General features: G+C 38.3%; 2 long non-coding RNA genes and 1 other non-coding gene across 3 annotated transcripts; 1 reads left to right on the plus strand and 2 right to left on the minus strand.

The window, feature by feature from the left end:
• Nucleotides 1-25,061: 25,061 nt before the first annotated feature.
• On the plus strand, nt 25,062-27,940 carry LOC133780471 (uncharacterized). The gene is made up of 3 exons (XR_009869346.1): nt 25,062-25,158; nt 26,622-27,377; nt 27,578-27,940. It is a non-coding gene; the product is annotated as an uncharacterized LOC133780471 (long non-coding RNA).
• A 4,581-nt stretch (nt 27,941-32,521) lies between these two features.
• On the minus strand, nt 32,522-32,628 carry LOC133781111 (small nucleolar RNA R71). Its single transcript, XR_009869907.1, has one exon. It is a non-coding gene; the product is annotated as a small nucleolar RNA R71 (small nucleolar RNA).
• Nucleotides 32,629-33,581: 953 nt separating this feature from the next.
• Nucleotides 33,582-36,176, minus strand: LOC133780472 (uncharacterized). Its single transcript, XR_009869347.1, has 4 exons — nt 35,369-36,176; nt 35,223-35,288; nt 34,556-34,630; nt 33,582-33,952 (listed from the first exon to the last, which is right to left on the minus strand). It is a non-coding gene; the product is annotated as an uncharacterized LOC133780472 (long non-coding RNA).
• Nucleotides 36,177-72,089: the final 35,913 nt, after the last annotated feature.

Here is a 72,089-nt window from a genome sequence, read left to right on the forward strand (position 1 = left end):
TCATATGCGGGCCGCGACTTGGCCTTCTCTGGGTTGCGACCCGTGTCTATTTTTGATGCATTCCAACTATGCACAAGTCTTCAGGCGCTGCGACTCAAGCATATCAAGTTGTGCCCTGTGTCCAAGAGTTCCCCTTTCTTAGCCTCTAACTTTGCCTTGCGCTGCGACTTATAAGGTCAAGTCGTGGCACTAATTTCCTTCAGCAACCATATGTTTCTGACTTGCCTAGAGTCATGACTTATAAGCTCAAGTCACGGCTCTAATTCCATTTTTTCTCAAATTAGGTCTTTCAACTCGTCTCTTCATCAAAAACTAACTTTTAATCGTCCTTGGCATGATTTTGAGTCCAACAACCGCCAAGAGCATCATTTTTCCACCATTTTCTCTTCTTTTTACCTTTTCTCATGATTCATCGCACCAACCTACTACAAAGACAAAAAAAAGCGTAATCTTGCACAAAACACACATAAAGACTCAAGATAACCACAAAAACACATTCTAAAATGACACCAAAATGAAGTTATCAATCGTCATCACCACCACCACCCAATGATTAGCTGGAACTAAATGCTCTTCACAGATGGTCGGCGGAGGCTTTTCTTCAGCTTCAATGGAGGCCCCAAACCCAAATGACGATGGCCAGCCACTTTGATCTTCAACTTTGACGAAGGCGAGGGTTACAGATGGATATTAGAGGTGGCAAAGGCGGCTGGCCAAAGGTGAGGTGATGGGAAGCTAATGCCCACCATCCATGGAGTTTCTTCCATTCCTTCCAGCTATGGGTTTTGAAGTTGAGCATCAAGAATAGCTCAACCAGATCTACCTGTTTGACGAGGTGAGATAAGCTTTAATGGGTTTGATGGTTCTTGGGAAGATCTGAGATTTACATTTGTTGGATTTAATGGGTTTGTGGTTGTATATGTGTTAGATTATTGCGTTTATGCTAATTTCTACCTAGATTAATGGGTTTATGCTGATTTACAAATCGTGATGGAGGCAAATCTGGTTAAAGAAGATGAACACGTGGAGGACAACATATATGGGTTTGATGTTGCATTTATTTTGGAATTTTTTGTTATCATGTCTGAATTTGGGAGAAACGAATTTGATTTGGGTTTGAAGGTTGTGAGTTCTCATTGTGTAAGACTTTGGTAGATCTTTTTGTGTAATTTTCTTTGTTCGTGTAAGAGTTTGATGTGATTTTGTTTTGATTTGTGTATCAAAGTTTTAGGTTTGATTTTTTTTTATTTGAATTTTCGTTTTATTAATTCATATTTTTATTTTATTATTTTATTTTTTAATTAAATAAATTTATATTCAAAATATTTTTTAAATAAATAATTAGTTATTTAACACATGATCCAATATAATATGGATACATGTGTCCTTGCTAGCATTTAACAGTTCTAGCTGGCACTTAACAACCAAAAGGGCTCATTTGCGAGGAAAATGTAACAGTCGGGGGTATTTCTGTCAAAAACTATTATTGAGGTTATTGGTGCGTCAACTTAAAAATAATAGGGGGTTTTGCGGCAAATATCCCAAAAAAAAAGTAGCCAAAAAATAACAAAAACGTACAACATTTTTCATTTCACATATACTTTATATCTTATCGGTATGGCACAACCTTACTTTTGGCATGTAATTCAATTATGATCCAAGATTTTTTTGTAAAGACAGTGTTCGTTTTAGTCATAACAGGCCTCCTTCAAAATTTAGGAAATTTTAAGATAATTTACGATATGAAAATCAAGGTTCAAACAAAGAATGATTGCCGCTAGAAGTCGTCAGAAGAGCTATGTCGACACTAAGAGGCGAGACGTTGAGTTTTTAGTAGGCAATCATGTCTTTCTCAAAGTATCTCTGATGAAGGGGATTATGCATTTCAGAAAGAAAGGAAAGTTAAGCCCGAGGCTTATAGGTCCTTTTGAGATATTGGAAAAAATAGGGCATGTAGCATATCGGTTGGCTTTACTGCCATCATTAGCTTAAAAACATATTTTTTTCCATATATTTATGTTGAGAAAGTATGTATCAAATCCATCCCACGTGCACGTGCTCAATTACGAGGCTGTAGAGTTGAAACAAGATTTCAGTTATGAAGAATGACCAATACGTATTCTAGAGCGGGGAACTAAGGAGTTAAGGTCCAAAAGTATCCCTATAGTTGAAATCATGTGGAGCCATAACACTGAAAGAGAGGCAACAAGGGAATTGGAGGAAGATATGAGGGAACGGTATCTCGAAGTATTTGGTAAGTAAAATTTTGAGGTTGAAATTTCTTTAAGGGGGGAAGATTGTAATAACCAAGGTTATTATTTTCTCCTTAATTATGACCATAGGTTAGTTTTTAATATAGTTTATAGTTTAACTTGAGTAGTGGAATTTAAAAAAATTGCTGTAAGTTTTAAATTAATTATTTTAAGTTATGATTTCTATGTCTTAGAAAATTATTATAATTTGGTTATAATAATTATAATTTTTTGGTTAGTACTTATAAGATTTTGGCATATGATTAAGTTAGAGTATAGTTTTTAGTCTTTAATAAAAACATGTACACATATTACTTGGAGACTTAAGTTGTGTGCATGTGGAATTAAAATAAGTCACAAAATTTGAAATTTAAAGTATATAGCTGAAATTCCATATAGTGTTATTAAGTGGAATTTTTGTTAATTTATTTATTAAGTATTATAGTTAATTTAAAGAACCAAGTAAAGCCTTGCTTAGTCATAGGCGTGTAACACTTAATTAGGAAGTGCTTGTATTTTTTTAAGGCTAGGTGTCACAATAAGTTTGAGATAGATTAAAGCTTGTTGAAGTACTTTAATTTTAAATAGCTTAATCTTTGGCGTGTGTCATAGTAGTAGGATGGGTATTGACTCGTTTTTTAATGTACATAATGAGGTGTCACACTAGGCTTGAATCAAGTGAGTATATTGAATATGGTTGAAACCATTTAAATAAGGATTTGAATTTAAAATGGGCATCATGGGTGTGTAGGATATGTAGAGGAACAAGAATGGACTTTGACTCATTTTGAATCAGTTGAAGACTATGTGGCATGATGGGAGATAATGTCGCAGCAAGGAATGAGCAAGATAGCGCTGGCCGAAACTACCTAAGGGAAGAATAAGTTTGTTTTTTAAAATTTAAATTGAAAAGTGTGGAGAAAATCAAGGAAGAGAGTTGGGGTTTGGAGCCTATAAATAGAGCCTGTTGACACCGTTTTTCGTCAACTCAGAAATGAATAGCAATTGAACAAAATACCAGAAGAGACAAACAATAAAAGACATGATTTTTACGTGGTTCAACAGTTAAAATATGCCTAGTCCACGAGTCGATGTTATTCAACTATGGAATTCTCTCAAAGCTCTTGGGAGCAATTTAACAGAGTCTCCCCAATACAAATTTCTCCGTCCTCTACAAATGAATAGCTCCAATCTATTTATAGACTGGTTTACAGAATATCTCCCCTCACATTTGAGTGAGTTATTATTCAAATCACAAATTAAATATAATTAAATGCATATGATTATACAATACACGTATAAATCCCATGATATCCAGGATTTTACAACAGATTACAACAAATCCCTTATATATATAGGGATTTTCAAACAGTAACTATGTTCACACTGGCTATTGACCTCGAATAATCGAATGCCTCCGAGATCGGGCGACCATCATTGTAATGCCCTGGTTACCCCAAGACAGTTATGGTGAACATTGAACCATGAATTTAACTCGGTGACCGAGTTCTTTCGTCAAAAATGTGCTTCTAGGTGTTATTAATAGGTTAAGGTGGAAAACCAATCAAAAGGAAAGGATATATTTTATTTAAAGCATAAAACTGTTCCTGGGCCCATAAAAACGTTTACATGTTATTTATAATGCAAAACGGTCATTACTGTATAAAATTTACAACCCGCCGATCTAAGCGACAAAAATAGGGTAAACCCCCTAGTTCCCTTGAGAACTCCTTGGCCGTGGTGGTCAAGCGGCCGCATATGTACACATCGCCACCTAAGCTCTCCACTCAAGGCTGGGTGAGCTTTTCCTTCCCTTTACCTGCACCACATAGCACCCATGAGCCAAAGCCCAGCAAGAAAACTCAATATTGGATGAATATAATATCAACAATGATCATAATAATCATTCAGGACTTTTAGTCAGAAATAGAGAAGTGACAGTTGTAAAAGTCACTAAGGTGGGTTCTGTACCCTTTACAGATAAGTGATAATTTCACTAGCTTAAACGAGGTAGGTATCTGATGAATAGTCACCAACATAAACCTACTGAGTGACCATAGAGTGACAATTGTTGGATTCTCCTCCCTTAGCCATATGACAAACAGTCACCTAGGCCTTTGGCCTTGGCTCTGAGTAACTAGTCATAGACTAGACAAGTGCTTATAATTTTCATCGAACTTAGGGTTGGTCCAGCATTAATACCCCATATGAGTCATTCCACGCTGCTGAGTGGCGCTAGGGCACTGTCCCAAGTTAGAGAGACCCAGCTCCTTGCCCTGCCTAGCGATGGGGTGCCAGGAATGGCGCTGGGGCGCCATCTGCAGGACCAGGTTTTTCCTGGTTTCCTCCCCTGCGATTTCCCTTGAAAAACAACCCTTCAAACCAGCCCCAAACTTCACCCAAACATCAAATTCAACCCCTAAACTTCATTCATACCACATCGTCATCAAAACCAAATCAACCTCACTCAAAAACTTCCATTGATTCCCCAACTACACACCTCAAATTCCTCAACTGAAAAACCATAAGAAAAATTAGAGTACAACTAAAATTCATGGATGAATTCTTACCTCAAGTGGGATTTGAGTCCTCTTCAATGGATGAACCAAGTTTCTAAGCTCCAACCTTTGATTTCCTAACTTGTTTCTTCAAATTGGGGTCAAGAATTCCAAAGGAAAATGAAGGAGAAAGGATGAACGGGAGAAAGTTTTTTCTATGCTCAGTTTCTTGAAAGTTCTACAACCTTCAATGGCTTATATCAATCCTAGGGATGAAAAGCCTAAAATGCCCCTAGGTCAAATAAAGGTTTCTAAAGGCTCCCAAGGGTAAAATCATCATTTCCCACCTATTTCGTTAATAATAATTAACACCCTCCAATTCCCGCTATTCTCGATATTCTCAAATACCAATAATTCATATCATGTTACCCTTTAATTCCCGGCAACGCTCTAATCATTAAATCACCCCGAAACTCACCCCGAGCCTCGAACTTAATCCCGTTTTGATTAAACCGCTAATTTGCACTCAAAGATTGTCTCATGCCGAATAGCTCGAACAAATCCACATTATAATGTGGCCTCAACAATAAATCACCGACATGCATACAAATATACAATTACGCCCTCAACGGGCCAAATTACCAAAATACCCCTGTCATGAAATGTGGACCCACATGCATGCATTTAACATCATATTATAATATAATTCACATAAACATGCATATAATAGTTTAATGGCATAATAAATCAATTATGGCCCTTCTAGCCTACTAATCCGACCATTAAACCACATTAGGTATTTTGGGGCATTACAACTATCCCCTCCTTACAGAAATTCCGTCCTCGAAATTTACCTGAACAGCTCGGGATGCTGACCCAGTATATCTGACTCCAACTCCCAGGTCGCTTCCTCGACCTTGCTGCTCCTCCATAATACCTTAACCAAAGGTATCGTCTTATACCTGAGGACCTTATCCTTCCTGTCAAGTATCTGGACTGGTTGTTCCTCGTAGGAGAGATCTGCCTTGAGCTCCAGATCTTCATAACTCAAGACATAAGTCACATTACATACATAGCTCTGAAGAGTTGAAACATGAAACACGTTATGCACGGATGACAATGCCGGAGGCAAGGCTAATCTATAAGTCACCTGACCAATCCTCTCTAGGATCTCAAATGGACCTACAAACCTAAGGCTCAGCTTGCCCTTCTTCCCAAACCTTCTCACCCCTTTCCATGGCGAGACTCTAAGGAAGACATAGTCTCCCACTTAGAACTCCACATTACTACGCTTGGGATCTGCATAGCTCTTCTGTCTACTCTGAGAAGAGAGCATCTGAGCTCTAATCTTCTCAATAGCCTCACTGGTCCTCTGAACTGCCTCGGGACCCATGTATCTCCTTTCACCTGTCTCATCCCAATGAATGGGAGATCTGCATTTCCTACCATACAGCATCTCATAAGGTGCAACCCCAATGGTAGACTGATAACTGTTGTTGTAGGAGAACTCTATCAAAGGTAAATACTTACTCCAAGATCCACCAAAGTCCAGCACACATGCTCGCAGCATGTCTTCCAATATCTGGATCGTCCTCTCAGATTGCCCATCTGTCTGAGGATGATAAGTAGTACTGAACTTCAACTTTGATCCCATGGCTTTCTGTAGACTCCCCCAGAACATGAAAGTAAAGGTGGGGTCCAATCTGACACAATCGACCTCGGTGCTCCATGGACGCGCACGATCTCTCTCACATAGAGATTTGCATACTGGTAAACTGTATATGTAGTCCTCACTGGCAAGAAGTGAGCTGACTTGGTATAGCGATCCACTATAACCCAAATGGAATCATACTGACCAACAGTCCTGGGCAACCCCACCACGAAATCCATCGTGATGTCCTTCCATTTCCACTATAGGATATCCAGAGGCTGCAATAACCCTGCCAGCCTCTGATGCTCAGCCTTGACCTGTTGACTTGTCAAGCACTTAGCCACATATTCCACTACATCCCTCTTCCTCCCCGGCCACCAATACAACGATCTCACATCTTGATACATCTTCGTGGTGTTTGGATGCAAAGAGTAAGGTGTAGTATGAGATTCATCCAGAATCTCTCATCTCATAGCAGTGTCTAACGGAACACATATCCGATCCTTGTATCTCAATAAACCCAAATCAGACACTGTATAATCTCTGGATGCTCTAGCCAAAACGTCCTCTTTGATCTTGATCAATTGTTGATCACTAAATTGACCCTCCTTGATCCTTACCAACAGCGTAGACTGTAGCATAATATTGGCCAACTGGCCCACCAGCAACTCTATACCAGCTCTGGTCATATCATCTTCTAACTCTCTGGCTATCAACCTCGCACTATAAATCTGTCCCAGACCCTTCAGGCTGAAAGCATCAGCTACCACGTTGGCCTTTCCTGGATGATACTAACTCCAGCCAACGCCTTTGTCTCATATTCAAATCTTTCTGCGTGAAGAAGTATTTCAGGCTCTTGTGGTCTGTATAGATCTCACACTTCTCCCCATAAAGGTAATGCCTCCATACCTTTAAAGAAAAAACCACAACCGCCAACTCCAAATCATGAGTGGGATATCTCTTTTCATACTAATTCAACTGACGTGAGGCATAAGCAAATACCTTCTCTGACTGCATCAGAACACAGGCCAAACCGTGATGGAAACATCCCAATAAATCACAAACTTCTCCTGGTCTATTGGAAGACTCAGAATCGGAGATGTAATCAATCTCTGTTTCAATTCCTGGAAGTTGTTCTCACACTTATCTGACCACACAAACTTCTAATTTTTACGTGTCAGCTTAATCAATGAAGTAGAAATCTTTGAGAACCCTTCCACAAAACGCCTATAATAACCTGCCAAACCAAGGAAACTTCTGTAATGCCCTACTACCTTAGAGTCATTACTAAGTGAGTTTAAAATGTGCAACGAACTCGCTAATCGACGTTTTAGGAAAAAAAGTGTAATTAAATCATAATCAGAGACATAAACTTGAGAATAAACCTTTCATTGAAAAATTATAAAACGTTTAACATTTGGGATCCCAAAAACAATGTTTAGAAATATGTACAACAAAAGCTATAACCAGCGTCGACTAAATGACAAAATTTAGGTTTAGTACAATCATCCCCCAAAAGTACCCCTGGCCGTGGCAGCCAGGCAGACTGTACGCGCTGCTGATCATGCTCACCATGCTTAAGGCTGGTCGACTTTCCCCTTGCCTTTACCTGCACCATAGAGCACCCGTGAGCCGAAGCCTAGCAAGAAAACCCCCACAAGAAGATAATATATGCACATCAAACACTTAACATAAAAATCAAACCTTCATCAGGCTATACACATACGACCATGCCATCCCAGGCACTTTACCATGCCCTGGGTACACGGTCTATACCGCAAGGATATCCCAGGTATCCCTTGGGGTCTCACCCTGGCAACTCGCACTCTGCGTGCTAAACGCTGCTCCCGGCCCCTTGCCGTTCTCAGCCTCCGCCGTTTCTGACCTTCGCCGTTCCTGGCCATCATCGTTCCATCATTTATATACACACATAATATAACTAAACAAATACTTATACACATATAAATTCAATCAAAGGACCACGCCCTGCAACACAGTCATATAGGGTCGAGCCCTGCAACTCAATCATATAGAGCTGAGCCCTGCAACACAATCATATAGGGCCGAGCCCTGCAACACAAGCTCTATGGGAACAGTAGTTTTCTTACCTGTATCCCAAGCTTTCCAAGCGCCGATGTCCCGAGCACAGTTCCCTAGTCCGAGCTTCGCCGAAACCCTAGTCACAACGCATTAACAATATCCACCCATCAAGTTCTAATCCATTAAATAGCTTTGGGTCATAATTCTAGTCTACGGGACCTTGGATCTTATCAATCCGGGTGATAAAATCCATCCCGAGCCCTAACAATTAGGTTCCCAAGTTAAATCCCACTAAACACCCTGCCTCTTGAACTAGGGTTGTGGCCCAACCCTCTTAAAGGTCGCGACTTGCCTCAAAATAAAGGCTAAGCGCCTCCCTGGGAACACACATGGGTCGCGGCATGCTTGGCCAAGCGCCGCGGCGCGCCCCATGGTCAGTGGCCTCCCAGGCCTTGCGTGCACATGGGCCACGGCATGCCCCTCCTAGGGCTGCGGCCCTCACCGCCAAACCCAGAAAACCACCATTTTCCCTGCATTTCCTTCAAGCCAACCCTTCTAAAATCATCCCAACTCAACACCCAAACCCAAAATTAAGCTTGAGCCTCCCTACCACATCATCTAAGCACCACAACAAGCCCAACACAGTCTTATAAGCTCAACCCACAACCAAACTTAGCTCATGTCTCTGGTTCACATGCAATTTACAACTCTTGTTATAATTCTACTAAAACTCAAGGAATTTTAGAGTTATACTCCTTACCTCAGCTGATGAATTCAAGCTTTCACTAGCTTCTCAACCTCCCAAAGCTCACCTCTTCCAAGCTTCAAGCCTCCCCAAAACCCAGCTTCAATTCCTTAGTTTTTGGTTGGTTTTCCTCCAAGATGTCACTAAGCCACCAAGTTTAGAAGAGAAACTGAGTGAGGGGGAGAGAGTGGGTCGGTTTAGAGAGTTCCAAATGATTCTATGTTTTGTTTTATTTAACTTAAGTCTATAAGGCTACCTCAAGGCTCGGGGTACCAAAAACGTCCTCGATGGCAAAATGGTAAATTTCCCCAATACTCCCTCCTAGGCATTTTAACCTCAAATTTATCTCCAAATATTTATTTCCATAACCCGTCTAATACCCAAAATACCCCTTGACTCTCCTCGAGTCGGATTTTTGACTCCGTTGTGACTTTCTAGCAAACCGCTCCCTAGAACTGTCTCAGGTCGTGCAACACTGATATATCACAAGTATTTCACAATTATCATATTTATACCCTCAACGGGCTAAATTTACAATCATGCCCCTAATAGCCAGACGGGGCCCACATGCACGTTTTATTCACCTAAACATGCATTACTAATCACATATTCACACAAATTCACATATTATAACAATAATTCACTTATTGCCCTCCAGGCACACTAATCAAGGCCCTAAGCCTTATTAGTAAATTTGGGTCGTTACACCTATCCCCTCCTTACAGAAATTTTTTCCTCGAAATTACCTGAATAACTCGGGATATTGCTCCTGCATCTCTGATTCCAGTTCCCATGTTGCCTCCTCAACCTTGCTGTTCCTCCACGGCACTTTCACCAAGGCGATGGTCTTGCTCCGCAAGACTTTGTCCTCCCGGTCGAGAATCTGAACTGGTTTCTCCTCATAAGACTGATCTTGATCCAGCTCCAAATTCTCAAAACTCAGAACATGCATCGAATCAGACACATACTTCTGGAGCATGGACACGTGAAACACGTCATGAACCCCTGATAAGGCTGAAGGCATTGCTAGTCTGTAAGCTACCTCTTCAACCCGTTCCAGAATCTCGAAGGGGCCAAAAAATCTAGGGCTCAACTTGCCCCGAACATCAAATCGTTTCACTCCCCTCAAAGGTGAAACCCTAAGGAACACATGGTCACCAACCTGAAACTCCACGCTTCTGCGTTTCAGATCTGAATAACTCTTCTGGTGACTCTGGGAGGCGAGCATTCGAGCTCTAATCTTCTCAACCGCCTCATTGGTTCTCTGAACCATCTCAGGACCTAAAGACCTCCTCTCACCTGTCTCATCCCAATGGATAGGTGATCTGCACTTTCACCCATAAAGCATCTCATACGGAGCCACTCTGATAGTTGCCTGATAACTGTTGTTGTACAAGAACTCAATCAAAGGAAGATACTTACTCCAAGATCCCCCAAAATCTAGGACACAGGCTCGTAGCATGTCCTCCAATATCTGAATCATCCTCTCAGTATGACCATCTGTCTGAGGATGATAAGCGGTACTAAATCGTAACTGTGTGCCCATAGCCTTCTGCAGGCTTTCCCAGAACTTGGAGGTGAAGGTGGGGTCCCTGTCGGATACTATCAACCTCAGATCCCCATGCAATCGAACAATCTCCTTCACATATAGCTCAGCATACTGCTCCACAGTATAAGTCGTCCTGACTGGTAAAAAGTGGGCGGACTTGGTGTACCTATCCACAATCACCCACACAGAATCATGTTGTCCCACGGTCTTCGGCAACCCAACCACGAAGTCCATGGAAACATCTTCCCACTTCCACTCCGGAATCCCTAGAGGCTGCAGCAACCCTGCTGGCCTCTGATGTTCAGCCTTGACCTGCTGACAAGTTAAGCACTTGACCACATAATCCACCACATCCCTCTTCATGCCTGACCACTAATACAAAGCTCTCAGAGCCTGGTACATCTTCGTCGTACCCGGATCTAAGGAGTAGGGAGTGGTATGCAATTCATCTAAAATCTCTCGCCGGATATCTGAATCCATCAGGACACATATCCGACCCTTATACTTCAGTAACCCCATCTCCGAGATAGAAAAGTTCTTAGCCGCTCCGACTAAGACGTTTTCCCTGTAACCCCTCAATTAGGAATCATTCCTCTGTGCCTCCTTGATCCTCTCAAGGAGCGTAGACTGAAGAGTGATGTTGGCCAACCGACCAACCACCAAATCTATACCCGCTCTAGTCATCTCCTCCGCTAGCTTATCAGATATCTGTCTCGAACTGAACAACTGTCCTGGGCCCTTCCGACTCAATGCATCAGCAACAACATTAGAATTCCCAGGATGCATCAGCAACCTTTTGTTGAAAATGGAGCCCAACACATAATCAATTAGATGGCTCCCAACATTCTTTCGGATACCCATTTTTAAGGCCCAATGTCATGCAACAAATGCAACCATCAATCAATTTCAGGTCTACCTTGCCAAGAGAAAGGCCTACAAGTCTTACTGAAATGAAGGTATTTGTAGAAAAATGGTTTCATTTTGATGAAATTAATAATTATTTTGGTGTTGATTTAGAAGAAGAGATTGTTGATGAAAGAAAGATTAATCAAGACCAACTTATGGAGGATGTTGATGTCATCAAAATTGAATATCCAACAAGTGAGAAAATCATTTTTGACAAACTAACATTGCAGCCAAAACTCATGATTGACCACTTAATTGATACTCTTGGTATTTATTTTGGAGGCTTCAAGACTAACAAGGCAAGACGACAACAATGGTTGATAGCTTGGCATATTTTATCATTTAGTTTGGCTATCTCTTTGATACCATTGTGGCTTTGGAATGAGATTGGAAGCGACTTTTCTCTTGGGTTTACCACTCTCACAAGATCTATAAGAATTTTATTTGGTTCATTGGTTCGAGCTTCCTTCAATCCTTATGTGTCCATTTTATGTGCTCAATTTGAACTCAAGGTTGAGTTCTTTCATAGGAAGGGTGAATGGTGTAGTAAGAATAATCTAAAATATTATGAGGTGTTCTTATTCTAGAATGTATTAGGTTTATTAATTTGTCATTTTATTTATTTACTTTATGTTGTCATCTTTGTGAGGGTTCTATAAATACTCCTCTTCATTTAGTGTAATGGGAACTTTAGAATTGATATTTGAAATAGTGTTTTAAGAGTCTCTCATATTTGGGGTATTCCCCTTATTACCATGGATTTGGCATGAGCTTTGCTCAACAATCCAATCTGCTGCATCAAAAGTTTTCTAAATAAATAAGGTAAATAAATTAAAAAATAATAATAAATGACCATAATAATTTCCCATCACATATTTTAAATTTTGATATTAAAGTATAAATTACTCTATCAATTGTGTTTTTAAAACTATAAACGAAAAATATTTATGTTTTCAAAACTATCAATTATTTATTTGTTTAAGGGTTTATACTTTTTTAGACCCTGTATTTTTCCCCATTACCTGTTTGGACCCTGTGTTTCGATAAATTACTTTTTGGACCCTATGTTTTGTAAAATGGTTAAAATAGAACCCTAAACTCGATTTTGGTCAATGTTTTCTCAACTAAAATCACAAATAATTGATCAAACTAACAATTCTGAACAAAAATAAAATCATTCTGCTTAAAAACTGTATTGTTATATTCAATTTTTTTTCATCAAAATTGAGTTTAGGGTTCTATTTTAACCATTTTACAAAACATAGGGTCCAAAAAGTAATTTGTCAAAACACATGGTCCAAACAGGTAATGGGATAAAACACAGGGTCCAAAAAGGTATAAACCATTTGTTTAAACATATATGTATAGTAAAATAAGACATAAATATACATATTTTTTTATTTTGTTGTTTAGTTTTTTTTATGAGAAATTACTTTTTTTTAATTGTTCTAGCCATTAATTAAACAATATATATTTATAGATAACTTTTTGTTGACTTTAAATTTTTTTAAGTTAAATAATTAAAATTTGATCAAATTAACTTTTTAAACACATAGATTTAATTAATTTTTTTAATATTTTATTACATTGAATTTATAACTAAATTGCATCATATATTTATATATAAATATATAAAAAGTATGATTCTAACAGATTATTGGTTTAACCGCTTTTTAGATTTTTAATTGGGATAATGACGCCAAAAATATCAAATATTTTCTAATACTTTTACTTATATACTAAATCTTTTTTTTTTCGTTGGCAAAAATACCAAATCTTTGTTAATAGTTTCACTTCAGTACTAATTCTTTTATTTTGATGGTAATAATAACAAATCTTTATTATGTGACAGCCATAATCCCGTGATCTGTAAGGGGAAAACGGGGTAAAGCTGTGCAATCCCACACCGCTTGGGGAAGGTCAAGTGTGATGATTTTAAGACTGTGTAGGTATGGGACTACACAGTTGAAGATGACTTAATTGGACTGATGGGTACTACCTATGCCAAGAAGATGCATCTTCTTTTCGGTAGCCCATCAATTGAGAACGCCAAAGTTAAGCGTGCTTGACCTGGAGTAATCTCAAGATGGGTGACCTCCTTGGAAGTTTTCCTAGGAAGCGTGCGAGTGAGGACAAAGCATGCTGGAAAGACTCGTGTTGATTTGTAGGGCAGTTGTCATTCCAGGAAGCAACCATAGTGACGTGGGGCGTTACAAATGGTATTAGAGCCTTGACCCAGTCGGAAGTGTGGCCGACGGGGACGTCGGGCCCGTAAGGGGGGTGATTGTGATAGTCAAAAGACTGGGTAAAGCTGTGCAATCCCACACCGCTTGGGATGCATCTTCTTTTTGGCAGCCCATCACTTGAGAACTCCAAAGTTAAGCGTGCTTGACTTGGAGTAATCTTAAGATGGGTGATCTCCTGAGAAGTTTTCCTAGAAAGTGTGCGAGTGAGGACAAAGCACGCTGGAAAGACTCGTGTTGGTTTGTAGGGTCAGTCGTCATTCCAGGAAGCAATCATAGTGACGTAGGGCGTTACATATTAATAGTTGTACTTAAGTACCAAATCTTTTAAAATAATTTTTTGTTATAAATAAAATTGATTTTATATATTTTATAAAAACTATTTAAGGAATATATATGTGACAATAATACTAAATCTTTACTAATAGTGGCACTTAAATATAAATTATATTTTTTTTCTATAATTTTCAATTTATTTAATTTATATCAGTTTTTTATATGCTTTTATAAAATAAAATTGATTTTATATATTTTTTAAAAAAAATTTAAGGAATATTTACAACAATAATTTTAATTCTCTACTAATATTTAGCCTTAAATATAAATCAATTTTTTTTATTCTTTCTATTTTTTCCATTTAATTTTTTAGATTTTAATAATTTAAAATTGATTTTATATATTTTAAAAATTATTCAAGGAATATTTGAAATAATTATCTTTTAAAATTAGCAAATATTTTGTATTACTGCTGTGACAAAAAAAATAAGAATTGATACTTAGTGAAACTATTAATAAATATTTTGTATTATTGTCGCAAAAATAAAAGAATTGGTACTTAAGTGAAATTATTAACAAAGATTTGATATTTTTGCTGGAAAAAAAATTGGTATATAAGTGAAAGTATTTGAACACATTTAGTATTTTTCCTTGTATTATCCCTTTTTAAAACTATAGCAAGTGTTATGGTTTAATTTTTTTTACATATATATTTATAATTTATGTTATTGTTTTATAATATATAATATTGTTTATTTATTTAAAATTTATATAATAATTAAAAATAAATTAATATATTTTCTAAAATTACTAAGTAAATGTGCATTTTAGGCTATTTTACCTAATATAAAAGTATAAAATGAAGCTAGCGAAAAGTGTGCAACTTGCATATGCTAGTCTTAACAATGAAAGTAGTGTTTTGTTGGTCCTTCTAGTTATTTAAAAGAAAAATAGTAGATTTTTGTTTTTGACAGAATGATAACAACTCTAAACAAAAAGCATGATAACAACCAGAAATGAAACTTCTCCCACCTACAATAAACAAAAACTCTAAACACAAACACAAGCGACTTATCTAAGAGAGTGCGAAAAAAAAAAAAGGTGTTGAGATTAATGTTTCCATATTCGAAATAAAATAATGGCCCATATTTTAGGAATAAGTAGTAAAAGTCAACATGAAAATGTTGAGCGGATCACAACAACTGAAAATGATTTTCACTATTAATGACAAAACATGTATTGTTTAAGGAAATACCTTTATAATTACCATAATATAACTTGTTATATTATATAACAATGTGCTTGACCTTTCATCAACATTTTGTTCTTTTCAAAACATCAACGTAACTTAACTTGATGCTTCCTACATGCATATCTTAATTAATTACTATATGACTTTTGAGGTTTTGTCTCTTTGTTTTTGTCCCACTTTCAAATATAAATAACTGTTAGTGATGTCCATTTAAATATAAAATCATTCATTTATATAACAATGAAAAGAATTAGTCTAACCATAGAAAATGCGCACATTTTTAAAATATAGTGGTAAGAATTATTAGATTTAGTAGAAGCATGATTGAAATTTCAGGCAAAAAAAAAAATTGAAAATTGCTATAAAACAAAGAAACAAAAGTAAGAAGTTAAGAACAATTATATGTAAAATAAAAATAGAGGAAATTACATTTTATATAGAAAATTTAATAGTGTGCAAAAATATGGCTTTTTTTAAAAAAAAAATTAATCTATGGCTTTTTATTTTAAGAATTTTCACTTTTATGGATTTATTTTCCCACACTTTTGTATAACAGTTGGTTTGTGCCATAATTTTACTCTAAATCAAGTTTTATTAATTTGGAAGGTGTTATACCCAAAAATTGGAGAATGCATCCTAGGAGGCTAAGGAGAATGCATCTAGGAGAGTGCCTCCTAGGAGGGCTAAGAGGGTGGTCCTAGGAGACCCCAAGGAGGGTGTGGTCCTAGGAGACCCCAAGGAGGGTGTGGTCCTAGGAGACCCCAAGGGTGTGTAGGAGGTAAGCCTCCCAAGGTTTTCTAAGTGTTGGCTCGAACGTGCCCAAGGTAAATAGCTAAGGAGGAGGAGTCTCATGCAAGAGAATGGAGACTTAGACTTTCATAAGGAAAATCTATACACTGTTCGATCGGACATGTTTGGGAGATGCTAAAGGGGGTTGCCTCAATGTTGTCCAAGGTGGGGTTCCCTCAATGTTGTCCAAGGTGAGGTTCCCTCAATGTTGTCCAAGGTGAGGTTCCCTCAATGTTGTCCAAGGTGAGGTTCCCTCAATGTTGTCCAAGGTGAGGTTGCCTCAATGTCGTTCAAGGTGAGGTGCCAAGGAAGTTGCCTCGAACCACCTTGGTCCGAGGAGAAGCCAAGGAGATTGGTTCAAGGAGGAACATGGCATGCTAGAGGAGAGTACATGTTCGAGGAGAACCATGCACGTTCAACCCACCCAAAGCATGTCCTACCACCATGCATGTTTAACCAGCACTTGCATGGGTAGTGAGTAGGAGGTGGACCAACTAGCTAGAGGAGACTAAGTCAGACACAACTTCAACAACATGCGCGGGAATCTCTCATTCTTCCCACAAATGGGGAATTTGTTACATTTTGAATTTTGAATGTTTATTTGTAATATAAATGTAATAAATATAATAAAATATCCCTATTATAAGGGGATATCAGTTGAGGATCCCATCTCTATAAATAGAGAGCTTATGAGATGAGAGAGGGTCCCTTCTGCTTATTCTTTCTAGAGAGATAAAATTGGGTCTGTCTATTCTAGAGAGAGAAAGTGCTGAAATTAGAGAGAATTCTTGTATTTTCACAATTTATACTGAAGAAACTCAGTTGGCATAGTCCATCTGATCTTGAGTATAGATTTATAAATCACAACTCTAAGTGGATTAGGCTATTACCGACAATCGGGGCTGAACCACTATAAAAATTCTGTGTTATTTACTTTTCTTGTTTATACCGTCTGTTGTCGTTTACATTCTCTTGAAGGTTCGTCGTATTTGACGTTCTCACGTCGTTGGCTAAAAACGCAGTCAACAGAAGGGTATGTTTTTAATTTGATTATTATATTTTTAGCTTTTTTTTATTATTATTTTTGTATAACTAATTCTATATTAAAAAAATTCTTTGGTTGTTTTGCAATTTTTTTTAATATGATTTGTGTTTATTATTTTTTTTTATTTATTATAAACATTTTTTTTTAGATTGTACGTTTTTTTTTTCAAATTCTGAGTAAGGTAACCAGTTACTTGATTGATATTTGACAATTATGTAAAAACAAATTATAGAACTAGATTAAATAACATGTATCAGGAGGAGTAACCAGTTATCCTGAGAGGAGTAACATTCTGCCACAAGAGGGGTAACCAATTACCATAAGAGGGGTGACAGGTTACTCATATTAAATATGAAAAAAAAACATCAAATTTTAATGAAAAAGAGGAAGAACACTTCATTAAAAAGGAAGAAAAAGCCACTATGATTTTAGTAACATATGTAACTAGTTACCATAAAGAACCTAGAAAAATATACACACACATCAGAACGTGAAGGTAAACAGTTACCACCAGAAATATACACACAAATTACAAGAAGGTAACCAATTACCACAGAACTGAAGATAGAAAAAAAAATCAGATCCACCCCCTTTCCCTTCTCTCCCATCTTCTTCATATAATTTTTTTTTCTAGATTTGAATGTTCCCATCAGGGTAACTGGTTACTCATTCACGTTTTCATATTTTTATTAGTTTTATTTCTAAATTTGTGTGTTCCTATAAGGGTTATAGTAAAAAGAAAATGTTTAAAATATTGATTTGATATTTTTATTTACATATAGTGGAAAAACTATAAAAAAAATTACAATTATAAAAGATAATAAGTAAAATAATTATGTAATGTTAAAATATATGTGTGAAAATGAGGGAAAATGGAATGAAAAAAAGAATAAGTACAACAAATGAAGAAAAAAGAAGGAAAATAAAATCTTAGGAAAGAAAATTAAAAAAATATGAAGAAAAAAAAACAAAAGAAATGATGAAGGAAAAAAGAACAGATGAATGAATAAAAATGAAAAGAAGAAGAAAAATAATAGAAAAATAGAAGGAAAAAAATATGAATGAAAAAATTGGTAGAAAAAAATGAAAAAAAATGGAAGAAAAAAAAGAGCTCATATGTGTAAAAAAAAGAAAAAAAATAAATGAAATGAGAAAATAAAAAATACAAAAATAAAGCAAAAGTAGAAGGAAAAAAATGAAAAAAAAAAAAAAAAGAGGAAAGAAGATTGAAAAAATATGAACAAAAAAAACAAATAATACAAATGAAAGAAAAAAAAAGATAAATGAATAAAAATGTGAAGAAGAAGAAGAATGGAAAAATGGAAAGAAAAAAAAAAGATAAATGAAAAAATTGGTAGAAAAAAAAAAGTAAAAATGGAAGAAAAACTAATTAAAAAATGAAGGAAAAATTAAAAAATTGAAAAAAAAATTACTTTTTAAAATCAAAGAAAACATAACTATGATAAAAAAATGTGACATTTCTATATTTTAGTTAGTTACTAATTAGTTTTCCGTATTTTGTTTCATAAATTTTTCCATACAAATTAAGAAAAATATAATTTCTATATTTTTGCACACCAATAAAAACCATATTTTAAAAAAAATCTCATAAAAATAAAGGAGAATTAAGGTTCGGAACATAAATGGCTAATGTCCTATCTCACTCTTTCTGGGAACAGCGGTGTTGGAATTGTAGTCAATTTCGATTGGGTTTTGGAAAACTTTTCAGTTCTTAATTTTTATGATAGTTTGCGTGGTTTGTTGCATTGGTTTACCTTTTGTTGACACTGATATTTTATCAATAAAATCTGCAGAAAGAATTAGGTTTTCCAATAATGATAACCGCATAATAAATAATAAACACATGATCTTTTATCTAATTTAGTGATTAAAATTTACTTAGTTCATGAATCACTGTTATTTAAATTTTTTAATCTATAGTTTAAAACTATTTTTGTAAAGCTTCAGTATAATGTTTTTTCCATGAAAAATACAATGAATATGCCCCATATATTTATAGACTTTTTTTGGCGTGTAGGGTTTCCACCAAAATACGAGATAATTATCCAATTTGTAATTAAATATAAGATATTCCCAAATATCTTATTAAATCCACAAGACTCAATCAAATTTAATTAAGAAAGAATCCCACATTTTATGGATGCATCGATTATAGCTTTAGATACACACATATTGCTTCGTTCGGCAACCTCGGGCTGATTCATAGCTGTCTTCGGCGCAAAACCCCAAACTGTGTCTCATACGAGATTAGTATTATGGCTATATGTTATCCCGATTTTTCAGCATGATGAGGCAATTATTAAATATACATGTTTTCATACGACTTAAATGACGTCAGCTCTAGTTGGTATAGAACTACTAGGAAAGGTGAAATCAAAGACAAATTATGCAATAAGTCTGGTCGTGCATCATCACCCGATCGACAAATGCATGACTGACACATAGTTGGTGAAGTATAAGGGTCATTGCGTAATGATTATTAGTATTACATGTATTTTTTATTCTTTTATATGTAATTTTCATTATTAAAAGCCTAGACACACTTTTAAGGGCTAATGATGTTGTAAAGTTGGTGAGCCTATAAATAAAGTGATCACTGCACCATTTATTTTCCCCACACTTTTATACACAAAAGTTCTCTTAGATTTGAGAAGTTCGGTTAATTCTAGGTCATCTAATTTTGAGTTTGAGCATTTATTCAACAAAAGTGTCAAGTGTACATATGGTATTACCAATTCTTGAAGCAGAACTACTATAAAATTTGTTGTACTTTTCTATTGTTGCTTAGCTCACAAAGTTATTTGTCGTTCTATCTTAACAATATCGTTGGCCATATCTGTGGTAAATATTTTGGAGTTTTCTTTGAGAGTTGAACTGAAGAACACCACATTCTAGTCTATAACATTCAATCTCATCATGCCTCCAAGAAAAAAAAATACTAGCCAACAACAAGTTCCCCAAAACTTCCAAGCTCCACAAGATCCTATTCCACCAGATGAGCCGAGGTTAGACATAGGAGATGGTACCCATTAGAAGGTCGAGCAAATGCATGAAGCCATAAGAATGATGCATGATGAATTATCAAATATTCATGCCATTCAAGCAGTTATAGATGAAACAATTGCTAAACAACAAGCAAAGCTCAAGCAACAACACATAAATCTAGAGGCATGACAGCAAGAGGTTGATCAGCGTCATAGAGAGGCCACTATGGCCCTCAAGGAAGCTCTGTAACTTGCAATAGAAAACGCTCAACCACTTGCACCCCTGCTTCAACAAAATTTACCACAAAGTCCACACAAAAATCAAGACCAACAAATTGTACCCCAGCCTCAAAGGTCAAGGAAAGGTAACGACCAAGGCAGGAGTGATGTTGCTATTCCTCAAAGTCCATATAGAAGTCAGTGTTCGAACAAAGGAAATAATGGATTAAAACCTGACAACGAAAAGTATCCTAGTGTTCAAGGAAGCCATCAACGAAGCCAAAGACATCTGTTGAATGATTATTAGTGGTGAAAAATGCATATTTATTGATCTTAATGGTAAAAATAAATTAAGTTTAATTAATATTTTCATGGAATTAATATCATTTATTTTATAAATGAAAATAGTTGATTATAATTTAATTTATTGTTATTTTGTAGGAATTAAAGTTGCATTTTGACATAAAGAAAAAGAAAGAAGAAAGAAAGAATCAAAAGTGAAAAAAAGAGTTGAAAAAGTGGCATTTTTGAAGGAAATTAGACCCAAAATGAGCCCAAACTTGCCACCACCTGAACATATGGCGCGTCTCTATTGATTGCACTTGGTCAACACTTTCAGCCACCTATCAACCCAATTTTTGTAGGTTTTGGGTCTTGCACCTTTCCATTTTGAGCTTTTAAGCTCATATTTTGTGGTGTTTTAGAAAAATGGCAAAATGACCATTCACTAAAATAGATAGGTTAATATTAATAATAAGATTTTATTTTTCAAAATCATATTTTATTATTAAGATTTCAAATTTATTTTGTAGACCCCATTTGTAATTTAATTTTTTTAGTCATTTTCTCCTTCTATAAATAAGGACTCTTCTTTCACATTGGGTATGTAATTTTTAGAGTAAAGAAACTATATCGAAATTTCTACTCACTTTCTTCTCATATTTTCTTCTTAGAATTTTGTGAGAATCATGAGCATAATGACCTAATCTTCTTAGGAAGGTTAGGGATGATTCCATATGCTAGTGATGTTATTTTGCTACTTTGAGTTACTATCACTACAACAAAAACCCATTTCCATAACACAAAAATTTAACACTTTTAAAAAAGTATTATAATATATATAAGTGTATATGTATATAGGCGGGACTTAATTGCAATTTGGTGGCTAATTTTCCCCAGCCCCCAAAATTTTTCACACGATCCAATTGACCAAAAAAGAAGAAGAAAACCCACCAGTCGATCCCCGATTCCCCTCTCTCTCTCTTGTTTCTCTGTGTTTACCCTCTCTCTCTCTCTTCGTTTACCCTCTCTCTCTCTTCGTTTCTCGACCAATCTGCCCAGGAGGAGGACGATTAAGCTTGCCCGCCACTTACACATTTTTTCAAATTAATTCCTTCCAATTTCTACTCCATTCTCCCTCTCTATTCATTGTTTTCTTTGCACTACCTCAGACCACCCATTCTTCGATCAAAGATGCCGCCTCCTCGCCGCCTAGTACCAACAACAACAACAGCAGTAGCTTGATTGCTGCCGCCGCCACTGCTGGGGGTGTTAAGGGGAAGAAGAAAACTGGTGAAGCGAGGCTATGGATGAGATTCGATCACTCGGGGCAATTGGAGCTCATCGAGTGCGACGAGAATACCATAATCCGCCGCGCCTCCATTCCCCCTCGCGACTTGAGGATTCTTGGACCTCTCTTTTCTCATTCCTCTAACATCCTTGGTAATTTCCCCTTTTTTATGTGAATTTGTTCTAATTTCAATATCATAATATTGTAAATTTTGTTTAGGGAATATATATATATGTCTTCTAGTTTTGAAAATTTAATGTAGTTACAGATTATTACTATGAACAATTTCAGAAGAAACTGTTTTGGAGTTGTTCTCTTTCACCTTGCCCGTTCCCCTCACTTTAATGAAATCTGCCCAAGCTATAGCTTTACAATCCAATTAGTCAAAAGTAGCTAAAGAATCGATGAACCCTGGTATCTGATTCTTTGTTTGTTGGATATTAATTATGTATGGTAGTTGGTTATGATAAATTGTATAAGTATATTTGCTATATTTGTCTTGGAGTAAGAGAGAAGGCCATGGTGGTTAATTTAGAATTTATTAAGGCAATAGTTATAGCTGAAGAGGTGTTGTTGCTTGACCCTCTTCTCCAGGAAGTTCTTCCGTTTGTGGATCAACTCAGGCAACAACTTCCTAATAAAGGCCCATTTCAGATCAATGGAGCAGCATGTCCTTTTGAGGAACAAGAAAATGAAATGAATGATTTAACAAGTAGACATTGGTTACCTATTCCAGAGGCTGTTGAAGGTCTGCAATGTGAGCTTCCATTTGAGTTTCAAGTTCTTGAGATTGCATTGGACGTTGTTTGTGCGTTCTTGGATTCCAGTGTGGCGGACCTCGAGAGAGAAGCTTACCCTGTTTTGGACGAACTGACCAGGAATGTAAGCACTTTTGATGTTCTTCAACTTGTGTCATTTTGATGTTCTGAAGTTTGCACTTACATTATCTTGTGTATAGTTTTCCTTGTATTGAATTTCTTCTGCTAGAGCAACCTAATGAGCAGCTGTTTCTAAATGCTAATACAATACTTGTCTAAGAGTTTTTAGCTGTTGAAATGCAGCTATCACCCAATACCAGTTGTGTTCTCTCAGGCAAAGGGATCATGTATATGGGATCCTGAAGGCAAATGGTATCTAGAATTTCTCTCTGCTTATTCTGTAGTTAACCAGGTAGAAAATGTTGGGAAAGTGTGTTGTCATGTATATATTTGTTACTTGATGACTGAATTTGTTTCTATCTGAGCCACTGCTGCAGCTTTTTATCTATTCATATTTCAATGTTCTTTCTTTTTTTCTTTTCAATGATTTTCCATTTGCCAACTTGCTTATTACTGTGACGATTGCTCTTTATTCTCTATCTCAAGGAAATGCAAATTCGTAGAAGATGTAAGGCAGGAGATTTACTGATATTCAATTCAATCGAATTTATATGAATGACCAGTGCCCGTTTGTGTTTTTCATATGAGCTTTTATGGGTTTTGATTTCTTAACTTCTTGCTGTAGGGACATTGTCATCCAAAAATCATGAAAGCATTACAAGAACAGGCAGAAAGGCTCACCCTTATCTCTTGAGCATTCAATAATGATAAATTTCCAATATTTGCTGAGTGTCTAACAGAAATGTTTGGATATGACATGGTGCTGCCTATGAACAATGGTGCTGAAGGTGTAGATACAGCTTGGAAGTTGGCCAGGAAATGGGGTTACGAGAAGAAGAAAATTCTGAAAGATAAGGTAAAGTTCAGGGAGATTATATTTATGATTTAAAACTAATGTGAATTGAACTCTAACCTTGAGAACCAAGTTGAAAAGTTTGTTGATGGGTGCTGTGTTTCAGAGGAACAGCCAAGGAAAATGGAGAATGAACAACAGGACTAGTATGGCACAACGGGAAGATAGAATTCAAAAAACTATTTATGTTTCTGACATTGATCAACAGGTAAGCCATTTGCAACTTATTTTTGGTGTTTCCATTAGGCCCATTATTTACCTCTTCTTTGGTGTATGCATGACTAATTCATTGGTAACTGGGACATAGGTCACTGAAGAACAGCTTGCAGCTCTTTTTGTCACTTGTGGACAGGTAATTGCTCTAATCTTATGGTATATGAACTGTTTACAATTCTGTGTTTTCACCATTTCTCTTACTCTCTGATTGGTGGCTGTTCAGGTACAACTTCTTCCTATACTAGTTTTTTTTTCCTTTTAATTTGCAAACACTAATATACTAGCCAAAACCCTCACTATATTATTTTTTTAGGAAAACTTTATTTTCTTTAGAAAACCTTTGGCCTTGTATGATAACAGTTTTTTACTTTTATGTTTTGCCTTTTTTAAAAAATAGAAAAAAAAAAGAAAGAAATATATTTAATTCATAAAAAATATCCAAGCATGCCCATGAATGAGATCTCTCTACATTTTGGCAATATGCACTTTGCTTAGGGAAAAAAAAGACTTTTGTGGCTGCTTATTTCCTATGCAGAAACTGTGAAGCTACACAGGAAAGGAGAACTTGAACCTTTGCTGGCAGAAATCAAAAATAAAAAGGCATAAAGCTAGCTTGCTGAGCAAATTTTTGTTTAAAGATTTCAATGGCCTTGCAATATGACTCCGAGCTTGCACATTTGTAGCTTTATGTTTCATATAAGAACGCAGTAAGAACCTTATTGGCTTGATTTGTTCATGATTAATTGATAATCCAATTTGATTTGAGAAAATGTGTATTAGTATGTCTTTCCTCTTGCTGAGGTTAGTTTATGATTTTGTGAATCCAACAGAAAGATGAAGTAGGTGAAATCTGTTATTAGATAAGATTTGAATGGTGAGCTTAATTTGTTATCATCACTATAAGTATTACTTTGTTACAGTGAAAGGGAACAAAAATACGCATCATTGCTAGTTTGCTGTTAATTTTCCTAAGCTTACTAGGATCTCAGTAGATAGAATGGTATCCCATGAATTTATCTTATTATCGTATAATACTTGTTTTAACTGATTCTATTATAATTGGTTATGAAATTCTTGTTTTTGCAGTTGGGTAAATTGCTTCCATGGCCACTACTTCAAGCGTTTTCACTTCCATTGCTTTTTGTTGTTATTGTGCTGCTGCAAACTTATGGTAAATTTTGTTATTTTTCAATAAATTTTGTTATTTCCTTGAATAGTTTTTTTTTTCATTTATTGAAATTTATTCCAATTGTTCATTCTATGACATAAATCACTACAAGAATTTGGTATTGAACATCAGAAGATCGCCTTTGCCTTTCTGCTCTTGAAGGTCATATATGTCCTATAAGTCCTATATAGGTGAATGCTTACTTATTTATTGAGAATGAACAATAAATTTTGGGTTCTTGTATTCAAATATTGATTCTCTGTTTTTCCCCCTTAATTGTCCTGATTGATAGTATTGTTGAGCTATTATAGTTTGGACTACAAGGATATGAGATTTTGCACACAAATCAACTAGTAGATTGACCCAATGATAAAAGCTCACTTGCAAAATAAACTTTTCTTTATTTTGGATGCCTCTTTATATATAAGATCCATTGTATTTTTGAAAAGACTTGTGATCATAACTAAATTAGTGTATGAAAATATTTTTATTCCATTGATATAGAGATAAAAGTATTGTAATGTAATGAAGCTGCTAGTATTCTCAATATTTAGTGTGCCATTCATCTGTGCATGAGTTAAATAATTAGTGTTCCACCAGTATTCTCAAATGACAAGTGTGCCATTCAACCATGGTAAATATATTAGAAACTTATGTAGAATAAAGTTTCCCATGCTTGAAACTAAAGTTTATGTTGACTCTTAGTTTCCCATCAAACATATCACAGGACAGTCATATAATTAACCATGGTTAATATATTATAAACTTCTTAGTCATGTACTAGAACTTTCTTTCCTTTAGCATTTTGTAATTCTAGCTACAAACTTTTTCTCATCTTTTTGTTGGCTGTTGGCACTTGAGCTAATGTAATTCATCATGCAATTGTAGAGTGCTTTTTGATGAGTTCTTGTTTGTTGGGAATGAAACAGGAAAAATATATTTGCTGGTTGTTGGCACTTGACTTGTTGTGTGTCATTGTTGAGAAGGAACAATCATTTTTACATACATGTACACATGCATATACAATTTTATAAAGAAAAAATGAGGCCGATGTTGAGAAATATTAGATTAATCAAAATCACTAATTAGTTCAGATTTTTCTTTTTTGCTTATCTTGAACTCAAAAAGTATTACAATTAATTTTCCATTATTGCTTTTTCATTTTAAGTGTATTATGACAGAAGTATCTTTTGGAAACAATGACTAATGTGCTCACTTTATATTGTTTCATTTTAGAAACATGGAGTTAGTGTTTCTTTCTTGGAAACAATAGGGGTCTGCTGGTTTGTTAGATATAGGTGCAATAAATTCTAGATTTGTTTGAAGATATGGTTTTCCGAATGCATTTTCCCTATGTATATTGAAAATCTCCTTCTCCATATACTTAATAATTGTCACAAGAGTTTTTGATTTATTGGGTTCTCTACACAAAACCTGTTTTTTAAATTTCTTTAAGACTCTTGTAGAAATTCAAGAAAGAAGACAAGCAGCTTTAGGAAACTGAGGCATTTATGTGGAGATCAACTTTCTTAAAAATAGTGTTCGAGTGGAATTAATCAAAAATAGATATAGGATTTCAGTTTACAATGCTCGCCAGCCAATGAAACAGAGGTGCATTTTTTGAATGTTATGTTTTTTTTTTTTTACCCTTGAAGTAGTATCATTTGTCATTTCTGTTGATAATACTAGCAGTATTCTGCCCATATTTCTTTATGTTAATTTTTAAATGCTTGGATTGGAACCATATACAACTTTCTTAATCTCTCTATTTTTCTTTGTTGCCAACCATAAGCAAGGACAAGTGCCCTACCAGCTATCATGTTCTTCTTCTCTGTGCGTCTCTCAAAATCTCATCTATGGTTTTTAGTTTTCAGTTTCATATTAATAAATATATATATATATATTTGTTGAAGTACATATTCTTATTGTTTGTACTATATTCATTTATATATAAATATATATTATACTGTTGTTGGAAAGGAAGGGAAGATGGCAAATTTTTATGATTTTCCCTCTTAAATGTATTAAATTTAGGTATATGCAATTCACAGCTTGAATATTACTTTAAATTAACGTCGTGGCTTATGCATGCATGATGAATAATTAGAATAGGTCTTATCCCCTTATTCTTGTGTGCAGGGTATTGACTCAAAGCATCGGACTTCTCTCTTATACATTCTCGAGAAAAGCAAACTATGAAAAAATAGTTGTACCTATGGTAGGTAAGTTTTTTTTTTGCCAAATTTAGTATTTAGTAGTCCTTTTGCTTTTATGGATTCTTGTTCATCTAATGCCTACTCTGCTACTTTGTTTTGGAGAAAATCAGCAAATGAGTAAATAAATTTAATGTTTTGTAGTTTCATTTGCCTTGTGAATAATTTTGGTTGTGTGGTGTTTGACTTGTGTATTAATTTTATTGTAGGTTCATTATGAGTTTAATACATCGACGGGTACATTGGACTTCTTGCATGGTAAAGAGCATTTTATGTCTAATCTTTTGATGTTGTTGCAATGGTCTCCTTCTGCGACAAAAGCAGAGCTTTTGAAGCAAGTAAGCTTTTACATAATCATTATCTTATTCTTTTCTAATCATTTGCTTGTTCCTTTTTGAACACACGCGTACTGAGTTTATTTCTAACTTTTACTTGCATGATACTAATTTCTTCACTGTGACCTTTTGAATCTTGATTCATCAAATTGTCAATGATTTGAACAAAGTTCATCTTGATACATTGCGTAGTCTCATTAAGAGGCATGCTTGCTATTAATCATCTTGTGTCTATAAATACTAAGAAATAATCATGGATTGATACAATGCCTTGATACTGTAGAGGCTGTTCATTTCATTTTGTTGATTTTCTTCTCCCAAGATGTATTTGTTTAAAGTAGTTCTTGAATATATTTTACAAAATTTCCTATAGAATTGTATCCTTGACTTCAAGTGTTGCTGTACTATGTACTGTATTCTGTACATGTAATACATATAATTTCATTTTCTGGATACTGTAATGTAACTCATTTGGTATTTATTTGCAAGTTTTGTACTAATATTTGGTTATATTATCTTGTTCAGACATTTTTCCACTCTTAAATTATTATCTCTGTTTTTCACCTAGTTTTTGATCATTTGTAACAAAAAATATGAACCGAGAAGACCCTTTTTCTCTTTTGGTTATTCATTGGGTCTATATTCTGTTTTTCTGAATGTGTGGTGGGATGTTTTGTTTTTCTGAATGTGGTGGGTCTCTGTATTGGTATGGGGGGTCCAAAAATGATCCTAATATTTGTCAATCTAAAAATCTATAATATATAAAAGCTATTCAGTAAAAGACAATTGTCTTGGGTTTTAGTAGGTGAACTTGAAAGAAGAGTTATCATCACCGTCATTAAATGATTAATACTTTATGTATATTAATACCATACTGTACACTGCTATTAAATTAACATAATGGTTTGTGATGACTCACTATAGTACAATATTGATAATAATAATATTCTTAGTACTATTGGTAGCACAATAGTAGACTATAATTGACCTATTATACCCTTTATTTATTAAAAATGTTTCATGTAGGTTCCAAAGTTGGATTTTGCAGCTGCTTGGATTGTGTTTGGTATTTTCCCAAATTAAATACAAAAAAAATAAAATAAAAAAAATTCACACTTGAAAGAATATTCACCATCCCATTGACTACTGCAATAGGTTCTGATTTCCCTTATTACAATGTATGTGTTCAAGAATAATTACATATTGAATTTACCTATTAATTCATACAATTGGATTTTGATTTGCCCTTTGTTTTTGTTGGTTTTGCATTCATGTATGTTAGTATTATCTTCATTATCTGCATTTAAATTACTGTTCTGATTTTTCTATTGAATGAGCTTTCTATATAATTGATTTCTTACTATTAATTAATCAAGCTTTGTGTGCATACGGTAGAGAAAAATAGTACTTGTGAAACAATTATATCATCAATGTTGCTTAGTTTATTCTTTATAAAAGCGATTTGATTTTCCTGTTCAATTAAATTGGGTCCTTGGCTTTTTTTAGTTTGGAAATACATTATAAAGTTTGATAGAAAATTTTCTTTTTCTGGAAAAGAGAAATCAGAGGGAATTTCCATAGCTTTTGTATTCACATTTTTTATTGTCCTTGGCTTTGCATTTGTGATTTTCTTTTGTATTTGGTGTCCTCTCTTGAAAATAATTTCCATAGCATTTTTCTTGAAGTAATTTGTGATGTAAGATAATAACAATAAAATATTTCTTAATTTATTTTGCAGATGTGATAAGCGAAATAGAAAATGATACTTAATTTTTAAGGCTTTGTGTTGGGCAGCTGTAGAATATTTTGTGCTGAAAGTAGTAACTTTTCAATATGTTGAATATTTAAGACTACTTGAATACTTAAAGAACATTTTGTTGTTGATGACAATGTTGAATATTTTAAACTAATTTGTGGATTGTTAATACAACGTTGAATGTTTTTACTTTTTGTTATTTGAAAATCAAGTTTATTTGATGATGCTAGTATATATTAGAAAAGTAATTTTAATTATATAAATAAAAATAAAAATATAATAGAATAAATAAGTGTTATATAAATGAATATATAATGAGAATTTAAACTTATCTAAATATTAAAATAATACAAAAAATGTGTTATAATATCTATTACAATAACACTTTTTATTAGTAAAGAATTTTGTTATTCAAACTTCATTATATAACACAAATAATGTGTTGTACTAAAGTGTAGTATAACACAAAAAATGTGTTATACTAAAATGTAGTATAACACAAATTTATAAGTATTGAAATGTGTTATATAATCGACTATAAATAATATAATTAAACACTTATCTATTTATTAAAATAACACAGAAAGTGTGTGATCGTTGACAGTATAATAACACATCTGTATAACAATGATAAAGTGTTATGTAAAGTACCCTGACCTACGATAACATAGTCGGTCTTAACACATCAAAAAGTGTTATGGTATGTTTTGATAACACATTTTTGGTGTTATTAAAAGCATTTTTTCTTGTAGTGTATGTTCTTAATGTAATGTATTTGAGTTACTTATGTTCTTTCATCCCCATTTTCTGTCTTGTTATCTTTATTTACTTGTACTAATAGTATATAGGATTAGTCATGCTCTTTCTATGTGCTTCTAATTAGAAAAAGTAATATTGATACATAATTTTATGTCTAATCTTCTATTGCATTATTGCCCTTGGGTATTTTGTCATTTTTAGATTTTTCATAAGATTAACATTGTTCTTTTAAAGTAAAGAACTTTATAACTCAAATGAACTTTTGTTAGAAAATAATATGGACTTTAATGTTAGATTTTCTAAGTAAATGTTGGGATGTGAACTATTTACTTGTGTATTTTTGTAAATCAAGTAACTAAGTAACCAAACAAGAATATGGATGATTCTTAAAACCTTTCTATTTCTCAAACTCTTGATTACATCTTACATTTATTTCACTTATCTCATTTTATCATTTCATCAAAAAGACAACACAAAAATCTCAAATCTCTTTTCATTTCCATTTTTTTATTTATTTTATGTTACTAACTTTTTGTGTTATTTTCTACTAATCTTTTGATTTTAGGTTACCTCCTTGTAGATCGACCGCCTGGTCTATACTACAACCACCGCTTAGTGGTTGTCACGATTTGGGTGTTAAACAAATTTTGACACCATTTTCGGGGAGGTACTTTTCAAATGTTTAGTGAATTTTTTACCAAAATGTTAGTAACTTTATTTGTATTTTTGTTGGTATGAATATTGTGTTAGTATAGTTTTTTTTTTTAAAAAAATTTATTTACTAATTTTTAGTTAATTTGATTATTAATATAACAAAAAAAATCATAAGAAAAAACAAAAAAATATTTATCTATATATATTTTTCCTTTTTTTCTTTCGGTAAAACAAAAAAAATTATATATATATTCATATATATATATATATATCTATAAAAAAACAAAAAAAAAAATGGTAAATAAAACAAAAAATGTAAGAAATTATATATATTTATTTTTATTTTGTTTTGTTTTCCTTTCTTTTTGTTACAAAAAAAAAAAAGAATCATATAAATATATATGATTTTTTTTCTTTTTAGTTAATTTTATTCCATTTATCTTTCTTAATTTCTTTAGTTTAATAAATATTTGAAAAAAAAAAGAGATTAAACTTGTTATTTTATCTTCACTTCACTTCAATTCTCTTTTCTTTACTTTGTTTTTGTGTTGATTATTTTGTTACTTTAGGTTCCTTAGTTTAGGCTTTTCTTTTTCTTTGATTTAGTTTTTCTTAGAACTTAGGTTTTCCAAAAAAAATTGCATAAAATTATTCATAAAATTTCAATCATAAAACGCTTAGTATTGGGAACAATTGTGTAATATTACAAATGGTAGAAACCGATATTGTTTTTTCTAGAAAGATTGGTTGTTAAATAAGGTTTGTGATAGCATTACCCTCCACACTTACCTGGGAACCTCGGGGAGTATTGTCTAGGCAAGTGTGGCTTTAAAATGGTACCTTGGCAACCTTCCCAATCAGCCTGGGAACATTTTGAGCATATACCTTTGCACTATTACATTGTTGAACTTATTACTATAAGAAAAACCAAGCTTGTTCTGTCAAAATAAGCAATTTCACTTTGCTTAAAGGTTGTTTGGTCAAAAAGGTTTAACTTGTGATCTACCATACTTACTCAGTAACCTTGGGAGTTCTAGTAAGGCATTGGAGATCACCCAAAAACCTCCAAATCTACCTGGGAACAAGTTTAACAAAATATAAATAAAAAAAAAGAAAATAAAAAAAAATCTAATTATGATTTTTGAGAGTGGATGAATCATCACGAAACTTCTAGTGACACTTCTTCCAATTCATCAACCACTCCTTTCAGAACTCCTTCCACCAATCTTGCTTCTCCGCAAACTTTAGCTGATAATAATCCATTCGCAATGGCTCGCAATGATGAAATTCAACCAAGAACTATCAATGACTACCTCCCTCCTACTCGCACTTCCACGCCTTCATGCATTATCTTCCCTCCTAATATGCCCGCATTAGGCTTTAAACTTGGCAAGATTCAACTCTTTCCCACATTTCATGGAATGGAAAACGAAAGCCCATACGTGCATATCAGAGAATTCGAGGAGGTAGTAGCCACGTTCTATAACCGAGCCGAAAATGTCGATTCTGTGCGACTAAAGTTCTTCCCTTTCTCCTTGAAAGACAAATCCAAAAGCTGGTTATACTCTTTGAGACCTAGGTCTATTGAAACATGGGAGGAGATGACCAAATCCTTCTTTCTGAAACACTTCCCTAGCCATAAGACCAACAGTCTAAAACGACAGATTTCCACATTCTCCCAAAAGGACAATGAAACGTTCTATCAAGTCTAGGAAAGATTCAAAGATTTCTTAAATCAGTGCCCGCACCATGGCTATGAGAACTGGCGTTTGGTCAGTTACTTCTATGAAGGCCTCACGACTCGTGAGTGCCAGTTTGTAGAAATGTTATGCAATGGTGAATTCCTCGAAAAAGAGCCAGACGATGCTCTTGAATATCTTGAAGAAACTGCAAAAAAATCTCACACCTAGACTGGTCCAAGTACTACTGATAGCACCAACCGACACAAACCATCTAGGATCTATCAGCTCCAAGAAGAGGATAATGTTAAGGCCCAACTCGAAAATCTGACAAAGCAGTTTGAGGTCTTAATGACGAATGTAGACGCTCAAGATTCCATACTTGTGAAAGGTCCAAGGCACCCATTAAAGTCCCCTAAACGCCTAAATATAGGCCTCGCAAGGGGCATCTCGCGAGGGCCTTGCACCCAGCAGCCGCGCCTCGCGGGAGGCGTCTCGCGAAGGCAGCACACCACCACTCGGCGTGCCCAGGGGTTCTGCCTCACGAGAGGCATCTCGCGAGGGCCTCACGCCTAGCAGCCACGTCTCGCTGGAGGCGTTCTGCGAAGCCTTGCCTCATGCCTCCTCTTGGTGCACTCGGCCCTACCAGACCTCATCCGCACCATAAGGGGTCACCTCCCCAAAATTGGCCTCACTAGAGGGGTCTTATCTGTAACGACCCAAATTTGCTAATCGGGCTTAGGGCATTGATTAGTGTGCCTGGAGGGAAATAAGTGGTTTAATATGCTTTTATGTGGATTTATGTGTGTATATGATTGTGATGCATGCTTAGTTAAGTTAAATATGCATGTGGACCCCATCTGGATATTAGGGGCATAAGTGTGATAAATGAGATAAATGTTGTATATATGTGGTATATCTGTGTAGCACGGACCGAGACAGTCCTGGAGAGCGGTTAGTCAGGAAGTCACAACAGGGTTGAGATTCGGACTCGGGGTGAGTCGAGGGGTAGTTTGGGTACTAGGTTGTAACGCCCTGGATAACCAAGACCGTTACACTGTGTGTTTTAAATAGTGCAAGACTTGCTAGTCAAGTCATTTAAACAAAGTGTGAATTCAATGTCATCAACAGGTTAGGAATAAAAGATTTTGGTCACAAACAGGCTATTTTCATTAAAAATGACAGTTTGATACATGGAAACTTGAAACAGGATTTAGACGTCTTAGTTATAACAAATTCCAAGAGCTACAAATAATTCAAGCCACTCTAATGGCAAAATATACATTTTAGGTTTCCGTCCCTGTACAATTCCTCGACCGTGGCGGTCGAGCAGCTGACAATGTACACCTCGCCCCCAGAGCTCTCCAACTCATGGTTGATTCAGCCTACCCTTGCCTTTACCTGCACCACGTAGCACCCGTGAGCCAAGGCCCAGCAAGAAAGCATGATAACATAACAAGATCAACATCATTTATCAAATATTTCACAATGCACAACCATGAATTTAGCATTTCATAACATTTACCCAATCAGTGATATCACACGACAGATTAACAGTTTGTCATCCAAACAGCCAACAAGTCACGTTCATAACACAATATTCACAATCATAATCAGCAGTTCATCACATCATCAAATAATATTCAGGGTCAGCGCCCTTAGTCGCACCCTCTATTTAACACACTGTCTTCGGCTCTCTTGGGCTGCCCCCAGTGTAATACTCACTGACTCCGGCCAGCTTAACCGAGCTCAGTGATAGATAAGCTTCCTCAGCTACCATTGGCCAAGCCGCGCCCTGTGCGCAAATATTGATTCCGACACTCTTAGGCCGGTTATCGCATGTCCCATGGCATTATAATACCATCTCATGACATGATATACAAGTGTAGGGAGCTCTTAGTCCCATCGTGTCCACATGGTTAAACACATTCATATAACAATGCATACAAACACAGGGAACACTTAGTCCCAACCTAGCCACATAATCAGGTGCAGCTTTCTTACCTTTGGCTTTCAAACGAGCTAGATATAAGCGATGTTCCTTGAGCGCGATCCGATCCCCGAGCCCTAGCTTAGCACCTAGTCACAACCAAGATAAAGGTTACCATTAACAATCTTAAATGAGCTTCTAAACTAAGTTCTAGTCCTCGGAACATTGAACTTCACCAAATATGGTAAAAGACTCAACCCCGAGCACCCTAGGTTAAATTCCCAAGCCTAAAATCTCAAAATCCCAAATTCCCTTAAGCGCCGCGGCATGGGCCACCCATGCCGCGGCATGGCCCCTGACAGAACCCTCCATGGGCACAAAAACAGGTAAGGGCCGCGACATTGCTTGGACCATGCCGCGGCCCGCCCTCCTTCCTCAGCATACAACAACTTCGAAGGGCCGCGGCTCACCAAGAACCATGCCGCGGCCCGACCCTTCGAACCCAGAAAAAACCACCATTTTCAATCTCTAAACCTCACCTAAAGCCATCCTAAAGCCCCCAACTCAAAACCAATTAATAATAACAACATTAGAATGATTTAGAAAACACAACCCAACCAAAAATCCAGCCTAAGACTCACTAAAATCCCAATTCCAACTTCTGAAATTTCAAACCCACAAACTCAAAACCAGCCATGAAAACTCTCAAATTCAACCATCAAACTTCAAATTAATCCTTACCTCGGCTGTAGAATCGTTCTAGCATCCAACCAGCTTCAAGCCCTTCAACTCCTCAGGTTCATATCCCTTTATTCCATCCAAAACTCAAACTTAAAAACTATCTCATTAAAACCCATAAATTCACATCAGAAAACCTTAGAACTTACCTCAATTGACTGGCTTAATTCTGCTAGTTCTTCAAGCTTCACCAAAGTCCCTAGCCCTAAGCTCCATCCTGAGCTTGCTCTAGAATTCCAGCTCCAAAACCCACAAGGAATGGTGAAGAGATGACCCAGCCGAATGAGAGAGAGTGAGATAACTCTAAGTGTTCTGTTTTTCTTTCTTTCCTTCTTCTTTTCTTTTCCTTAAGTTTCTAAGTTTATCTACAACCTCCACTAACATCAAAAATCAGAATATAGCCTAACCTTAAGTAAGCCAAATGACCACCTTGCCCTCCCAATAATAACTAAACCTTTAAACATTCTAAGGGCATTTTAGTCATTGCTCCCGATTCCCACTAATTCCTCAAGTGTCTTAAATATTTACCACTTAATTCCCGTCATCTAGTTAGTCACCAATTATATTTCTCAATACCAAATCATCTCCAAAATATTCTCCAAATTCCCAGATACAACCCCAGGCTCACACCGAGCCGGGTATAAATCCCCGCTGTGACTTTCCCGCTAAACCGCTTGCTAGGATCGCCTCAAGCCACAAGCTGCAGACATACCCACATAATAATGTGGTCTCAACATTAACCTACCAATATACACATAAGTATGCAATTACGCTCTCAGTGAGCCAAATTACCAAAATACCCTCACAACAGAGTATATAACCCCATGCATGCCTTTATCATCATATAATGATATGACCCACATAATCATGCATATAGTCATATAATAGCACAATAAATCAATTATGGCCCTCCCGGCCTCCTAATCAAGGTCCTAAACCTTATTAGGGAATTTGGGTCGTTACATAAGTGTTATGGGATTATAGGGACATGAAAATAAGTATTTGGAGATATATTTGAGGATAGAATATGTAGGCGAGAATATTGGGGAAATTTACCATTTTTCCCTTGGGGACGTTTTGGTACCCCAAGCCTTGAGGTAACACTTTAGACTTAAGTCAAGTAAAACAAAATAGAGGAATAGTTTAGAAACTTTAGAAACCGACTCATACCTCCTCCCAACTGAAGATAGTTCCTACTTCTCTCTCTCTCTAAGGAAAACTCAAGGGAAACCTAAGGGAAATCAACTTAAAGCAAAAGGTTTTCAGCTGGGGAAATCTAAGGGAACTTGAAGCTTGAAGATTGAGGCATAGGGGGAACTGGTTCAGAAGCTTAATTCAGTAAGAGGTAAGTTCTAATTATTAAGATTTGGTCATGAATTTCTGCTGGTTTTGAGGATTGCATGTTGGTCAAGCTTGGTCTACTTTTGGGTGTCTTAGCTGAGTTTTGGAGTAGGATTCAATGGGATTCTGGTGCTGTTATTGAGATGGAATGATGGTGTTAATTATCTAGGATTGTTAGTTTGGTTTGTTGGAGATGTGCCCTGAAAGCATATGTAGTAGACATTGTTTTTATGAAATAAATAAATAAATTGAATTTGTTATGCATATATTTTATGGACTATATTATTCTATGATAATATTATGTAAATATCAGGAAAATTCCTAAGTTCATGAATGTAATCTCAAACACGTATTAGTACGAGAGGATTGTGTTTGAGATAAATGAACTTGAATAGTTCGCAGTAAAATAAAGTTATGGAATCTTTAGATTAATTACTGCAAGTACGGTCCACTAGTATTATGAATACATGTGATCTAGATCCGGATCACTAGTGTGGTAGGACACTTTAGTGGAGGTGCTTTATATATTAGAGAATATATAGAACTGGACCAGATATGTTTATTAATACTTAGTTAAATACCGTTTCGAAGTATTAATTAAATATATCAACTGATGATCATATACAAATAGATCTTAATCCTGAGGTTACTATGAACTCCTGTTTATGTTATATGAGTTCTTTGATTCACTTGTTAGGGTCTGTCAGAATGATCAGGCTAAAAACTTTTGTTTTGGGAACTCATTAATATAGATGGTTGGGGACAAAGTATACAGATATGGAATCTATACCTTATCGCAAGAGATTGAATGATGGTTCTCTTAAGGGTTGACTTTTGCGACTGAAAGGTTATTGAGCTCAAATTCATAATTTAGTTATGAATTAACCTTCACTAGTAGAGTCAATGGTACTTAAGGAAACAAGACATAATTAAAAGGGTAAAACGATAATTTTATTCCCGATTAATTATGAACCATTATTAGAGGGTCAAGTTGTATGCAATGATTAAATCAATGGACGCTTTATGATTATAAAGTACTCAGTAAATGAAATGTCTATAATTACAAGAGTTCAATCTCATATTTATAGTGGAATAATCATGTGATTAATAAATTAAGATTATTTAATTAAAGAGTTTAATTAATAATCTTAAATTTATTGGAGCTTGGAATTATAGGTCCATAGGTCCCCATAGCGGCTCTATCAACACTGTTCAAGGTAAGAGTTGATATGAAGGGAAAATAGTTTAAAGACATATTTAAGAAGAAACTTGTTCTTCAGGCCAAATATGCAATTATATGATAATAGTGATTAATTAATTAATTACAAATTAGTTGTAGTTAAAAAAATTAATTAATATTTAATTATTGTATAATTTTCGAAATTATACTAAATAATTAAATTAAATTTCGAAATTTAATTAAATAATTAATTAATTGTAATTTTCGAAATTATGATTAATTAAATATTTATTTTCGAAAATTTTGGATTTAATTAATTGGTAGAATTAATTAAATATCTTTATTTGAGTGGGAGAAAATAATCTGATAAGTTCAAATTGGATTTGAATTTAAAAGATCGATATTTATTCAAATAATTAATTATATTTGATAATTAATTAAAAAGATAATTAATTTGAATTCAAATTTGAATTAGCTATGAGGTTGTTAGATCTTATCTGACAAATAAATTTGAATAAATAATTAAATAAAATTTGAAAAACCAATATCCCTAGAAATTAGGAAGCTACACGTTCACACACAGTCCAGGACTGTGTGTGGCGTGTAAGGGCTGGCATTTTCAGGGATGTGATTTTCAATTTTATTTGTTTAATTAATTAATTAATGGATAATTCAAAAAATTGGTTTTTTGGATTTTTTCATTAATGGAATAATTAATTAATTAAAAATTAAATTGTAAAATGGTTACAGATTTAATTTTTAAATTTTGAATTTTTTCTGTTAAGTATGACTGATCAGAAAATTATTTTGAGAAGATAAGTGAAGAGAGTGAGACTACTCTGAAAATTCGCTCTGTGAAAAATAGAACGATAGTTTTCTCTCTCCCGGAAAATAAAGAACCAATTCTTAGGCCTATTCTCTAGATCTCATGAGTTGAGTACATCAAGAAGAATCACAAATAAACTATCCTTCATTCTCTAAGTGCCCACACATTTCTTGAGGTGTAGAGAACGCTTTGGAAGACCTTGGTGTGAGTACGTGGGAGCGGCTTGGATAGGAAGATCATTCTAAATACGATTAGATAGCAAGGACACTTGATAGGCTTCAAGAGGTATGATTTCTATCACTATCTTGCTTATGATTAATGTATGTATATTAATGGATCCGCATATTTAAAGGTAGTTTAAATATGTTACAAAAATTTTGTTGTCCACTGGGCCAACAACACCACCTTTCCGCTGCGTATTAGGAAACTCGTTCCTAACATGGTTTTGGTGAGGATTGGCTTGAAGAAAAGGTAGAAAAATGATGAGGAATTCTGGGTTCGGAGGTGAGAGCCGCGGCCCTAGGAGGGGTGCGCCGCGGCCCGTGTGCACGCGCGGCCATGGGTGGCTGAGAGGTTCATGCGCGCTGCGGCTCTTGGTGGGCGTGTCGCGGCCCGTGTGGGGGTCAGTGTGGTGCTAGCCTCTATTTTATGGCTAGCCGCGACTCTTGTGGGTGGGGCCGCAACCCTTAGTGCCAATCTGAGTTTTTAAGGGTATTTAGGCTTGGGAACTTAATGGGTAAGGCTCGGGATGGATTTTATCACCCAGATTGATAGAATTCAAGGACCTGGAGGTTGGGGTTATGGCTCGAAGTTATTTATTGGATTAGAATTTGATAGATGGACATTGTTAATGTGTTGTGACTAGGGTTTCGGCGAGGCTCACGTTAGAGGACTGTGCTCGGGGCATCGATACTCAGAAAGCTCGAAACTCAGGTTAGAAAACCCTTGTTCCCATAGAGCTTGTGTGCAGGGCTGAGCCCAATGTATTTGAATAGAATTGATATGCAGGGCCGAGCCCAATATGTTAGAACTGTGGGGCGTAGCCCTTTAACTGAATATGCTAGAATTCTATACTTGCTTGTTATGCTATGTATATTATGATGTGAATGGTCGGCTTGAGTCGGGAACGGTGTAGACCGAGAATGGCAAGGGGCCGGGAGCAGCGTTGAGCATGTGGAGTGCGAGTTGCCAGGGCGAGTCCCTAGAAGGATACCTGAGATATCCTCACGGTGTGGTCCGCGAACCTAGGGCTTGGTAAATTCCTGGAACGGCTAGGCCGTATGTGTTTAGCCAATGGTGGCTTGTTTATATGCTTGATATATATGTTGCATATGTTATCTGTTTGTGGGTTTTCTTGCTGGGCTTCGGCTCACAGATGCTCTGTGGTGCAGGTAAGGGTAAAGAGAAGATCAACCAACCATGAGTACAGCAGATGTGAGGCGGCGTCATGTTTGGCCAGCCTGGCTGCCACAGTCAGAGGATTTTGGGAGATGCTTGTAAATGAACTTAGATTTTGTCGTTTAGTCGACTTAGTACTGTTTTTATGTTGAAAATATTTCTAAACTGTATTTTGGGATCCCAAGTGTCAAACTTTTACGATCTTCAATGATATGGAGTTAATTCTATATTTTTTTTCCTCTGTTTATGGCTTAATTACGCTGTTTGATTTAAAACCTCGATTAGCGAGTTGAAAGCACGTTTTTAAACTCACTTAGTAACGACTCTAAGGAAGTAGGGCATTACATATCTCACCACTGGGCACCACTCTTACCATAAGTCCAACAAGAGGTAAAATCATGGAACCCTCTAACACACCAATAAGGGCGAATTGGAAGGGCCTCATAGCGATTCACACTAAGTCAGAAGAAGTACGGACACTATGCCCATGCCAGATAAGTAGTGGCCGTACGAATAGAGTACTCGTTTTGATCCACACCAGGCAATCTCTGACACTCGTACTCAATGAGTAGTGGAGACATCCCCACGAACTCTCACCATGTACTGGAGCTGACACCACTACCCCTGAGGCCACTCTCCTGACGGTGTACTCATGTACCATCTAGTCCCTTGGACCACAATGTATCAGGGGCCATTAGAGCCCACTATAAAAGGAACCCCACTTCCACTTGGAGGGGGGTTGGAAAAAACACTGTAGCACTACACCATAAAAAATACAAGTTCATTTCACCATTTTCTTTCTGCAACTATTCTTTGAGTTTCTAATTAGATCTTTGAAGTTTTTATTTTGAACCATTTGTACGCAGGTCCTTTCAATGTGATAGTGAAGTAATGACATCTGGCCCCGCTACTAATTCCCCTCAGCTTCATTAGGTCGTTAAATTCATCCAAATGGTATTTCAAAGAGTTTTAAGGGTGAAAATGACTCAATAATCTTCACCGAAGAAGACGCCCGGGGTGTACACTTCCCCCATAATGACCCCTTAGTGTTGACTGTCCAGCTTGCTAACACAAGGGTGCACCGGGTCTTGGTGGATAACAGAAGCTCTGTGGACATCTTATATCACCCAGCACTGGAGAAGATGGGACTAAACCTCCGAAACCTAAAGCCTTGCAATACTTCTTTGTATGGATTTACGGGAGATTCGATACAGCCCCTAGGGGCAATCGAGTTAGCCCTCACTATGGGAGAACAACCCAGACAAACCACCATAATGGCAAACTTCGTTGTGGTAGATTACGCCTCAGCCTTTAATGCGGTATTAGGGAGACCTTCCCTAAGAGAATTGAAAGCGATAACTTCTGTATACCACTTAGCTATGAAATTCCCAACTCCCGAGGGAATAGCATGCATGAAAGGAGAGCAAAAGGAAGCGAGAGAATGCTATAAAACATCCCTCTGCACAGCCACAAAGCCGACAGCGCCTATGGAGATGGTTGTGCATGAAGGCGCGAACCCAAACGAATTGGACCCACGAGTCACAGAAGAGCCCAGAGCTGAACCGGTAGAGGAATTGGAGGAAGTAACAGTCATGAGTGAGTCGTTGAGAAAGTTGAAGGTAGGGAAAAACCTTGTAGGTGACATGAAGGAGAAGCTAGTAGAGTTCTTAAAAGCCAACCTCGACGTATTCGCCTGGAATCACGAGGATATGGTAGGGATAGACCCAGCGGTCATGTGCCACCATCTGAACATCGACCCGAAAGCAAGGCCGGTGAGGCAGAAAATGAGAGCGCTGGACCCAGAGAGATACGCGGCCCTAAAAGAGGAGGTTGAAAAGTTAAAGGCGAACAGGTTCATTCGAGAGGCATTTTACCCACTGTGGGTATCAAACCCAGTGCTAGTCCCGAAGCCCAACCGAAAATGGAGGACTTGTGTGGATTTTACCAGCCTCAACAAGGCCTGTCCTAAGAACAGCTTCCCGCTTCCTAGGATAGACTAGTTGGTAGATGCCACAGCGGGGCACGAGCTACTTAGCTTCATGGAAGCATATTCTGGGTATAACCAAATACCCATGAACCCTGCTGACGAAGAGCACACTTTGTTCATAATGGACAAGGGGCTGTATTGCTATAAAGTGATACCCTTTGGTTTAAAAAACGTAGGTGCCACTTATCAAAGGTTGGTGAACAAAATTTTTGCAAATCAAATAGGAAGGAACATGGAAGTATACGTGGACGATATGTTGGTGAAGACAAAGAAGGTGGGGGAGCTCACCAGCAACCTCATGGAAATGTTCAACACCCTTCAAAGGTATAGAATGAAGCTGAATCCACTCAAATGAACCTTCGGAGTTTCGTCAGGAAAATTCCTAGGTTTCATGGTAAATCCCGAGGTATCGAGGCTAATCCTTAAAAGATCAAGGCCTTGTTGGAAATGAGCCCACCACAAAGCAAAAAAGAGGTGCAATGCTTAACGGGGAGAGTGGCAGCCCTCAATAGGTTCATCTCCAGGTCTACTAACAAATGCTCCCTTTCTTCAACATCCTAAAAGGGAACAAAAAGTTTGCTTGGGATGACGAATGCCAGGATGCCTTCACCAAGCTAAAGGAACACCTTGGGAAGCCACCCTTTTTGGCCAAGCCAGAAAAAAGGGAGAAGTTGTATTTGTATCTAGCTATATCAGAGCATGCCATAAGCCCCGCCTTGGTCAAGGGGGAAAAGAAGCACCAACAACCTCTCTACTATGTCAGTAAACGGTTGGTAGACGCAGAAACCTGATACCCAGAAATAAAGAAGTTAGAATATGCCCTGATAGTGGCTTCTCGAAAGTTGAGGCCTTATTTTCATGCTCATGCGATTGAGGTGCTCACCAACACCCCCTGCGTCAAGTCTTGCACAAGTCGGAGACTTCGGGAAGATTGTTAAAATGGTCGATTGAATTGAGTCAGTTTGACATCACTTACACCCCAAGGACCTCAATCAACAGGCAGGTACTTGTAGACTTTATAGTCGAGTTTGCATACCAACCCCAAGAGGAGGGGGAAATAGAGGAGAACGACCCGGCGCATGAAGAGGAAAGGCACCCTGAAGAATGGAGCCTCCATGTAGATGGGGCGTCTAACTAAGGGGGAGCTGACGTTGGCATAGTGATGACGAGACCTGAAGGGCACAAGATGTATTGTGCCCTAAGATTTGGATTCGAAGCTTCCCATAACGAGGCAGAATATGAGGCGCTGTTGGCCGGCCTGCGGCTTGCTAAGGAGTTAAAGGTATCCCACTTGCATGTCTTTAGTGACTCGCATCTGGTAGTGTTTCAAGTGAAGGGCGAATACCAAGCTAGAGGTCCAAAAATGGATACATACCTCACCAAGGTGAAGGAGTATTTTGATCAGTTCGAAAAATACACGATAGAACAGATCCTCAGGGAGCAGAACACAAAAGCCGATGCACTTGCGAAACTCGCCTCCACACGAGACAAAGACACGCTTGAGTCCATACCACTCGAATATCTCCCAAAGCCAAGCATAGCAGAAGAAGGGATCAACACGGTCAAAAGATCCGAGGAGTTTGCCTTTGGATAAAAAAAAGGCCCGCAGACTGATTTACAGAGCCGTCCAGTACACCCTAGAAGATGGAACCTTGTATAAGAGAGGCTTCTCTACCCCACTCCTGCGGTGCGTAGATAAGCGAGAGGCATCAATTTTTTTACAAGAGATACACAAAGGGGAATGTGGAAACCATGCTGGGGGGCAGTCCACGAAAAAAAAGGCCATCCGCCAGGGGTATTATTGGCCTACCATGGAGAAGGACGCGAGCGACTTCATGAGAAGGTGTGACAAGTGCCAGAGACATGCGAATTACCCCCGATAGTCGCCAAATGAGCTGGTGAGCATGACCAGTCCATGGCCCTTCGCTTTGGGGGATTGACTTGATAGGGGCACTGCCAACAGGAAGAGGAGGAGCTAAGTATGCGGTGGTAGCAATTGACTATTTCACTAAGTGGGTGGAAGTGGAGCCTTTAGTCAACATAACGGCTAAGCAGATCACCACCTTTGTCAACAAGTACATTGTTTGTAGGTTCAGAGTACCTTACAAGATTATCTCCGACAATGGAACGCAATTTGAAGGAGGGATGTTTGAGAACTACTGCAAGGCAAAAGGAATCAGGAGGAGTTTCTCCGCAGTAGTACATCCCCAAGCCAATGGGAAAGTAGAGGCCACCAACAAGATCCTGAAAAGGAACTTGAAAACTAAGTTGGAAAAGTTGAAAGGGGCCTGGGTCGAGGAACTCCCAAATGTGCTCTGGGCCTACAGGACCACCCCTCGTTCCACCACTAAGGAGATACCTTTTTCCTTGGCCTACAGCTGTGAGGCTGTCCTTCCGATAGAAATGAAGATTAACTCCATCCGCACGCAAGCATGTGATGACCAGGCTAACATCACAGCATTGGTCGGGAACTTGGACCTGCTAGAAGCCAAGAGGGAAAGGGTACAACTAAGGCTGGCCACATATCAGCAACAGGCAGCAAGGTACTGCAATTCAAGGGTGCGAGAGAGAAGGTTCAGGGTAGGAGACTTAGTACTGAGAAAGGTACTCCCCAGCACGCGAGACCTGGGGGTGGGGGTACTGGGGGAGAACTGGGAAGGACCCTACCAAGTCGCTCAGTGCATACCATGAAACACCTACAAACTGGCCCGCATGGATAACACCATTATACCTCGGGCGTGGAATGCGGAGCACCTCAAGAAATACTACCAGTGAGAATTCTGCACCTGTGGAAAGTAGACCTATGTTTAGTTTGTTCCCTGTTATGTTGACTTAGTAAGTAAGAATTAAAGAGGCTACCTGGGTAACCTCCTAATTAGATGTAACCCTTCCATATGTATGTCATTGTAACCCGCACGCTATGAATGAAATTGTTTGCCACTTTACGTGTCATTCTTCTTCCATATAGCACCCACCAAAGTGCCTGCTGAAATAAATTTCACCAGACACTTCGGGGGGGGGGGGGGGGTTGGACAGGAGGCAAAACATACAGCAAACAGGAGGATCCTAAAAAGGACTCCTCATATCAGAGGGAACCTAAAAAGGACCCTCTAACAGGACGATCCTAAAAAGGACCTCTCATATCAGAGGGAACCTAAAAAGGACCCTCTATTAGGAGGATCCTAAAAAGGACCCCTCATATCAGAGGGAACCTAAAAAGGACCCTCTATCAGGAGGATCCTAAAAGGACCCCTTATATCAGGGCCTTAAACGAGGTCCTTATATATAAAAAAAAATGCGTGATGAACCCTAACAAACAGGGAGAAGACCTTGCAAGGTATCTCTTGAGTTCACAAGGATTAGCTACCCTTGTGAACATCAAGGAGGCCAAAAGGTCTTACAAAAAAAAAAAAAAACTTCCAAATAAAGGAAGATGCTCCCGCAAGGGGAAATGCCTTAGAAAGAGCACCCACCAATAAGCCTAGAGCGGCTACCAAGCCGTCTAGCCAAAAAGGGTCGTAAAAGAGACCCTTGCAAAAATAGTACTATGAATAATGACGAGAAGGACAATTCTCGCAAGAAATAATAAGCGCGCGCAAAAATATATAAAAGGATAGCTAGAACCCAAGGGGTCAATATATCCTTATAAGAACAATCAAGAGGCACCAAAAAAGGACCCATTGAACCCTTTCACATGGGCTCCAAAGGACCTCTAGCTTGATAAATAAAAAAGGGGAACCTACCGAACCCCATCATACGGGCTCAAAAAGACCTCAAACACAGAGGAATAAAAGATGAATAATCGCATATGTATATATAAAAAAAGAGAGTTTTGGTAACATAACAAGACTTAAAAAAAAAATTTACAAGCACGTAGGGCTCGAACGAGCATACATCCACAGTGGACTAACTGACAAAAAGTATAAAATGATAATCTCAAGGCCTCTTGCCACGGGCGTTCCACCCATACCCCCGAGCAACAGCGTGCTCGCCAAATGAGGAGAAATCGAAGTTAGGATCCTGCCTCCATACGCCATAAAGGGCGCGCTCTATGGACCTATACTCAATAGCTGCCTTGTCCGCCTATAAGGAAGCGACCCTCCCCTGCGACGTAGCTGTAGCAGCCTTGGCACCCTCAAGTTCAGCCTCTAAGGAAGCGACCCTCTCCTGCGACGCAGCCGCAGTAGCCTTGGCACCCTGGAGTTCAACCTCTAAGCTAGTGACCCTTTTCTGCAACATCGTGGCCTTGCTAATCGCCCTCTTCTTCTTTTTTGATGAGGCAGAAGCTTTCGCCAAGGCCTTCTCTAGCTTAGACCTGGTTTCAGCAAGCTCCCTCTCGAGCTCCTGGACCTGAACTGCAAGGCGGTCCCTCTCAGCATTCGACGTGGAAAGGTTGTGAGCCGAGTCGGCAAACCGCTGAGCCACTGTATAGGTCTGCACAAGAAAAATAACAACAGCAATGATAAGTAACAAAAAAAGGGAATAGAAAGGGATAAGGCCGACATAAGATGCATGAACTCACCCAAGCAGCGGAGCGCGTAAGAGTCTCCTCAAGATCCGACATAGTGAAACTCCCAAGACCACTCCAATCAGCTTCAGGGAGGTCTGTGGCGATCTGGACATATCGCTGCCCATAAGAGGCCGCCATGCGGCCCACCCAGGGCACCCCTTCTGAGCCAAGGGTACTTGGTTGAGTCAGGACAGACGACCCGCTCACCGAAACAGGAGGGGGTGCAGGAAGATCGGAAAAATGAGCCCCCGGTAGATCAGGAGGGGGTGCAGGAAGATCGGGAAAGTAAGCCCCCGATGAACCGGGGTCGAGGGTAGCTTGAGGAAAAGCATCAAAGTCCTTAGGATAAAGGCAAGCGAAATGCCTCGGCATGGCCTGTTGATCCTGGAAGTGGGAAGCCATGTTAGGGTTTAGAGGGGAAAAAGGAGGGCATCCCCCAGGGGATGAAGATAGCTGGTGAGGTTGCTCGTGTCCAAGGGAGACTCCCTCTGGCATGTGCTCGGCCTCACCTTCATCAGAATGATGCTCAGTCGAAGCAGCCTTCGTCTTCTTTGACCTAGGAATAGTCCACAACAACCCGGGATCTGAAACCGGGGACAACTTGTGAAAATTGAGTTTTTCCACAGTGAAGAGGTATGTAGCCCTTTTCTCGGTAGGGTTAGCATTGATGAGTGCATTCACCGCGTCCGCCTCTGACCCAACAACTCCAGGTATGTCGAAATGCTCTGAACGATTCACACAATTGTCGACACAAACATAAGTTATAAAACAGTAAGTTTCGAAAAGAAAAGAAAAAATGTGGCTTGAAGTACTTACTGGGAGCAGAACGAAAGTGCTCACGAACAGAAAGGGGGCCTTGCACAAAGAAAAAGTCCTGCTTCCAGGACTGGGTTGGACACAGCGCCCTCTATCAAGGGAACTGAAGTATTGGCTTTTTGCAGGAAATAAAAGCCCTTGGACTTAGGAGAGTACATGATATTGTACATGAAATGCACCTCTTGGGTCGTAGGAGCACGATGGACAAGTTCCATAAACACGATGAAGAGGTAGCTCAAGGTCAGCCAACTGTTGGGTCCTAGCTGAAGTGGAGCGAGGTTAAAATAGTTGAGAACCGCGACGAAGAACAGGTGTAGTGGGATTGTACCACCCGCCTTCAGGATATGCTCGCTCATAGCCACGTAGCTCGAGTTTGGGCAATCAGCCTGACACTTGTCCGAAGGAACGTATAATGCGTATTCCGGAGGAACACGGTAGTTCCCTATTATTTCCATCAATTTATTTTCGGACACATGGGACACTAGGGAGGATGCCAACAGGGGGCAGTGTCCTAGTCATCAGCAGTCACCTGTCGTCGCCCTCTCTTCGCCATATCTGCAAAACCAAAAGAAAAAGGTGAGGAGGAGACAGAACACTTTACCCTCCATTTTTTCTTCCTAGCAAGAGTCTTCCACCGAGGCACCGACTGCGAAAGCACTAAACTAGGGAAGATCGAAAATAAGGGCTGAGGAGAAGATGGAACGGCCCCATGACAGTCATTAGGAAAGAACAGGCTAGGAGGCTCAGGCGGGAGATGTCCCTCCATCAACTCCAACTCCATCTGCAAATCTAAAAGGGTCACCCTAAGGTTCACTACATGGTCGTTAAGGTCAAGGGGGAAAGGTACTCCGTCTCCTCTCAACACCGAGTCAATTTCGGTCTCTACCCCCCAAATTTTATGCCGAAGTTCAGCCATATGCTCGAGGTGACGAATACGGGCCTGCCTTAAGGTGTCGTGGTCATGGTAAGGATTTTCCTCGGGGGACTCTGAGTCTGAAGACAAGTCAACAAACTCGACCCCCAGAGGAATGTCGAACGGACCTTCACCTGCCATGAGACCTCGTCCCGAAAGCAAAAAGGGTTCATGTATAAATGAGAGGATTGCTACAAAACACAAAGGAATGGGCTCAAAACCTCTAGGCACAAACACTCTAAATGACCCACTACGGGGTATGAATAAAGGGGCATGCAACAAGATTAACTCACGACAAGCTCAGGCCAAAATACCCCATCCCAAGCAGTGCTAATTTGGACCCAATGAACATAAGGAAAAAAAAAATATACCTCAAGCAGGTAAAATGAAGCGCTATCGTGGTCAAAAGGAGGTTGATGGCCAAAAGCACCGTCACGGTCAAGAAGAGCCAAATGGTTGAAAGTACGTGTCTGCAAAAATAAACAGAAAAGATGTGTTAGCCTTCAAATATCTGAAGGGGTATAGAAATACAAAAATGAACTCAAATAATAAAAGAAAAAGAGATAGCAAAAGTGAGGTTGTGGAGGATTGAACCCCCTACCTCTTGAAAGGAACAAGGATCTAAAAACCACTAGGCCAAGGAGATGGAGTGTAAGTAATAGGCTAGTAGTGAAGGCTTATTTATAGGAGTCGCAGGCTCATCTCAACCATCGAACAAAAGGCGTGATCAATGGTTAAGAGGGGAGCATGGCACTTGCCTTGGGATCCGCGGAGCACAATAATTAGCCTACATTCACCCTCAAAATCTCGCAGACATCCTGAGTGCATCACACCATGAAGTCTACAAGAGAGCCTAAAGACCCTCTCCTAGACTTGGGGGGCAAGTGTAGACGCTCAAGATTCCATACTTGTGAAAGGTCCAAGGCACCCATTAAAGTCCCCTAAATGCCTAAATACAGGCCTCGCAAGGGTCGTCTCATGAGGGTCTCGCACCCAGCAGCCATGCCTCACTGGAGGGGCCTCGCGCCCAGCAGCCACGCCTCGCGGAAGGTATCTCATGAAGGCAGCGCGCCGACACTCAGTCTGCCCAAAAGCCCTGCCTTGCAAGGGGCATCTCGGGAGGGCCTCCTGCCCAACAGTCGCGTCTCGCGAAGGCCGCGAGCCATAACTCAGCCTGCCCAGATGTACCGCCTCGTGAGGGGCGTCTCGCGAGGGCCTCGTGCCCAGCAGTCGCGCCTCGCTGGAGGCATCTCGTGAAGGCCGCGTGCCACAACTCGGCCTGCCCAGATGCAACGCCTCGTGAGAGGTGTCTAGCGAGGGCCTCGCCCCAAGCAGCTGTGCCTCGATGGAGGCATCTCATGAAGGCCGCGTGCCACCACTCACCCTGCCCAGATGCACCGCCTCTTGTGGGGCGTCTTGCGAGGGCCTCACGCTCAGCAGTCGCGCCTCTCTGGAGGCGTCTCACGAAGGCCATATGCCACAACTCGGCCTGCCCAGATGCACCACCTCGTGAGGGGTGTCTCGCGAGGGTGTCGCGCCCAGCAGCCGCGCCTCGCTGGAGGCATCTCGCGAAGGCCGCGTGCCGCAACTCGGCCTACCCAAATGCACTGCCTTGCGAGGGGCGTCTAGCGAGGGCCTCGCGCCCAGCAGCCGCGCCTTGATGGAGGCATCTCGCGAAGGCCGCATGCCACCACTCGGCGTGCCCAGGTGTTCCGCCTCATGAGAGGCATCTCGCGAGGGCCTCGCGCCCAGTAGCCACGTCTTGTTGGAGGCGTTCCACGAAGCCTTGACTCATGCCTCCTCTTGGTGCACTCGGCCCTACCAGACCTCATTTGCACCAAAAAGGGTCACCTCCCCAAAATTGGCCTCACTAGAGGGGTCTTTTCTCACCCCTTAAGATTAGCTCCAACCACTGGGACCCACTCTTACCATAAGTCCAACAAGAGGTAAAATCATGGATCCCTCTAAAACACCAATAAGGGCGAATTGGAAGGACCTCATAACGATTCACACCAAGTCAGAAGAAGTATGGACACTACGCCCATGCCAGATAAGTAGTGGTCGTATGAATAGAGTACTCGTTTTGATCCACACCAGGCAATCTCTGACACTCATACTCAATGAGTAGTGGAGACATCCCCACGAACTCTCACCATGTACTGGAGCTGACACCACTACCCCTGAGGCCACTCTCCTGACGGTGTATTCATGTACCATCTGGTCCCCTGGACCACAATGTATCAGGGGCCATTAGAGCCCACTATAAAAGGAACCCCACTTCCACTTGGAGGGGGGTTGGAAAAAACACTGTAGCACTACATTATAAAAAATACAAGTTCATTTCACCATTTTCTTTCTACAACTATTCTTTGAGTTTCTGATTAGATCTTTGAAGTTTTTCATTTGATAAGCTCTATATTTCAATTTTTCTAACTTAGCTTGGTTGACGAGTTCTCACCGTCAACAACGAAAAATGGCCAAAAACCGCACATGGTCGCTGAAGCAGAATCGCAAGAACCGTGCTTTGTTTGTGGAGGGACGGAGCATTTAGGTAAGGACTGGTTAGCTTTTAATGAAATGAGGGGGGTTTATGAGGAGCAATGCAATGCCTTAGGGGCATATAACAAGCCATTCTCCCATACGTACAACCCTGGTTGGAGAAACCACCCAAACTTCAGTTGGAGAGATTCCAACCAATCTCAATTGTCTGGAGGCCAATGGAGAAATGAGCAACAAGTTCAACTATCAAAGGCGTATTCTGCACCTCAATACAATGCTCATCCACAATGAAATCTCTCGAGAATACTATTCATGCATTCATAGAGGAACAATCCAAACTGAATCGCCAAATGATGGAAGAAATCAAGGAAATGAAATGTCAATTCTCATAATTGACTGAATCCTTGGCCATTCTGGAAAAGGAAAACTTCCTTCCCAATCGAAATTCAATGTGAAAGGCCAACACATGTCCCAATCTTCAAATTCTAATGATCAAAATGTCAAGGAAGTAAATGCCATCTCGACTAGAAGTGATAAAACTTTACAAGACCCACCCATAAAATCTAACACTCCTAGTACTCCAAAAGTCATTTCCGAAAATCCACCACTCAATGCCACTCCAAAGGTACCATTTCCCCAAGCTTTAAAACCTGTTGGGAAACTTCCTGATAACCGAGCTGAAATCCTTGAGCACTTGACACAAGTGAAGATTAATCTTTCTTTGCTTCACATTATAAAACAAGTGCCCGCTTATGCCAAAATCATCAAGGATCTATGCACTGCAAAAAGGAAGCATCATGTCAAGAACACTACTTTCTTGACTGAGCAAGTGAGTGCGATGATTAAACAAAAGGCACCGCCGAAATACAAAGATCCCAGTTGTCCCACCATTTCCTGCCAAATTGGGACCCTTGAAGTCAGCCAAGCCTTACTTGATCTTGGCGCGAGTGTAAATCTCATGCCTTACTCTATATACTCGCAACTCGGTCTAAAGGGACCCTATCGTCATAAGGCTAAAGGGAGCTGGACCCAACTTAGTGACTTTTGCGACTGTCACCTATTTGTTTGGACTGATAGTCCTGAATAATTATTATGATCATTGTTGATATTATATCATGCTTTATTGTGTTTTCTTGCTGGGCCTTGGCTCATGGGTGCTATGTGGTGTAGGTAAAGGGAAAGAAAAGCTCACCCAGCCTTGAGTGGAGAGCTTAGGTGGTGATGTGTACATGTGCGGCCGCTTGACCACCACGACCAAGGAGTTTTCAGAGGAACTAGGGGGTTTACCCTATTTTTCCCGCTTAGGTCGGCGGGTTTGTAATTTTGAAACTGTAATGACCATTTTGAGTTGTAAATAGCTTGTAAATGTTTTTATGGGCCCATGAACAGTTTTATGTATTCAATAAAATATATCCTTTCCTTTTTATTGATTTTCCACCTTAACCTGTTAATGACACTTAGAACACGTTTTTAACCAAAGGACTCGGGTAGCGGGTCAAACTTCCGGTTCACCATAACTGTTCTGGGGTAACCAGGATGTTACAACTTGGTATCAGAGCATGCCAAGGTTAAGGTTCCTGTAGACTGGTTGCGTATGTACACACATCACTGAAGTCAAGCTCGACTCATGGTTTGGTAACTATTTATGTAGTTATATGTATAACTGCTTAAATATGGTATATATGCTTTACCTGTATGCATGAGACACTATGTTAAACTTGTGCCCTGAAATATTATATTTTTAGCAAATGTGTGCTAATTAGTACTGAGATTGCTGGAACATACTCATAAGTATGTTTGTTTATAAATTATTATACGATACATGCTAAGTGTTAAATGCAATAAACATGTATCTGCTTGTATAACTGAATAACTGTGGAATATGATAATTGTCTGCTTGTTCTTGGACCGTAAGGCGGCAAGAGATTTAGTTATTACTATCTGACTGGCCTTATTGATCAATGTTTCAGCAAGGTATCAGAAATAAGAATGAATCCAGGGCAGACAGATACTTCAGCTGGCCAAAGTGATCAGGGCCAGAATAATAATAACAGTCAGGGTCAAGAGAATGACCAGTCACAGATTCCACAGCCAGCTCCTGCAAACTGGCAGCAGTTGTTTAATGACTTGCAGGCAACAGTGTTGAAACAGGGAGAAGAACTTCGTCTCCTGAGACAACAGCAAGCGCCTGTAGTGGCCAGTGTGTCAGAGGCACCTCCTGTGTCAGTGCCAGCGGCACAATAGCTGCCTGAGGTAGGAAATAAATGGGAACCTCTTTATGAAAGGTTCAGGAAGCAACAACCTCCAGTTTTTTAGGGCAGTGCAGATCCTGCCAAGGCAGAGTAATGGATAAGCATGATTACTACTATCCTTGATTTTATGAGGGTAACTGGTAATGAGAGGGTGGCCTGTGCCACTTATATATTTCGGGAGGATTCCCGGATTTGGTGGGAGGTGATTACCCAGACCAAGAATGTTAATTCCCTGAGCTGGGAGGAGTTTTAGACCTTGTTTAATGAAAAATACTACAATGATGCCATCAGGGCAGCTAAAGCTGAGGAATTCATCAGGCTACTTCAGTGAAGTTTGTCAGTCACTGAGTATGCCTTGAAGTTTGACCGGTTGGCGAAATTTTCCATGGAACTGGTGCCCACTGATGGGACTAGGAGAGAGAGATTCCTTCAAGGGCTACAGCCCAGATTAGCCCGTGATGTTCGTATCACCACTATGGCTGGGGTTACTACCTATGCACAGGTGGTTGAGAAGGCACTCATAGCTGAGAGTGCAGAGAATAGGATCCGGCATGACAGTGCAACCAGAAAGGATTTTAGGAGGACGCGTCCTCCATTTATGGGTTCTGGTAAGGGTGTTGGCCCCAATGATCAAAAGAGGAAGGTTTCTGACACCTTCCTAGTTCCAGGTCTTGACAGACTGCCCCGTGGTATTACAATGGGTCGTCCAGGGGGTAGTGAAGCCTGGAAGATGCGTCCTGAATGCCCTAGATGCAAGAGGCGTCATTTGGGAGAGTGTAGGGCAAAGGCCTGCTATTTTTGTGGAGCAGTGGGTCATTTTAAGAAAGATTGCCCTCGGGTAAGAAAAGAAGAACCCAGAAAGGTGGATAGCTCGGCCTCCGCTCGAGTGTTCATGTTGACTCAAGCAGAAGGTAAGGCTTCTCCCTTAGTTGTTACAGGTAAGCTTCTTAGTGTTGGAACCCCTTATAATGTTAAGATTGATTCTGGTGCTACACACTCTTTCGTTGCTAGTAGTGTTATTGATAGATTGTGTAGACCCTGTGATTTTTATGCTGTGGGGTTTGGTACTTTGCTACCCACTGGAGAGTTAGTGGTATCCAAGAGATGAGTCAGATCTTTGCCGGTGACAGTGGAGGGGCAGAGAGTTGTCAATGGATTTGATAGAGTTGGTTATGACTGACTTCGATATGATATTGGGTATGGACTGGTTGGCAAAGTATGGGGCAACCATTGATTGCAGAAGGAAGATGGTCACCTTTGAGCCTGAAGGTGAGGATCCTTTTGTGTTTGTTGGTGCTGTGCATGGACCTCGCATTCCTATGATATCTGTGTTGAGGGCCAGGGATCTATTGCAAAGAAGTTGCATTGGGTTCTTAGCCAGTGTGGTTGATACCACTCAAGTCATGCCAGTGAGACCAGAGGAGACTAGACTTGTATGTGAGTTTCTGGATGTGTTTCCAGAAGATTTGCTAGGGTTGCCACCACACAGAGAAATTGAGTTCGTGATAGAACTGGCACCAGGGACGGAGCCAGTGTCTAGAGCGCCTTACAGAATGGCCCCAGCTGAGTTGAAAGAATTAAAGGTACAATTGCAAGAGCTGTTAGATTTGGGTTTTATCAGACCTAGCTTCTCACCTTGGGGTGCGCCAGTTCTGTTTGTGAAGAAGAAGAATGGTTCTCTGAGAATGTGTATTGATTACAGAGAACTGAATAAGCTGACAATTAAGAACAAGTATCCTTTGCCAAGGATAGATGATCTGTTTGATCAGTTGCAAGGTAAGAAGGTATTCTCTAAGATCGACCTTCGTTCTGGTTATCATCAGTTGAGGGTCAAGGAGGGAGATATACCGAAGACTCCTTTTCGTACTAGGTATGGGCATTATGAGTTTTTAGTCATGTCATTTGGATTGACTAATGCCCCTGCTGCTTTTATGGATCTAATGAACAGGGTGTTCAAGGATTATCTGGGATAGTTTGTGATCGTCTTCATCGATGATATTCTAGTATATTCTCAAACTGAGTCAGAACATGAGCAACATCTGAGGTTGGTTCTACAGAGACTGAGGGAACATAGATTGTTTGCTAAATTTAAGAAATGTGAGTTCTGGTTGTCTCAGGTATCCTTTCTTGGACATATTGTCAGTAAGGAGGGGATTAAGGTAGATCCAGCGAAGATTGAAGCGGTCAAAGATTGGACAAGGCCAAAGAATGCTTCTGAGGTTAGAAGTTTCCTTGGATTGGCAGGTTATTATAGGCATTTCGTGGAAGGGTTCTCAAAGATAGCTAGTGCTTTGACTGAACTGACACGCAAGAGCTAGAAATTTGTGTGGTTAGATAAGTGTGAGAGAAGTTTCCAGGAACTGAAACAGATGTTGATTATAGCTTCGATTCTGCGTCTCCTGACAGATCAGGAGAAGTTTGGGATTTGCTGTGATGCTTCTCATCAGGGTTTGGGCTGTGTTTTGATGCAATCAGATAAGGTAATTGCCTATGCCTCTCGTCATTTGAAGGAGTATGAAAAGTGATATCCTACCCATGATTTAGAGTTGGCGGCTGTGGTTTTTGCTTTAAAGATATGGAGGCACTATCTTTATGGAGAGAAGTGTGATATCTATACAGACCACAAGAGCCTGAAATACTTCTTCACCCAGAAAGATCTTAATATGAGGCAAAGGCGTTGGCTGGAGTTAGTAAAAGATTATGATTGTGAGATTTTGTATCATCTAGGAAAAGCCAACGTGGTAGCTGATGCTTTAAGCCGGAAGGGTCCGGGGCAAATTTATGGTATGAGGCTAAGAGCCAAGGAGTTAGCAGATGATATGACCAGAGCTGGTATAGAGTTGCTGGTGGGCCAGTTGGCTAACATTTAGCTACAGCCTACGCTGTTGGAGAGAATCAAGGACGCTCAGCTGAGTGATCCACAACTGATCAAGATCAGAGAGGATGTTCTAGTCGGAGCATCCAGGGATTATACAATGTCTGAGTTAGGTTTGCTGAGATACAAGGGGCGAATATGTGTTCCGTTGGACACTGCTTTGAGGCGAGAGATTCTGGATGAATCTCATACTACACCTTACTCTTTGCATCCAGGCACCACGAAGATGTATCAGGATGTGAGATCGTTGTATTGGTGGCCAGGGATGAAGAGGGATAGTGGAGTATGTGGCTAAGTGCTTGACTTGTCAACAAGTCAAGGCTGAGCATCAAAGGCTGGCAGGGTTATTGCAGTCTCTGGATATCCCAGAGTGGAAATGGGAAGACATCACAATGGATTTTGTGGTGGGCTTACCCAGGACTGTTGGTCAGTATGATTCTATTTGGGTGATAGTTGATCGCTACACCAAGTCAGCTCACTTTCTGCCAATGAGGACTACTTATACAGTTGACCAGTATGCAGATCTCTATGTGAGAGAGATCGTGCATCTCCATGGAGCACCTAGGTCGATCGTGTCAGATCGAGACCCTACTTTTACTTCCAAGTTTTGGGGGAGTTTACAGAAGGCCATGGGGACACAGCTAAAGTTCAGTACTGCTTATCATCCTCAGACAGATGGGCAATCTGAGAGGACGATCCAAATTTTGGAGGACATGCTGAGAGCATGTGTGCTGGACTTTGGTGGATCTTGGAGTAAGTATCTGCCTTTGATAGAGTTCTCCTACAACAACAGTTACCAGTCTACCATTGGAGTTGCACCTTATGAGATGCTATATGGTAGGAAGTGCAGAGGCAGTGTAGAGGACCTGAGGCAGGTGAAAGGAGATACTTAGGTCCTGAGGTAGTGTAGAGGACCAGTGAAGCCATTGAAAAGATTAGAGCTCGGATGCTTACTTCTCAGAGTAGATAGAAGAGCTATGCAGATCCCAAGCGCAGGACCGTGGAGTTCCAAGTGGGAGACTATGTTTTCCTTAGAGTCTCGCCATGGAAAGGGGTGAAAAGGTTTGGGAAGAAAGGCAAGCTGAGTCCTAGATTTGTAGGTCCATTCGAGATCCTGGAGAGGGTTGGTCAGGTGGCTTACAGATTGGCTTTGCCTCCGGCATTGTCAACCGTGCATAATGTATTTCATGTATCAGCTCTTCGGAGGTATGTATCTGATGTGAGCCATATTTTGAGTTATGAGGATCTGGAGCTTGAGTTAGATCTCTCCTTTGAGGAGCAGCCAGTTCAGATACTTGACAGAAAAGACAAGGTCCTCAGGAATAAGACAATACCTTTTGTTAAGGTGTTGTGGTGGAACAACAAGGTCGAGGAAGCAACCTGGGAGCTAGAGTCAGATATACAGAGTCATTATCCTGAGCTGTTCAGGTAAATTTCAAGGACGAAATTTCTGTAAGGAGGGGATAGTTGTAATGCCCCGAATTCTCCGATATGGTTTAATGGCAGGATTAGTAGGCCGGGAGGGCCATACTTGTTTAATTATGCTATTAAATGAGTATATGCATGCTTATGTGAATTATATTATGATATGATGTTAAATGTATGCATGTAGGTCCACATTTTAAATTACAGGGGTGTGATGATAATTTGGCCTGTTGAGGGCATAATTGTATAATTGTATGCGTGTCGGTGATATATTGTTGAGACCACATTATAATGTGGGTTTGTTCGAGCTATCCGGCATGAGAGGATCTTGGATTATTGATTAGTGGTTTAGTCATAACGAGTTTAAGTTCGGGGCTCGGGTTGAGTCTCGGGGTGATTTTAATGATTAGAGCGTTACCCGGAATTAAATGGTAACGTGATATGAATTATTGGTGTTTAGGATTATTGAGAATAGCGGGAATTGGAGAGCGTTAATTATGATTAACGAGATAGGTTGGAAAGGACAATTTTGCCCTTGGGAGCCTTAGAAACCCTTACTTGACCTAGGGGTATAATTGTCTTTTTACCCCTAGGATAGATATAAACTCTTTAGGCTGTGAAACAGAGGGAAAAACAGAGCAAGTTAGTGAAGCTTACCCGTACCTTCTCCTTCCTCCATTTTCTTTGTGATCTTTGAGCTCTTGTTGAGGATTCTAGCTTGGGACGCAGACCTTGGGAGATTGTTCTACCATTGGAGAGCATCACAACCTGAGTTTGAGGTAAGTTTCCAGCCATTAGTTTTCTGGTATGCTCTGTTTTGGCTTTAGTTTTCAGCTTGTGATCTCTTTGTGGATAGTTGGAAATGATGGAAGTTTTGGTTGGGGTTTAACTTGAGTTTTGCTAAGGGTGTGATATAGATCAAGTTTAGGGGTTGTATTGGATATTTGAGAGGAGTTTGAGCTTGGTTTGAAAGGTTGGTTCCAAGGAAAATCGCAGGGGAAGAAAAATCATAGTTTTGGCTGAACTGGGGGTTGGGCCGCGGCATGGCCAAGGAGGGCCACGGCTCTTGAGAGGTGCTGATGGAGGCCGCCTCTGTTTGAGGGGCGGGCCGCGGAATGGCCAAGGAGGGCCGCGGCCCTTAGTGGATTTTTGACCAGAAATGGCTTTTTGGCTTGGGGATGCTAGCCTTAGGCCTCGGGGTCGATCCTACTACCCAGTTTAGTGGTGTTCGATGTCTCGGAGGCTAGGTTTTGGTTTGGGAACCCTTTGTTATTCATTTTATTGATGGAATCCCATAATTGGTTATGACCAGGTAACCGCTAAGGAACCAAAAGGTTGATCGTTCTCAAGGGTTGTTCTTATTATTATCTCTCGCTCGAACAGGAGGTAAGAAAACTGTACCCTGTGTATATATGACATGCGTGATTGTTATTGAGGCATGTTGACTGGTAAATGTGGATACAGATTGCCTATTGAAATGCTAGCGAATGATGTATACTTGTATATGTACTGATTAGTCAGGGATACTGACCTAAAGAGTCAGAAATGGCATAGCGTCATGAATGCTGAGCCAAATGAAGATTAGATCTAATCAATATCAGCGTTGAATGGCTCTAAGGAATTAATGCTGGACCAACCCTAAGGTCGATGAACTTATAAGCGCTTGGTTAGTATAAGACTAGTTATTAGAGCCAGGGCCAAAGGCCCAGGTGACTGTTTGTCACATGGCTAGGGAATGCTGTTCCAGGGTTTTGACTCTAAGGTCATGAGGAAGGTTATGTTGGTGACTACTCACCATGCACCTATCCTCTTTGAACTAATAAAAGTTCACTTATTTATTAAGCCCCGGTGACCCTATCGTCACAAGGCTAAAAGGAGCTGGACCCAACTTAGTGACTTTTGTGACTGTCACCTATTTGTTTGGACTGATAGTCCTGAATAATTATTATGATCATTGTTGATATTATATCATGCTTTATTGTGTTTTCTTGCTGGGCCTTGGCTCATGGGTGCTATGTGGTGCAGGTAAAGGAAAAGAAAAGTTCACCCAGCCTTGAGTGGAGAGCTTAGGTGGTGATGTGTACATGTGCGGCCGCTTGGCCACCACGGCCAAGGAGTTTTCAGAGGAACTAGGGGGTTTGCCCTATTTTTGCCGCTTAGGTCGGCGGGTTTGTAATTTTGAAACTGTAATGAACATTTTGAGTTGTAAATAGCTTGTAAATGTTTTTATGGGCCCATGAACAGTTTTATGTATTCAATAAAATATATCCTTTCCTTTTTATTGATTTTCCACCTTAACCTGTTAATGACACTTAGTTTTTAACCAAAGGACTCGAGTAGCGGGTCAAACTTCCGGTTCACCGTAACTGTTTTGGGGTAACCAGGATGTTACAAATTCTATTACCCCGTGGATTTTCTTATTCTTGATACCCAATATGTGGTAACACATGGAGTCTACAATTCCTATTATCCTCGGAAGACCATTCCTTGCCACTGCAAATGCTTTGATCAATTGTCGGAATGGTCTAATGAAGATATCGTTTGGAAACATGACTCTTGAAGTCAATATCTTCCACATCGGGAAACAACCCCGAGAAGATGATGAATGCTATCAAACATTCATGATTGAATCTTTAATTCTTGAGGAGGTTCAATTGCGAAGCAACTTTGATAATCTTGATGAACTTCTCCTTCTATCAGATAAAGAAAGTCCCAGTTCTGTTGAGTCTACTTTTGCAATATTAGATCGCATAGACTCAGGCAATAGAAGGACTCAGTTTTGGCAACCTCGCTTTGAAGAGCTACCTCGTGAGAAGTCATAGCCAAAAAATTCAGTCGAAGAGGTTCCAATTGTTCAATTGACCCAACTTCTCAAGGGTTTGAAACATGTCTTCTTGGGGGACGGTGAAACCTTTCCAGTTATCATCTCGTCCAACCTTCAAAATTCTCAAGAATTGCAGTTACTCGAGCTACTGCGAACGCATAAATCTACGATAGGTTGGACGCTTGCTGATATCAAAGGTATTAGCCCTTTAATTTTCTCCCATCGAATCAATTTGGAGGACGAGGCTATCCCTCGAAGAGACCCTCAAAGGCGACTGAACCCCACAATGGAAGAAGTTGTAAAAAATGAAGTTTTGAAATTGCTAGACGCTAGTATTATTTGCCCAGTAGCTGATAGAAAATGGGTCAGTCCTACTCAAGTCGTGCCCAAGAAATCTGGTGTCACCGTAATCCAAAACGAAAAAGGGTTCCTTGTCCCCACAAAAACTGTGACAGGGTGGCACATGTGCATTGATTATAGAAAATTAAATGTCACCTCTTGCAAAGATCATTTTCCACTCCCATTCATTGATCAAATCCTTGAACGTGTAGCTGGTCATCCTTTCTATTACTTTCTTGATGGCTATTCTGGCTATTATCAAAATGAGATGGCATTAGAGGATCAAGATAAGACCACTTTCACTTGTCCCTTTGGCACTTTTGCATTCCGGCGTATGCCATTTGGCTTGTGTAATGCACCAGCTAATTTCCAAAGATGCATGATGAGCATCTTTAGTGACATGATTGAAAAATCAATGGAAGTATTCATGGATGACCTAACAATTTTTGGAAATTCCTTTGACGCGTGCCTTCTTCATCTTGAAGCTGTTTTAAAATGATGCATTGAGAAAGGACTTGTGCTCAATTGGGAGAAATGCCACTTCATGGTATCTTCTGGCATAGTCTTAGGCCACATTGTTTCTGAAAGAGGAATTGAGGTTGATCAATCCAAAGTCGACCTTATCTCCAACCTGCCTACTCCTAAGACTGTCAAAGACGTTAGGTCATTCCTTGGTCATGCTGGTTTCTATAGGAGGTTCATACAAAAAAATTCAATGATTGCTCTTCAAAGATGCAACCTCCTAGCCAAAGATGCAACTTTTGAATGGACACCTAAGTGTGAGGAGTCATTCCGAATGCTTGTCAATTCACTCACTTCCGCTCCCATCATTTGGTCACCCGATTGGAGCCTTCCTTTCGAGGTCATGTGTGACGCCAACAACTTTGTTGTGAGAGCTGTGCTAGGACAACGAATGGAGGGGAAACCATTTGTTGTATATTATGCAAGTCAAACTCTCAATAGTGCTGAAATGAACTATTACACTACTAAAAAAGAGTTGTTTGTCGTTGTCTTTGCCCTTGAAAAATTCCGATCTTATTTGATTGGATCGCCTATTACAATCTTCACAGATCACTCCACCCTTAATTATCTCCTTTCCAAAAAGGATACTAAGGTGCGATTAATACAGTGGATCCTTCTCCTGCAAGAATTTGATATAACGATCAAAGACAAGAAAGGTGTTGAAAATGTCGTCACGGACCACTTGTCCTGACTTGAATTCAACGATCCTGCTGATGGTCCACATAGTCATGATGATTTCCTCGATGAAAAATTTCTTTCTATTGCTAAGTTACCGTGGTATGCTCACATTGTAAACTACTTAGTAACAGGTGAACTCCCATCTGAATGGAGTTCACAAGACAAACACAAATTTCTGGTCGAGGTGCACAATTTCTTTTGGGATGACCCATACTTATTCAAGTATTGCCCCGAAAAAATCATGAGAAGATGCATCCACGACGATGAGGTGTCTAGTGGAATGAATTTTTGCCACAATGACGCTTGTGGTGGCCACTTCTCTGTGAAGAAAACCGTTGCAAAAATCTTATAATGCGGCCTTTATAATGCGGCCTTTACTGGCCCACTCTGTTCAAAGATACCAATGATTTTTGTCGTTCTTGTGTAAGGTGCCAAAAGTTAGGTTCCTTATCCCGTCGACACATGATGCCCTTGAACCCAATTCTTGTTATCGAAATATTTGATTGTTGGGGGATAGACTTTATGGGACCATTTCCACCTTCTTCTGGCTACCTTTACATTCTTCTCGCTATGGATTATGTTTCCAAATGGGTTGAGGCTGTACCATGTTGAGCCAATGATAATGCTACAGTTGTCAAATTCTTGAAAGAAAATGTGTTATCAAGGTTCGGTACTCCTCGCGCTATCATTAGTGATCAAGGCACTCCTTTTTCAACAAATCCTTTGAGGCTCTTATGCCCTAGTATGGTGTACTTCATAAAGTTGCAAATGCCTATCATCCACAGACTAATGGTCAAGCTGAGTTAGCCAATAGGGAGATAAAACACATTCTGGAAAAGACGGTAAATCCTGACCGCAAAGATTGGTCTACATATCTTCTAGACGCTCTTTGGGCATACCGCGCTGCTTTCAAATCCCCTCTTGGGATGTCTCCCTATCGGCTTGTCTTTGGAAAAGCCTGTCATTTACCTGTCGAGCTCGGGCATAAAGCGTATTGAGCTATCAAAGCCCTAAACTTTGATCTGAATGCCGCAGGTATCAATCGCAAACTCCAATTGTCCGAAATTGAGGAGTTGAGAAACGATGCATATGACAATTCCAAGATTTATAAAGCAAAATTGAAAATTGCTCACGATAAACAAATCCTGCGAAAACACTTTGAGCCAAATCAGAAAGTGCATCTGTATGATTCTCGCTTGCACTTGCACCCCGGTAAACTGCGATCGCGATGGACTGATCCATTTATTGTGAAGCAAGCATTTCCCAATGGTTCTGTTTAGGTCGAGGACCCAACCGATGGGAGAATTCTTCGAGTCAATGGCCAAAGACTAAAGCATTATATTTAGAGTGTGAGTCATGTTGAAGAGGTCCTTCTTAAGGACCCAATTTATACACTCTGAAGTTCAGAATGGTTTGTTTGTTATTTATTTTTCCTTTTATTTCCCTATCTCTCTTTTATTGTTGTATGTTTTTTGTTTTGGGGTATTGTTACCAAGCTATTTTCGCTCTTGCCTCATGGACATGGTCATCATCCAGGTGTTCTCTTTCCTTACCTTTTTCGTTGATTATTCATTTTGACATTGAGGACACTGTCTGATTTTTGGTTGGGGGGTGGTGAGCATGCATTAGCTTTCATTTGGACAATCTTATTGTTGTGTCATTAGCATTCATTTGGAAAACATTACTGTCTTGTTGAATTTTTAAGTCAAATTTTCTCAAAATTATCCAAGCATGAGTATAACTTGTTTGTTTGAGTTAGTTCTTACTATGTTTAGCTATTAAGAAGTGATTTTTAGAGTTATTTTGTGCACTTTCCAAACATGTGATAAATTAGTTGTTAACACAAATAGTTGAGAGAAATTTCGAGTTTAAAGTTTTTCATTTTTTGGTGAGTTGTGAGAGTTGAGAAAACAACTTTTTGAACTTTTATTGATCATTTGAGTTGTAAAGTCACATCTTTGGAATTTAAAACATGGCATTTACTAGATGGATGTTTTCATTTAAGAATGAGTCTTTGTAATAATTTTTAAATTTATGTTCAATTTATTTTGTTTGTAATTTCCTTTCATTTTTGTGTTGTCTCTTGTCAAGAAAAAAAAAGAAGGAAAAGAATGATGAAAAAATGAAAAAAATGATGATGAAAAAAAAGAAGAAAAAAAAAATGTTGAAAAAAAACAAAAAAATAAATGAAAAAAAAGAACAAGAGCAACATTTTCCTCTATTATTTTGTAGTTGTTGAAAACAAAAATATTTGTATTACTATTATTTTGTGTAATTGTATTAAAAAAACAATTTTATTATCATTATAGTTCCTTTTCTTATTTATTATTTCTAGTTAGTTATCATTTTGTTCTTTGAGTTTTCTCATGTAAATCCTCAAGGTTGTTTGTCATTTGAATTCCAATAAATTGATTTGCTTATCTTGTGATCAATACTTATTCAAATTGCTTGTTCTAAAAAGTTTATCTTTTCTCATTTGAGCGTAAACTGTCACATTTCCAACTCCAAGAGTATAATCCTTCCCATACAAATACTTTCAATGCCCGTGAGGAATTTGGAGTTGAGACCTTTATATTTTTGAGATTTTTCGATACTATTTGTGTTATGACTTGCGATAAAAAAGTATATGGTTTGGTACACACACACAACTCCGGAATCACAACTGAAGTAGTTTAGATAGTAATTTCTAACGTCTTGCTGATACTTTGAAAATGCCTAGATGATTTTGCTTGGTTTGACTTGATTATTCAACTTGACAATTTTTTTTTCGCTTGAATTTCTAGGGACTAGCAATAAGCTAGTTGGGGGTTGTGATTAGTGGTGAAAAATGCATATTTATTGATCTTAATGGTAAAAATAAATTAAGTTTAATTAATATTTTCATGGAATTAATATCATTTATTTTATAAATGAAAATATTTGATTATAATTTAATTTATTGTTATTTTGTAGGAATTAAAGTTGCATTTTGGCATAAAGAAAAAGAAAGAAGAAAGAAAGAATCAAAAGTGAAAAAAAGAGTTGAAAAAGTGACATTTTTCAAGGGTATTAGGCTCAAAATGAGCCCAAACAAGCCCAAGCCCAAGCTTGCCACCACCTGGACATGTGGCACGTCTCTATTGGATGCACTTGGTCAACACTTTCAGCCACCTTTCAATCCATTTTTTGTGGGTTTTGGGTCTTACACCTTTCCATTTTGAGCTCTTAAGCTCATATTTTGTGGTGTTTTAGAAAAATGGCAAAATGACCACTCACTAAAATAGCTAGGTTAATATTAATAATAAGATTTAATATTTCAAAATCATATTTTATTATTAAGATTTCAAATTTATTTTGTAGACCCCATTTGTAATTTAATTTCTTTTTAGTCCTTTTCTCATTCTATAAATAGAGACTCTTCTTTCACGTTTGGTATGTAATTTTTAGAGTACAGAAACTATAGCGAAATTTCTACTCACTTTCTTCTCATATTTTCTTCTTAGAATTTTGTGAGAATCATGAGCATAATGGCCTAATCTTCTTAGGAAGGTTAGGGATGATTCCATATGCTAGTGATATTATTTTGCTACTTTGAGTTACTATGTTCTTAATGTAATGTATTTGAGTTATTTATGTTCTTTCATCCCCATTTTCTATCTTGTTATCTTTATTTACTTGTGCTAATTGTATATAGGATTAGTCATGCTCTTTCTATGTGCTTCTAATTAGTAAAAGTAATATTGATACATAATTTTATGTCTAATCTTCTATTGCATTATTGCCATTGGGTATTTTGTCATTTTTAGATTTTTCATAAGATTAACATTGTGCTTTTAAAGTAAAGAACTTTATAACTCAAATTAACTTTTGTTAGAAAAGAATATGGACTTTAATGTTAGATTTTCCACGTAAATTTTGGGATGTGAACTATTTACTTGTGTATTTTTGTAAATCAAGTAACTAAGTAACCAAACAAGCATATGGATGATTCTTAAAACCTTTCTATTTCTCAAACTCTTGATTACATCTTACATTTATTTCACTTATCTCATTTTATCATTTCATCAAAAAGATAACACCAAAATCTCAAATCTCTTTTCATTTCCATTCTTTTATTTATATTATGTTACTAACTTTTTGGGTTATTCTCTACTAATCTTTTGATTTTAGGTTACCTCCTTATGGATCGACCGCTCGCTCTATACTACAACCACCACTTAGTGGTTGTCATGATTTGGGCGTTAAACAAATGATGATCAAATTTTTCTGAAAAGGGGAATGAACATCCATATCTTAGTCGAGGAAGGCGACTAGATGACATGAGGTCTACTGTTGGAGGGTTAGCTGGTCATCCTAATGCTTCCCAATGTGATGGTCCACCTATCCAACTAGCACGCATAGGTCATCAACCAACACCAATGTCCTTACATTGAGATGGCGTCTGAGATGATGGAAGAGATAACGAATATGTCGAAAATCGTCAGCATAGGGAGCATCAACTAGCATATCAAGATGGCTTGGAAAATTATAAAGGTATATGTTAAGGGCCAATAGTCGAGGAGCAATCAACCAGGTGGTTCCTATTATCAGCCAATAGATTATCGACCAAACAGTCCACACCCTAATCCGAGAAAGAATCAACCTAACAATTAGTTTGATGGTCATTGCGAAATTAATTACTGTGTGCAATTGTACATAATCGCTAGCAAGTAATAAAGTAAAAATTACAATAATAAAAAACTATTTAATTTGGGATGAAAATAAAGCAATGAAAATTTGATTGAACTATGGATTACTAAGAAAGTTAATACAAATGAAAATGGCAGCAAAGACTAAATAAAAAAATTAAAGCAACAAATTGATGGAACAATTGATGGTGAAAAGTTAAAGTCACTAATCCCCCTAATATGCAATTTTGGGCCAAATGCTATAACAAAACAGACTTTGTCAACTAGGATTTCAATTAGTTCATATGCCCTTTTCCAAAAATTTTATGAATTGATTTTCAAAATTAATTAACATATTCCTATGCCTGATTAATTTTAAGAATACCCAATTAAGCTAAATTCATTTTTGGCATGCAAGGTGATTATACATTCATATATCATCATAATTTAAACTTCAAACAGATTAAAACATGCATTATCCAAATCCTATGTCCAATGACATCAACCCTTCCAACATTAATACCACATCAGTCACTCACATTTGATGGCCAAACCAAAGCAAGAATAAGCAATATAACCATTTGGATAAACAAAGTCTAGATTAGTAATATCATTCTTTGCATAATTGATTACCCACAACTACATATTAGGGTTCATAGAAAACTCTAACTAAAATGGACTTTAGCTCATAAATAGAAACAACAAAAGAGCAATTAGAAGTTCAGCCATGGTTCAACACAATACAAAAAAAATCCAAAGTTCAAATACAAGAAAAAGAGAAATGGTTCAAGGAATTAAGCCCAATGATGTCTCTATGTGGTTTTCTTCTCTTTTCTTCTTCTCTGTTGTGTTGTAAGATTCTCAACTCCAAAATGACTATAAAAAATGATCAAGAATTGCTCTAGCTGCCAACCTCATTTCCTCCTTTGGTATGAAATTCTCAAACTTCAATGTTGAAGAAGATCCCCTTTCTTGTGTTAGCTCATTAGGGTAAAGACCCATCCCCTATTTCTATCTATTTGCACGTGAACCCTATTACAAAATGGGGGATTAATTCAGCAGATCCACCTCGGGTTTGACTCCACATCAGCTCCTTTGAATCCACGTCATTTAAAAATTTCCACTCCTCTACATCATCATTGACTTTTGCACTTGATGCAGTTTTGCTATGAATATATGCTGCAACAAAAACTAGAATTTCTATTACAAAAATTTCACACTTAATTAGTTGTTAACTTCCAAACAAAGGATTAAATCCTTAACATACACAAACTAATTTTCTAGCATTCTCAAGGTATTTCCAATCATTCTCAACAACAAAGACACAAAAACAACAAGAACAACTACACATTAAATATAATACAACACAGCTTGAACTAGCACAATTATTACACAAATCACACTCATTTATTTCATTTTTATCGTTCAAAAGCATGATAAATAACTCTATATTCTAGAGTTATCACTGGTGGTCAACCGAAATGTGAAAATGTGTTTAATAGGTTGGGAGTTGTGTTTCCCAACCGAAGAGATGATGAATAAGAGCCTTGCTCGATTAGCAAAGAGAGAGAGTCACAAAGAAGGTAATTATTCAAACATACCACAAGTGAAGGTCGAACATATGCCCGGTCATCCTAGAAATGGGGGTCAAGAGCCTAATCTACTAGCAGTCCAACTAGAAAATAAACCCGTGGTCCCGCCTTCCATACATGATCAACTTGATTCCTTAAATCAAGGTTTCCAGGACTTGGTCTGTAAGAATATAGTGCATGCGATCGAGAAATTCCTCATTAAATACAAGGTGAAATCGCTACTTTGGATTTAGAGATAGTAATTGGGAAATTAGCCATTTTAACCATACAACCTACCGTTGGATATTATCAAAGTTGAACTAGAAAAATGATAAACGAACTTGATTTAACCTAGGGTAATTAATAAATGTTGACACCATAATCATATTAATACCCTATACTTTTTTTTGGTAAAAAACTAAATTTCCACACTTAGACTTAATTAAGCATTTTCTCATTAATATGCACTAAAAATTCTTTTTCCAAGAATTCATTCAAATTAAAAATCACTCAATATTTTGTTAATAATTTTACTCTCAAAAATATTTTTGCCACAATTAGTTTCCTTAAATTTTATTATCCATGTTTTCCCCTTAACCAGAGTTTTTGAGTTCGGTCTGAAACTGAGAGTTTCGATATGCTATAAATTACTCTTTTCATATTTTCAGAAAACATTCTCATCATGAAAATAAGTTTCCCAATAATAAAATATTATAATCCTATTCATAACAGGGAACATTGTTTCGACCTGTTTGTCTAAACGTTGCCAAAAAAGCGAGGCGTTACAGCTCTAGTGGTTTGAAATAGTGTATCTTACAAGTGAGCACTAGGCTCTTATTTAAAGAGTTTTGAGACACCATTTTAATTTCAAACTCCACCAACCCCTTGGCTGTTACCAAATTTAAATTGAGTCTTTATGGAGTTAAAAGAAGGAATTGGGAGTTACCAAAATGCTGGAAACCTTTAAAATACAAAGAACTCAATTTTGGATGCGGCGCACAGTGTCTAGGAAGTCTTAGTTTTTGCATTTCATCCCAATTATTTCCTATATGTTTTGTAACCTCCATTCACAAATTCGGAGTTAAAGAAACATCTCCAACATTTAATCAATATAATAGCTCATGAAATTCAATTTTACACATTAATAGGTGATCTTTTTTATGTTACATATGGTTACTAGGTTGTAAGATATGCAACTCCCTAAAGTATGTTACAAATTTGGACAAACACATTTGTCCAACTTATTTGTAACTCTCAAAATATGTTAAAAAATATGAAAACTCAAATTTTCACACTTATCTCTTTATTATTTACTCTAATATTATATTATTTTATAAATAATATAACACATTATATTAGTGGTGTAATTTCATTCTCCCCCAACAATCAAATTCTCCATACTTTAGTTTGTGATATTCAACATCATTATGGAAAATTCTTCTTCATTTTTGGCATTGAAATTCATGACTCAAGATTTTGTTAGGCTTGATCGGTTTGATGGAACTAATTTTGTGTGTTGTCAAGATAAGAGTAGGTTCCTACTCACAACCCTAAAGGTCTACTATGTTCTAGACAAATCTAAAGGTCTTGGATCCTACTAAAGAGGAAGACACTCAAGAAGTCATCAAGGAAAGAAAGAAGCACGAAGAAGATGAACTAATTTCTCGAGCTCACGTCCTTAATGCCCTCTTGGAATGATTATACAATCTCTATACGAACAACAAGTCCACCAAAGAGATATGAGAGACATTAGAAAACAAATACAAAGCGAAGGAAGAAGGCACAAAGAAATGCTTTAACAGTAACCCTAGTCACAAGCGACAATGGGTAACTATTAAAATTCAAGCCAATTAAATGCTTTGGAATAAAATACTAGCCTCCGGGACCTCGAATTCTACTAAACCGGGTAGTAGAATTCGTCTCGAGCGCTTAGGTTTAAGTTCCCGAGCCCAAAAACCTATTTTGGCTAAGGCTTCCTAGGAGGGCCGCGACATGGCCCTAAGGGTTACGACATGCCCCCCAAGTCAGAGGCACCAGCCCCAAATCCCAGGGGTAGGCGGGCCACGACTTGCCCTTTAGGGTTGCGACGTGCCTAAGAAACAACAAGCCCTCAGGGCTTCTGGGGTCACGCAGACTGCGACGCCCAAGAACTGGGTCGCAGCGCACCCCCATGAACCCATAACTCTTGGGGCTTTTCTAGCATTTTCTCCCAACCTAATTCATCAAAAGTTCATTGTAACCCTGAACTAACCCAAAATTGAGTCTAGGACTCTTAACCACTCTGCCTAGGCATTATAATCACCCAAAAACCTATTACAATTACCACCCTAATTTAGCAATCAAACAACATCCCAAAACCCAGCCAAAACATATCTTAACAGTCAGAATTTCCAGAAGAATCAAGACATAAATCTTACCTCAGTTAATGGCTTTAATCCTCAGTTGTTCCTTTGCCTGCTCCTAGCTTAATTCCCCAAATTCCCAGCTCAATTCCTAAGCTTTTTTGCTCAACAATTTTCCTAAGCCTCCAAGGACAAGAGAGGAAGAGAGAGAATATGAGAGTGAGAGAGAGAATGCTGAGAAGTGTTTCTGATTTGTTCTGGCTTAGTCCTGAAGCTTTCCTAACTATATCCTTTAACTTAAAGACCAAAATTCCCCTAAAGATAACTCAGCCTCTTTATTGCCCTTAAGGGTAAAACGATCATTTGCCCCGTTTCCCACTGATTCTTCGAGTCGTCCTACAAATTCCCAATTAATCCCGACATGCCCAACTAATCACCAAATACTTACCCGTTACTTGATAAATCCCAAATATACGTTAAATTTCCCAAAATACCCCTAGGCCCACCTCGAGCCGGGTATTAAACCTTGTTGTGACTATTCCGCTCACTAGGATCACCTGGAGCTGAACACTACAAATATATCAACATAATAATGTGGTCTAAATAATTTAACACATATAATTACATTTACGCTCGCAACGGGCCAAAATTACAAATATGCCCTTATAAACAAGAAGAGACCCACATGCATATTTAATACACATAAACATGCATATAAATAAATTCATATTATCATATAAATCATCCATGCCACATAGTCACACATTTAATCAATTAATCACACATATATCCAATTATGCCTTCCCAACACGCTAATCAAGGAATTAAACCTTATTAACATTTTTGGGACGTTACAAGTTCACTTTCTTTCCATGAGTGAAATACAAATCAATGCAGCCCCTTCCAAGTACCTTGGATCACTTTTCATTTCCTATTTGGACTTCAAGTCCCTCCTTTTATCTTAGGTTTCATGAATGGTTGCACAAGTATCATACCACCATCCTTGAACCTTACACTGGGTTGCATTAATTTCGCTCAAGGTTGCAATGATCTCAAAATCAATTGCATTGACCAGTTTACCTTCTCTTAAGGTTGCATTAGTATCATCACTACATGCATAAGCTATGTCAATTTCATTTAGAGTTATCATACATTCCTCACCGAATGCATTATTCCCAATTAGGGTTACAATGCATTCCTCATTGAATTCATTAATTCAATTAAGGTCACATAGATATCATCTTCAATTAAAGTGACTGAATTAATTTCATTTAGAAGTGCAATGATCTGAACATCAATTGCCTTAACCCTAATCTCATTATGGTTGATTTTACAATTACCATATCTCACATTATGATGAATAATTTTACAAACAAAACAAGTATAACAATAACCCTTGAATTGTTCATTAACTTTCACCATTATACTTTTAAAATAAACAATAAACTCAAACTTATAAAAATATGGTAGCAAACACATTTCATTAAAATTATTGAAATCTACATATTTAGAAGTAAGGAATTTGATGATACCAATCGTCTTAAGTTTGTAATCTCATTGAGTAGTCTCATTCTTTGTTGATGAAGACTTTAAATCCATAATCACATTCATGTAGCGCATATCAAAATAGGATTTTCTTTGATCTCTCATGGTTATGTGTTCAATATAAACCAAATCTGGAAGCAAGCATTTGAAGATTGTAGTAGATGGACAAATTTCCCTCATTGTTGATTATGCAAAACACAAAAGAAATTAATTAGAGACAAAGATTTTTGATTGTTGGGAATTTATGGCTTACACTTTCTAAATCAACAATGAATGATGTGAACTATTCAATATTACAAACCCTAGAGACTAATCAAGAATCATGTACTGAGTATGAATGCAAATCTTTATAATGAAAGAACCATATTCAAAGTATTAATT

This window comes from Humulus lupulus, chromosome 5 (assembly GCF_963169125.1).
Source record: "Humulus lupulus chromosome 5, drHumLupu1.1, whole genome shotgun sequence".
NCBI lineage: Eukaryota > Viridiplantae > Streptophyta > Magnoliopsida > Rosales > Cannabaceae > Humulus > Humulus lupulus.